The following is a 69,811-nucleotide window of genomic DNA, read 5'->3' as shown; positions in this document are numbered from 1 at the left end:
TGTGTGCATGTATTGCTGTGTGTATGTGTGTTCGTGTGTGTTCACATATGTGTGCATATATATGCATGCACATGTGTGTGTGCACACACTCGAGTATGTGTGCATGTGTCTGTGTTGGGATTGGAGGCCCCTAAACCAGCCTGGGGACCCATATAATTTAGCCCTGGGGCTGAGGGGCAAGTCTTGGGCAGGCTGGCAAGATGTGCATGGCTAGCTTGGCTGGGTCAGGCCTGGTCTGGTTAAGGAGTTCGTACCTTATCTCGTAGGACCTTGAAGGAGCTCATAAGGAGGGGTGTGACCTGGCCGACTCTGCATTTTAGAGGCTGTGAATGCCCCATATAAGATGAGATTATTTTTCTCCAATTTTTTCCTCCGAAAAGATTCCTTCCAAACTCTGTCATGTAATAAACAGGACACGGTCTAGATTATTTCAGAAAGTAGGGCCGTTTAGGGAAAGACGTGGTGGCCTGAAACCCCTCAATCTGTCGGTAAAAATAAAAAGAGACAAAGAAATTGAACACAGATGGAATGATTAATTATTCCTGGGAGTCCAGCCCTAGAATCGTTGGATGTTATTGTGAGAAAGCCTTTAAGAGGTTCTCTTACGAAGCACTGAGGAAGGTCGTTTCTTGTGAGGAGCCGGGCCTAGCGCTGGGTAGAGAAGTGCCCGTGGCTGGGTGTGGAGGAGCCAGGTCTGTCTTTAGAAAAGATGGTCCGGAGGCAGGGGCGGGGTTGTGGCTGGACACAGAGGTCCAGGGTCTAGGAGACTGCTGACCTGATCTGGGGGGAGGGAGGCAGGGCTGAGGGAGGGGTGGGCGTGGCGCTGGCCCCGGGAGGCGGAGGGACGACTCGGGGCCAGGGCTCAGCTCGTCTCAGGTGTCTCCCACGGGGACAGAGGCATCTCTGAAGTGCCGCCTTCACTCGGAGTCGGCTCCGTCTGCCTGGAAATCGAGGTGACAGAGACTTAGTGACTCCTGGCACTTGCTGTCACTTCCCATTTCCCTGTTCCTCAGAGCCTGACACACACCTGAGCCCGGTCATCCCTCAAGCGGAGGGACCAGGAGGGGCCCTGGATTCACAAGCGAGGCCTTTGCTTGCTGGGATGGTGCTGAAACTGCTTACTCCCCTGGGGACTCTGAGGAGAATAGGTGACCTCAGCTATTTGTCCTAAAGTCAGCCCGAGATTCTGACGGTCAAACTCATACATATAGAAACAAAAATATCCCTCCCACTCTCCGCTTCACTGGTTGCCATGGTAACAGGCAGCCCTGGGGACCTCGGTCGGGATGGTCAGGACCCGCCACTCCCTCCCTTCCCCATATCACTGTTTGCACTCATGGGTGAAAAGCTTTCAGTGGCTTTCCAGCACCCAGCTCCAGGATAAAGGCCAAATTCCTCAGGTTTTCCAAATGTTCTTCCAGCCTCAAGCCCCACCTGTGTGCCAACCCCCGAGAACGTCTCACTCTTCCGAGCACTCCCCGTGTGTTAGCTGCCCTCCACTTGGCCGACTCGCACCGTCCCCTCCTCATCCTAAAACCTAAAATATCCTTCTCCATCCACTCGACACTCCTTTGAAGTGCTTTCCTCCACCTCTCCTCCTATTCCTCCAAAACGTATTCCTTGCTCTTCTGAGCTGCCCCGACTGGTGAAGGCAGGGTTGGCAGAGCCTCTCTGAATTGTACAGACACTCTCCGTGTCCCCAGGTCCCCACCGGCTCCCAGCCGTCACCCACCGTCCGCCAGTTCCCCACCCTCCCAGACATGGGGGCATGCTCCTGCCTCACACATGGTCCCGGGCGGGTGGTGCACCAGGCAAGAGGCAGCTGCGGGCACCATTCACTGCGCATGTCTTTGCCGCGGAGCCCTGCCCACGGCTCGCGCTGTCCGAGGTTCTGGGAAGCAGTACCCGTGAACTTCAGCAAGGTCCCTGCACGTGCGATTCAGAGGCTAGTGTCAAAGGCAGACATCAACCCAATAGGTAGCCAAATGAGAACATGGCTACAAATTGTGATCACACATCCCAAGGAAAAGAAATAAGCCGTCATGTACGTGAGGTGGGGGGCACAGGGCTAAGGAGCCCATGCCTCCCCTCCTTTCATTCTGGTTATCTCCATTTGTCAGATGAGAAAACTGAGGCTCCGAGAGGCGAAGGGCCTTGCTCAAGGGCAACAGTCACGTGATTAGCGAGTGGCCGTCAGGCTGCTCTGCTGAGCGTCCAGAGACCGCTGAGGCCTCGATTCACTGCTTCTTAGCAACTCTTTCCCATGGTTCCTCTTGGGGAACGCACACAAAAAGAAACAGAAGGAACTAGCAGAAACACGGAGGAACATTTTTATTTATCCAGGCGACTTTGCCCTCCTCTCCTGTGTATGTTCTGTTCTAGAGTAGTTTTCCCCCAAGGCTGAGCCCACAGGCCTGGGGTATCTGCACTGGGGGGATGTAGGCAGGGCTGGGGAATCCTTTTGTCTCCCTCTCCCCCAAGGATCCTCGATCCAGCTCAAGGAACTCTAAGAGCAGCAGCTCTCCCCGCCCCAGCCCCGGGCTCTGGCAGTGACGTTGGCCATGTCCTCTCTTGGTAACGACTCAGCAGCGTCCTTTCCGTGGAATTCCTTCATAAACTGACATGGAGGACAAACACGTGTGCTTGGCCTGAGGCAACTGCACAGGAGAAGGAGGCCAGAGGCTCCCCTGATGAGGAGTGGCAGCTGCCCCTGCACCCCATGGGTGGGGTGGGGTGGACAGGTGGTGGGCCAGGGTGACGAGGGGAGAGCCCAGGGGAAGGGGTCCTTTGAAGCCAAACAGACCTGAGCCCCAACCCCAGCGCTTCCACTCTCTGGCTGTGTGATTTGGGCTTCGTCCTTTAACTCCTCTGAGCCTGTTTTCTCATCTGTAAAATGGGACTAAAATAGTGCAGAATTGTGAGGAGGATGACATGAACAACAGCTGAAACACCCAGCATAGGACCCAGCAAACCACAGATCCTTCCACGGCGCCTTCTCCTGCCGGGCTCAGCTGGGGGCAGGTGGGTGACACAAGGTCTTTCTGGGGCAGTAAAGCTCTGAAGAGCTCCACACCACACACACACATGCACACGCACATGCACACACTCACCCCTTTTCCTCCTCCTTTGGCCCCTTTGTTTCCCCATCCAGGTTTTTATCTTGGGCACAAAGCCATGGCAAGGCCGATGGGGGTGGGAGATTACATTCGGATGTGGAATCTGGGAAGGCTTCCGGGAGGAGGTGGTGTTTGTCCCAGGCCCTGAAAGATGGATGCCTTTGGTGACAGAGAGTGAGGAGAAGGGCATTCCAGGCATAGGGAACAGAGTGAGCAAACTCCAGAGATGAGAGGACACAGGCTGACTGGAGGAAATGACGAAGAACACAGGAAGTGTGGGTGGGGTGGCCCACAGGAGGACGGGCCAGGCAGTGACGGTCCTTGGACCCCTGCTTTTGAGTTGGAGCTCACTCTGTGGGCGGTGGGCACCTGAAACGTGTAAAGGTCACATCCGCCCTGTCAGATGGCCCGAGTGCTGGGCTGGATGGGTAGGGCTGCAGGGGAGGGTCTGGACCAGGTAAGAGGCGGTCAGGATGGAGCAGAGGAGAGCTGTTCAAACGGGATTTAGGAATGTGGCATGGGCGAAAGTCAGCAACTAGACGGGGTGCGCGGGAGAGTGAGAAATGCTGAGGCTGATGCACAGGTTTCTAGCTCAGGCCCTTGGCTGGCTGCTGGGACCATTAACCGAGGGAGGGAGACCAGAGGCAGAAGTGGCTTGGGAGACGATGTCGGGTGGGGAACGAGTGGTGTTCAGGGGCCAGTGGGCCATCCACGCGGATGAGTGCTGAGGCTGAGAGTCGGGGTCCTAGTAGAACAAAGGCAGGGTCTAGAGGAGGAGAATGAGCTGAGAAGAGGCCTGAGGACAGAACTTTCAAGAACCTATTTGTTTAAGGGGTGAGCAGGAGGAGCCCATGGAGGAGAGCGGGAAGGTGGTAGAGACGACTGAGAGGCGGGGGAGGACAGGGAGGTGGGGCTGGGAAAGGAGGCACCATCACGGGTTGGGGAGGCTACAGAAGAAGACGCAGCCCAGATTCGGCGGGCTGGGGGTGTTGTGACATTCGGGGGAGCTCTTTCATGTGAGTGGTGCGGGTGACGGCCAGGTTGCAAGGGATCAGCGAGGGTGGCAGAAGAGCCGGAGGCAGAGAGTGGTCTGAGAGGAGAAAGGAGAGGTGGATGGTAACCTGGGCAAGTTGAGGAGGGGCTTACAGGGTTCCAGGAGGTGAGGCCACTCAGGCAGTGGGAGGACACAGGGAGAATGAGACAGAAGCTGCTGGACACAGGAGACGACTCCACTGCGTGCCAGATTCTCGTCTAGGTCCTGGGGCAACGGCAGTAAATACATTCATACATACAGTAAAAACTGCCTGTACATTCAAACCCTTTCACTCCCCTCCCACCACCCCCTGTCTGTCCACAACCTCCCACACCAGTCCACCTGCACAACCCCGACAGTGTCACCCACCTGCCACTCATCAGCTGGTTGGTACACCCAACCTTCCAGAAGGCAGAAGACCCAAAATATGGGAGCGTGGCTTTTAAAATGTTCTACTCCCTTGCTTGGCAGACATTAATTAGGTCTTTGCTGATCTTAGGCTGGATAGTGGGGGCTCACAATTTGGAGAGCAGAAACCACAGAAAAGCACACACGTGAGCAGGATTTTTTTCCTATACAAACAGATCTTATTGCTCTGACTTGTGTCCAGAGGGAACGTGTCCTCCATTGGTACAGCAGCTCACGGGGCCCCTGAGGACCCAGGCTTCTTCTGTCTTTGTGCTCTGCCCCCTTAGAGGGCCGGCTTGTCACCTCGTGATCTCAAGATGGCACTTTGCTTTTCGGCACAAAGAAGAGAAGCCCAGCTGTGTTTAAGGTGCTGCATAGAAATCCTGACAAAGGGGAGTGAGAGGAAAGGGATTGGAAAGAACTAAAAATGTTTCTTTTTCTTAAAAAGATAATTTCCCTTGACAAAGGTGTTGATGGAGCATCACTATGCCCAATGCCATCAGCGCGCTGTTTTCTGTCAGACTAAGGGAAGGGGAGGTGGCTGGCTGTATACGTGGATGAATCCGGGGTCCCACACAGGGTGGGGGGAGGGGCAGGGCTGGAGGTGGAGGCTGGGGGCAGCAGCTCTCCCCCCTCAGTGGCCCTTCCTGTGAGGCCAGGACACCTGGATGAGGAGGGGCACAGCCATGAGCAGGCCCTGCGTTCCATGTGTGCTTCTGGGCGTCAGCCAGTAGTGCATTTGGAACTTGACATCGTGTTTTCTCCAGAATTTCATTTCAGCCACTAGCCATCTGCCAGCCCCTATGCTACAGGAATTTCTTCTGTGGTGGCCTCTTCTCTTCTTTCCGCAGGACACTGACCAAGTCTCTCTTAAGGGAGCTTGGCCAATGGGCCTCATGCACAGAGAGGCGGCATCGATAGTCACATGATGGCACTAGCTTCCAAACCTCCTCCAGTCTGAGCCGTCCGGTTGTCTGAAACGAGCCCACTGGACATTCTGCAGGATACCTGGCCACTGCTTCTCAAGACGGCCAAGGTCACAAGAGGCAAGGAAAGACTGAGAAGCTGTCACAGAGCAGAAGAGATGGGGAGACGTGACGACTAAACGTAATGTGGTGCCCTGGACTGGCTCCTGGGACGGAAGGAGGACAAGCCTGGAAAAACTGGTGAAATCCACATAAAGTGTGGAGTTAAGTTAAGAGGAATGTGAGTTCCTCAGCTTTGACGAAGGTACTTAGTAACATAAGATGTTAGCAAGGGGGAAACTCACTGAGGGCTGCATGAGAACTCTCTGCCACCTTTACAACTTTTCTGTAAATCTAAAATTATCCCAAAATAAGAAGTTTATTAAAATGAACCCACCTCCTCTTTGATCAGTGCTATCAGCTCGAGATGCTCCAGCAGCTTCATGAAGGAGACTTCCTGCACCTTCAGAACCTTTGATGAGTGACTTACAGGGAAGTTCATAATAAGGGGACAAACGGCCAGCCCGGTGGCACAGTGGTTAAGTTCACACGTTCTGCTTCAGCGGCCCGGGGTTCACCAGTTCAGATCCCAGGTGTGGACCTACACACAACTTATCAAGCCATGCTGTGGCAGGCGTCCCACATATAAAGTAGAGGAAGATGGGCATGAATATTAGCTCAGAGCCAATCTTCCTCAGCAAAAAAGAGGAGGATTAGCGGCAGATGTTAGCTCAGGGCTAATCTTCCTCAAAAAAAAAAAAAAAAAACGAGGACAGAGATTAGGTGCTTCATCTACTGAACACATATGTGTGCCCGCTGGTGCACATCTGGCAGCAGGAGGAACAGAACAAGAGCCACTCTGCCCCACTCTTGCACCAGGACCAACTTGCCACCCCAGCACCTTCCACTTTCCAGCTGATGACAGATTCCATAAGCTCTACATCTAACCCAAGGACCTCTGCACTCCATAGGGGTCCTTCCATGTTTTCTGTTCCTCAGCCCTGCCCGGTTGTTGCTTCTGTGCAGGTAGGAGGGGTGACAGGGTCAGGCAGTTATAAACCCAACCCATCAACACTTATTCCAGCACCTACCCCATCAGACCCCGTGCCAGGGCCACTTGGACTTGCCATCATAACTACCGCCAGTTGGAAGAATCCTCAGAGACATCACTTATTGAGTGTTTGTCCTGTGCCAGGAACTGGGCGCTAGACAGAAAATACTTTCCCCTTTTCACAGATTATAAAGCTGCATCTGGGAGAAACAATTTAATTTGCCCAACTAGAGAAGCAGAACTGACCCAAACACTCTCATTTTATTCCCCCACCTTTCTTAAGCAAAGGCCCTTCAACATCAACTAGACGGCAGGACACAGAAAGGAACGTTTTGCACGAGGCCACGCAGCCTGTTCAGGTCTAGCCAGAAACAGACTCAGGCTCCCTCCCTGTTCTCAGCATGGCTCTCTCTTGGCTGAAGCCCTGTCACTTTCGGGGCACCTCTGGCCGGTACCTGGGAAGTCCAGCTGCTCCCAGAGCAGACCAGTCTGGAGAGGGGCCCCTGCCTTCTCAGGCAGGCACGGATTCCGCCCTCGCCCTCCCCCGCCCCTCCTGGTGTCTGCAGGCACAGCTCGGCAGGGGTGCAAATACCATCTGTGTCGCTGGCATCTTCACAGAGGCATGTTCAAGTCGCTGCGGCACTCACAGAAGAGACAGTAAACAGGCGGCCCAGCGAAGTGCCGAATGCCGCCTTGGGTCGGAGTGCACCGGGCTGGCACCAAGTCGCTCAGGGCACCACGGAACACGCAAGGAAGAAAGAAGAAACCGCATCCCCTCCTTTTCAGATGTTGCCAAAGCTTCTTCAGTCTCTGATTGACGCTGTCTCCACAATGCCGTGCTCCACAGGCGCAAAAGGCAACCTTCCCTCTGGGACGGTCAAGCCTGGTCACCCTGCTGGCCAGGGGACTGGTGGGGCAGCAGCCAAAGGCGACGCGGTCAAAGGAGGAGGGGGCTCAGATGCAGATGCTCTAGGTGTTGGTGGGGCACCTGCTTCCTCATGCCACCCCAGGCCCCTGGCAGGGGGATGCGGGGCAGTGAGCCATCCACACGCTCCTCCAGGTCTTCCTGTGGCCGGCAGAATCAGATGGACAATGCTTTTTTTTAAAGATTGGCACCTGAGCCAACATCTCTTGCCAATCTTTTTTTCTCCTCCTTCTTCTCCTTCTCCTCCCCAAAGCCCCCCAGTACATAGTTGTATATTCTAGTTGTGGGTCCTTCTAGTTCTTCTATGTGGGACGCTGCCTCAGCGTGGCTTGATGAGTGGTGCTAGGTCTGTGCCCAGGATCCAAATCAGTGAAATCCTGCACTGCCAAAGCAGAGTGCACAAACTTAACCACTCGGCCACGGGGCCGGCCCCTGACAAACAATTGTTAAGATGGCTGGAGACTAGTCTGTGACCTGAGCAGGAGGGAGCAGTCTCTGAATTCCTGGGAAGAGACATGGTAACCAATGGGAACTCGCTTGAGTTCATTAGAAATATGTCATGCTAGAAACATTGCTTTCTTTTTTTTTTTTTTTACTGAGGAAGATAAGCCCTGAACTAACATCTGTTGCCAGTCTTCCTCTTTTTTCGCTTGAGGAAGATTAGCCCTGAGCTAACACCTGCGCCGATCTTCCTCCACTGCACATGTGGGTCGCCACCACAGCATGGCTGACGAGAGGTATAGGTCTGCACCTGGGATCCCAACCTGAGAACCCAGGCCACTGAAACAGAGTGCACAGAACTTAACCACTATGCTACGGGGCCGGCCCCACACACTGCATTTTAAAAAAAATCAATCAATTATCTATTTGATAAATATTTATCAAGCATGCCTATGTGCCAAGAATTAAACTAGACATGAAAGATATAGTTCTGAATGAAACAGAAAGTTTCCTGGCTTTGTAGGGGCTAAAATTCTAGCTGTGGGGCTGTGAGGGCCCAGGAGGTAAAGACAGACGATTAACAAAGGGACACACAAGGTTAATGATGGGTAGTGAGCTATATGCGCCTGGGAGCCAGACAGCGAGGCGGATGCTGTAGCTGGGACGTCAGGGCAGGTCTCTCAGGGGAGGCCTCTCAGGGGAGGCGGCATCTGGAGGGTGAGAGGACATCACGAGCCTGGGAGATCAAGAGAGCACGGCACCTGGGGCGTTTCTGGATTGGAGCAAGGCCTTGGGAGAAAGCTCTTCAGGTAATGTTTCCTAAAGCGGGCCACGTGCTGTTCTGCGGCGGACAGTGTGCTATGCACTCAACAGGCATTTTACTTGATCCTCACAAGATCCCAACAACGGGTGCATTTCCCCTAATTTGCAGATGACGGCGTTGAGGCTCAGAGAGATGATGACTTGCTCGAGGTGAGACCGCGCTATGGAGCTGGGATGAAACACCTCCAGGGCTTGTCATCCCGATGCCCATGGCCACTCAGGCTGCCTTTGTCAACACGATGCAGAAATGCGGGACTGACGACTCGTAACTTGTCAAGTGACTATTCTAAAGGGTAATGATGAGGGGAGCATCCTGTGGAGGGAGATCCTCATGGCGGTGGCTCAGGCTTGGTCCACAGCCCTGCCACGTCCATTGGTGTCAATGATCTGAATGAGGGCTCAGGCCAGTCACAGTCCAGCCTGCTCTCCAACTACCTGTGACCCTGCACCAGCTGTGTCACATCCTGGGCAATCCCCCCAACACCCCGTATGTTTCATGCTTCCCTGCCTTCACACAGGATGCCTCCCTTGTCGGGAATGGTCCCTGCTCCCTATGACCCAGGTGATGCCTACTGTTCCTTCAAGAGTCAGCTGAAATGTCACCTTCTCCATGAAGCCATCCCTGAATTCCCCCAAAGTGACGTTGCGAATCTTTTGGCTTCCAATGTACCAGGCACACAGATGGCACACCCAGCTAGTCGCCTTCCCAATAGCCATAACAGTGCTTGTTCTTTGCTAACAGAGGAGCCATTTTGACCAAGTGGCAATGTGCTGGAAGCTGCAAGCATCCTAACTGAGATAGCAGAGCGCCCTCTTTGTGGTCCATTATCCCTTTGGGTCTGTTTCCTTGTCCAGTTCTCCACGCTGGAAACTCCTTGAGGAGATTGGGTCTTCTTTTCAAAGAGTGACCAGTGTTCAACACAAAATCCAACACAATGGGTGCCTTGCTCAGTGAAAAAATGAAAGAATGGCTGGCTGGCTGGCTGGCTGGAAGGAGGAGGTATAAGGCAGCAGATGAAGTTGGGAGGCAACGTGAGAGCTCGGGATCCAATCCTCAGGGTTCACAAAGAGAGGAGCAGATAGTCAAGAGCCAAACACGGAGATGGGATCAAAGTGGGATTAGACTGGGCTGATTCCTGGTCTCAGGCTTTCAGGGGAGGCAGGAGGGAGCACATTACTGAGCAGAAACTGGATGTGAGTCAGCACCATCGTGGGACCCCCGTAGAAGCCCCTGTGCTATTACGATATCTTCCCACAGTTGCTCCTGGGATAGGAACAGAGAAGATATGCAGATGCCTGTGAAACCATCCCAGCTACGCGGAGAGCCAAGAGGCAGAGTGGGACTGGAGGCGGGAGTGGCCGTTATCAGGCCCAGTGCTATTGTCACCATTGCTACAGAGGACGGCCTCATCCCACCTCTGAAACACTCCTGGCCGTTCCGACACCCTATAGTGGCCCAAGCTGCACGTCTGAAGCCTTCTCCACCGCTTCCCAAATTCCTGATGCATCGTCTTTCTCAACGCCTCTCTCCAGAGTCAGCAAGTGCGCCTGCCTGTCTCCCACACAGAGACAGTGTGCTGCACACCTGGGGAGCTTTGCAAAGCAGGTGCAGCGTGGCATCCGACACAGACATGGCACAGATGCCCGGCAGCCTTTCATTCTCTTTCCTTGAGGCAACTCTCCTTCTCTGGTGACAACTGCACCGACTCCTTAGCTTGAACCCTCTGTCCCAAGTAGAGGAGCCAGGCTTGAGTTCCCCTGGGCCCTACTTGCTGTCAGCCTTGGACATTTATCCACCTCTGGGCCTCAGGAGCTCCATCTGGAAAGTGGGCACATGGAAGCACCCACAGAATTATTGTGAACTTTAAGTGAGACGGGGGCACGAGAGGGCGAGGACCAGCTTCACTGGCATGAGCCCTGTGAGGGCACAGGGCCCCATGCTCGGACGGGCTCTGCACTTGGTTTAATATTCTACTCACATCTCTTGAAATTCTTAATAATTCTCGAACAAGGGGCCTCCGTTTTCATTTGGCATTGGGCCCCGCAAATTAAGTAGCTGGTCCTGGAGAGGACTTTGAAACTCAAAATGCACTGTAAAAATGTACAGTAGGGTAGCTGGCCCAGGGTGTAGTGGTTGGGTTTGCGTGCTCTGCTTTGACAGCCTGGGGTTCACTGGTTTGGATCCCGGGGGTGGACCTGGCACCACTCGTCAGGGCATGCTGTGGCAGGTGTCTCACATATAAAATCCAGGAAGATGGGCACAGATGTTAGCTCAGGGCCAGTCTTCCTCCAGCAAAAAGAGGAGGATTGGCAACAGATGTTAGCTCAGGGCTAATCTTCCTCACCAAAAAAAAAGTACAGTAGGTTATTGTTGTTGATAATAATAACAATACAAACATTCACATTCTGTAAGGGACACATATGGGGGCTTTTCTGCAAACCTGGAAGGCGAGGGCAGCACAGGATGCATCTCTTACTCCCTGTGCCCTCACCAAGTTCCTCCAAGGGCTCCAGAGCTCCCTGCCTCATCCCGAGGGGGCTGACTCTGTTCTAATTCTGATGCTTGGCCCAACTAACTGTGAACTTAAGCAGGTCCCTTTCCCCTCTGGGTGCCACATGACTGAGCTCCATAAAGCGGGGCTCCGACTAGTCCCCAGGCTCATCCTCCCCTGCCCTCCCAGCACCTGTTGAAATCGGGCTCCTCCAAGCCTTGCCAAGCAGCTCTGCCCCTAGCGGGAGTCGGAGGCATGAAGCTCCTTTTCAGGAAGACGGGTTAGAGCCACGCCACCTGCTCCAGCAGCCTCTGCTGGTCCTCAGCCTCTCGGAGCATCTTAGCAGTCAGCTCTGGGTGAGAACAGGGCCCACTGATGCATCTGGCAGGGCAGGGGCGGCACTGTGGCTTGGGGGCTTCTGAGAAGCAGGGGCAGGGCATGGAGGGGAAATCCTCAGGGATGGATCCAGCCCTTATTTAAAGAAGGGGATTGTGGATAGCAGTGTGCTTATATACCTGTGTGTCTGTCTCAGCACCTGTCTGCCTCAGTGTGTGTGTGAACATGCATACACACATGTGCCAATGCCCAGGGTGACTCTCTAGACAAGTGTGCCTGTTAGTGGACTCTGGAGCTGGCATCGCTTCTGTGGGCGACTGTATCAAGGAGTGGGGCAGTGTAGGAGCTGGTGGTGGAGCCCTGAGGGTGGAGGCACGGGCAATGGTGTCACTGTGTCTGTCTGGGGGGTAGTGATTCCGTGTGAGTCTGTCTCAGACAGCGCGTGTGTGTATGTGTGGATGCGCATAAGGACATGGGTGTCAGTGTCTAGCTCTGCATGGGACAGTGATCCCGTATGTGTCTGACTCTGTGTGTTTGCATCAGTGTGCTGCAAACTGTGTGGCAGTGTGTATACGTGTGCCCGTCACAGTGTCCCAGGCTGTTTCTGAGTGAGTGGGACAGAGTCCAGTGTCGTGTGTGAATGTGGGCATCAGTGCGTCTGTGAAGCAGTGATTCGGTGCCCGTATCACACAGTGTGCATCTGTCCCTGCGTGTCTGTGTCGGAGAGAGTGTGTCAGCGTGCTCGTCTGTGCGGCAGTGCCCACTGTGTTTGTATATACGTGTGTCGGGGTGTGAGCGCCAGTGCGTTTGCCCGGTGTGTGTATTACAGCGAGCGAGGCTGTGTGTGTGTGTGTGCATGTGTGTGTGCATGAGAGTGGGTGGCAGCGTTTCTGCTCCGCAGCGGCGCGTGTGGCAGCGCCCGCTGGGCTCGTCTCCTGGGCCGGGGCAGGGTGTGAGCCCCCGCCCCGCCAGCGGCGACCCCTCCCAGGGGCGGGCAGGCGCTGCGCGCGGGCGTCTCTAGGACCCGGCGGGGCCGGCCGCTGTCCCCGGGCCGCGCGAGTGAGCATGTGCAGAGCCGGGCGCCCGCTGCCCGCCGCCCGCCTCCCGCCGCCCGCCGGTGCCCGCCGCTCCCGCCGCTCCGCCCGGACGGCCGCAGCCCGGAGCTAGGCGGCGGCGCCCTGTGCCGGGGCGCGCCGGGCCGCTCGCCGCAGGCCGCCCGGGGGCGTGCGGGCACGAGGGCGCCCGGGCTCCGGGCACTGCGGGGCTGCGGGCTCGGCGCCCTGGGGAGGCGGGCGCGTGGCCGCTGAGCAGGCGCCCCAGCCGGCTGCGATCGCGGGGTGAGTCCTGTCCCCGGGCGCCCCGGCCGGGTCCCCCGCGCGGGCTGCGGGCCACCAAGTTTGTGTAGCCGCGGCCGGGAGCGCGGCGGGCTGCACCTGCACCTGCTCGGGCTGGGGCGGGCTGGCGGGGGGCGCCTTTCCCAGCCAGGGCGGCTTCGCCGGGAAGGGGGGCGTGAGTGTGTGCGCGTGGGGGAGCGCTTGGGCAGGATCGGCATGGGGCGGGGGTACGCAAGGCAGTTTCCGAAGCTGCGTCCCCCTCCTGGAATCCGGCGAGACCGTCCATTTCCCCCGGGGGAGCCGCGGATCCTGGCCTGGGGAGGGGGCGAGGGCAGGATTTGGGGTGTGCACGGTCTCCCCTGGGAGGAGACGTTTCCCCAGAAGGAGCTCCCTCTCGTTTCGCTACCCGGCCAGGCTTCCGGTCAGCGGAGGGTTTTCTCCTTCTTTTGGTGAACTTGAAGCGAAGCAGATGCGCAAGCGAAACGTATGTATTTTGTCAGGAAAATTACCCCAAGTAGAGCTCTGCGTCTTCCTAGGTGCGGACGGAGACTTAGGACTCCGGAGGCTGCTGATTGCGTTTCTCTTTTACACTGAGAAGCCTCCGAGGGTCCCCTGCCTAGGGGACCCTCGCCAGTTGTCTGTTTTCCAGAGCATCTGTGCCCTCGGATGATGCTGGCTCGCCTGTGGGAGGCAGGGGCGGGGAGGAGACCTCTGTCCCTTCTCTGAGCAGTGGGAAGGCTGGATGGAAGGCTTCCAGCCCCCACAGCCCTGCCCTGGCATCCAGCTGCTGCTCGCCTCCGCCGGTCCCCAGCTGCTCCCAAGATGGACAGACTCGAACTCCTCTGTACTTTTCGAACACTGGATGCCATCATCCCTCTTGTCGCTGGAACAGCGTGCTTCAGCTTATGGAGGCGCTTGGGTTGTCCCGGGTTGGGACGCCCTGGTTGGGATCAGGAGATGAGGGTCCTGTCTTTTCTCCTCCGAATCGCCTAGGTTATCGGGTGCAGGAAGTGAGGGCGGGTGGGGAGTGAAAGAGAGGAGGGGGCAGGCTGGCTGGCCCTGCCCTGCCTGCAGCAGCCCCTGCCTGATAGTTGCCAGTTCTGGACAGAGGGCAAGGGGGGCATAACTTCAGGTGTGCCCCTCACCCCCCACATACACTTAGCTGGGGCCTCAGAAGCCCCTTAGAGAAGGTGCCCAGTGGGTCACTAGAGCCCTGGCTTCTATGAGGGTGTGCAGCTGTGTTGGTCTGTGAGTGGGTGTGTTGGTCTCCCAAGTACCCTCGCTCAAGGAAGCTTGGCGGGCAGCTGGGCTGGCGGGCTGAGCCAGGCAGCCTCCTCTTCCCCAGGAGAAGGCCCCTGGCCCCTACCTACGGTGCATCCTCCGGTCCCCAGCAGGACCGTTTCTGCAGCTGCTCTGGAAGAATGCCTCACTTGGGATGAGAGGATACCCCTTTTCGGCGGATGTGGGAGCCCTGTGGGGTGCTGTCCTGTGGCCTGCAGCATGTCTGGCTGGAAGTAAAGAGAGCCTGGAATAGGCAGAAGGCCAGACTCCTGTCCCCCCGCCCCGTCCTGTCCGCCTAACCAGGCAGAAGTGGAGATTCTGGGCCACCGCTTGGTCGGCTGCTGAAGCCTGAGGCTGGGCTGGTTAGGGCTGAACGCTGGGGGGTGAGCTGCTGAGCTAGTTCCCTGGAGTCCGCCCATTGTGGCACAGGGCCTCCGGGTGGGTTGTCTGTGTCTGAGCCGGGCCTCTCGAGAAGGGCTGTTTCTCTCCTTAGACACTCCTGGCTTGTGCTCCCTTCCGGCTGGGACCCTGGTCAGCCTTGGTGAGACCAGCTCCCCTGACTTGCCTGGGGAGCTACACCGAGGTCAGGGCCAAGGACTGTGGGGCAGCTCAGAGTGTAGATCTTCAGAGTCTTTACCCCTAAGGTGCGAGGGATGACCATCTCCACCAGTGGGGCAGAACTGGGCTGGAGGCGGGCCCCGCTCGTCGGGGGAGTGAGTGGTGGACGTGGCCTTCAACTGCTGCCTCCCTGGGCTTGTGGTCTTATTTTCACGCTACTTCTTGTCTCTCCTCATCGTGGCTTAATCATCACCATGTTGACATACTGCCTGCAGAATTATCGGAAGGGGGCCACTTTTGGAGCACGTGGTTAGGAAGGAGCTCTGCCCCCCAGTGCGGGTGGGAGAAGTGGATGGAAGAATGGGCTGGATGAATTTTGTAAGCTATAAAATACAGTGCACCTGTTGGGAGCTGTTAAGGCCTCTCCCCTCCATGTTGCTTCTTTTCTCTTGCTGCTGGAAACCCTTGGGGATGTGAGCCCCATCCCAGAGGACAGCTGTCTTGGCATGAGGGGGCCACGAGGGTTCTGAGGACAGGAATGCCCTAGGTGTCTTGGGCCCCTTCCCATAGCATGAGTCCCCCATCCCAGTGACTGCAGGCACGGTGGGCACAGAACCAGAGAAGGGCAAGGCTGACTTCGGTTGGGGACTCCACTCACTTGCCCACATTTATCCAAATCGCCCAGTGGAGTATGGACAGCCCTCAAGGGCTCACCACAGAGTGGGAGCAGCATATGAACATAGGAACGAAACAGGGTTTTATAAAGGAGGTGGCCCACAGATGGCCTGGAAGAGGTGGTGGTTGTCTGTCTCAACGGTGGGGTGGGCTCCAGGTCAACCAACAGAAAAGGGAGAACACCAGCCCCCACGGTGGTGTCCTGCCCGTCTTTGCAGCCCTGGTCCCCAGAAGAATCTCCATCCCTGGTGTGGGGGAGATGACGGCCGTGTGATGCGGTAGATGATGCCACAAACTTGGAATCTCCAAACTTGAGTCCAGTCAAGCAATAGCTGTTTGTCGTTGGCCAAGTTCATTGGCTCTCTGTCTCTCTCTCTCAGATTCTGCGTTTATGTAATGGGGATGATAATGCTTTTCACTTCACGAGTTTATGGGAAGATCACTCATTTGTTTGTTGATCTGTTCATTCATTCAACACACTTGATAGTGCTGAAAGCACCTTGAGATCTCTAATGTGGTGTATAAAAATTTATTCTTATTTAGGTGACCCTCAGCAGTGGGTTTGATGGAGAATTCCTCCCACCTCCTTTGCACAGAATGGAGTTTTGACCTTACTGTTATGTTTTATACCTTTTTAGCAACAGTTCTTATTCTGGACCTTTTCACTTAAGTTCTGGAGTTCAGAAGATCGAAAGATTTGCCTCTTCAAAGTCAGGAGCCCCACCTCATTTCTATTTCCCAGACCTTGTCCCACCCCAGGGCTCAGCAGGTTTACATTTACTCGGTCCTGTGCTGTCTTTCTGAGCCTCAGAGACCCAGAGGCGTGGGACCCCTGAGCACTGGAGGGTGGCCGGTGGGCACAGATTTCCGGGGCGCCTGTCCTGTGCCCCCCTCCCCCAGAGGTGGGCAGAGGCAGACGGCCTGTGCCTGCAGGGAGCTCCCAGGCTGGAAGCAGAACTAGGCAGAGCAGCAGGGAGGCCCAACTCCAGGCGGGACACGTCACCCAGCTCAGGGCCCAGAGTGCCCAGCCCTGCCACTGAGTGCCGGGGAGCAGCCCTGCTCCAGGGATCAGGCAGGCTTCATGGAAGAGGTGGCATTGGAGCTGAGCTTTGATGGCCACAAAACATAACAGAGCCACACATGTATCCCTGGTGAATGGAAGAGCATGTGTGAGGGGATATGAAGCATCTCGTGCTGGCCAGGGGACACTGTGGCTGGGACGTAGCATTCTGGAAGGAATAGTGAAAGGAAGGGGCTGGGAGACTGAACCAAGAAGGGCCACTGAGTGCCAGGCTGAGGAGCTTGAACTTGGCCGTCTGAGTCCTGGGGAGCCATTGCAGGTTGTAGCGTCATTAGTTCTTTGTGTTAGAAAGATCACTTTCTTTGGCCGCTGGGAGGCAACAGCCTCTTGGAGAGTGGGAGGGTCCAGCTGACAAGGCACGCAGCCTGAGCAGGGCAGAGGCGGAGGTTGCAGGGGTGGGAAAGACCAGGGAGGGCTAATTCAGAGCCCTGAGCCCAGCGAGGGACTCCCTGGTGTGACTTTGCTGAGGTCCCGAGCCTGAGACCCCCTGCTGCCACTCGTGGAGGCTGGGCTCTGAGCTGCCGGGGCCACGTGTGCCCATCTGCCTGCCTGCAGAGCAACTTGCTGGGCCTGGTGCCTTTGTCTGTAAGGCTCTCACCCTGCTCAGAGCTCCCGGCTCTGAATCCCAAGAGGGTCGCAGCCCTCGCTGCAGTGGCCACAGTGGCCGAGATGACCTGGGGGCATCTGGAGTTCTCCCCTCACCTGCCACTGCCTGTCCTCTCTGGCCAGGGGGTGTTGGGCGGCAGAGTCACGTGGCTGAACCCAGTGGCCACTGGTCAGGCCCAGGGCCTGCCACTTCTCCTCTCCTCTCCCCGTGGCCACTACCGCTCACCTGCTCAGTCCCTGGACCCCCAGCCTAACTGAGAGGCAGGTGCCATCTGCCCTCCACTCCCCACTCCAGCTCAGCACCTGCTGACCCTGGGGCCCAGATGGCAACAAAGTGACAGAAGAGAGCTCGGGTTTTCTGAGTCCTCGCCTGCGCTAGGCTCCTGCTCCCTCCTTCCGACCCCCAGAAACCCCTTTGTCCTATTATTCTCCTCTGTTCCTCTAAGGGAACTCAGGGTCTCCATTCCCCAGGCCCTCCGTTCTCCGGGGTGATGTTCGGGCCGCTAGAAGCCACTGGGCAGGGCAGTGGGTGTCCAGCTTTGTCCAGACTGAGGCTCCTTGCTCAGCCCTGGTGCCCCCTCCTGACAGGGCCGACCCTCAGGCAGGGGCAGAGCCCCCATCCTCCCTGAAGCACTTTGCGTGGTTTCAAGATGGGAGGTGCCACCTGGGAGGCCTGGCTTGGGGAAAAGAATGCAGACTTCCAGAGGATGGCGGACCTCGGAGGCGGGCATGCTCACCCACATGGCCGTGTCTGGGAGGTTTGGCTCCGGACGCCATGGGCAGCACCTCTCCGGAGCTTCAGCCTGGCATGTTTTCAGAAAGGTGCTGACGGAGGCACACTAAACTCCTTTCGGGAATAAATCTCGCCTTGTGTGAAGCCGGAGCTGGAGTGGAGAGAGAGGCAGGGAGCTTGGTGGGCACGGGGTGGGCTCCGGGAGCAGGTGGCCTGGGTCTGAATGCTGGCCCTGGGTTGTGTGGCCTTGGCAGTGCGCTCCACCCTGCTGGGCTTCGGAGACCTCAGCTCCCGAATGAGGGTCATCAGGGCATGTGCGTTAGTGGGACTCGTTGGGTAAATGAGAGGGTGCAGGTGAGGTGTGCGGCCCAGCCTAGCCTGTTTGTTCACGCTGCAGGTGCTTCATACATGGTGGCATTGAAAATAAAGCACTTGCTAACAGCCATCTTAGCACAGGGTCAGCTTCAAGCAAGAATGGGATATGAGGCCCACCCCAGGGAGTGGGGGCTAAGGGGGAGGTGAAGGGGTCCCTTGAGACTGATGTCACTCCTGCTGCAGGCTCCTCCTCCAGCGCCTCCTGGTTTCCCCTTTTGTGTTCGTAACCAGTGCACACCACGGTTTGTAGGTGACAAGGGTTCTACGCCCCGAGTCCATCCTGCAGCAGTGCTGACTCAGCCCCATTACCAGACAAGAAGCTGCCGCTCTGCCCCGTGCAGTGACTTGCCCACGGTGGCTTTGCTCTGACGGAGGGCCTTCTGGCTTCGGGGTGCAGCAGGCACAGCTGATGGGCTCCCAGGCCCGGTGCAGACAGTCAGTGGTCAGTCTCCGCCTAGGTGTTGGCCGGTTCTGCTGTCCGACTGACCTCGTGGCTTGGCTAGGAGGAGATGCTCTATGTCGCCACTCCCCTAGGCCTCTTTCAGGTTCAGTCACTCAACAAACGTTTACCGTCACTGCTTTGCTAGCTGTGTGCTGGCATCTGGGGACGGGACGGCCAGTCTGGTGTGATTTGTGCGCTGGCGGGGCTGCCAGCTGTGAGAGGAGGTGGGCATGGCAGAGAGTAGGGGACAATTGGCAAATACAGTGTTGGGGGTAAGTGTGGCCGAAGTCCAGGGTAGGGGGACCCGCTCCTCATGCTCTGCGCATGCTGGCTCCCACCTAGCCCCCAGCGGGTGTTCTGGGCTGGGAATCAGCTTTGGGATTTTAAAAGTTTGGAGCGGCAGCATGCTTTATGGGATGGCTGCAAGCGGCCGTCCCTGCCTCGGTGCCCAGCACCCACTCCCCAGACCACGGGAGGGCCCTCCGGAAAGGGGGACCTCCAGGGAGGACTTTGGGGACCCTTGAGGAGCCCGGATATGATCAGTGGAATCCTAATTGTAGCCCTGACTACACCCCACCCCACCCCACCTGTACGGGTAGCATGCTCCATCCTGTATACAGAACGTAGCAGGTGGAATTCACAGCGCTTCTTGCCTTCGGATTTCTGAACCATTGATCCATTGCTCAGCCCTCCACCCTGTCTCCTCAGGGGCTTTCCTTCCACAGCAGGAGTCCCTCCCTCTCCCCTTTTATTTTAGTTTTATAGGGTTTTTCACTGACAGAATCCCAATCTTGTAACCAGCAGGCTTGGTGAGCAGGCCTCTTCATGGAGTTACCGCGTAGAGAGGTTTCGCACCCTTGTTAGGGGCCGTGTGTCAGAAAGCCCTCCACTGGCTTGTGAGACTGGGCCTTTGTGCTCGGGCATCGCCCCGTCTCTTCCACGTCCTGGGCTGAGCTCCACAGCTCTGGCTACGCGGAGCTCGAGACCTCATTGCCCTCAGCCCCACGGGAGCAGGTTTCTGATGTCAGGATTCGCCTATCAATTTATCCTCTCATTCATTTTTAAAAAATGTATTTGGAAACAAAGATCGCTGAGCATCTATACTGCCAGGCCTTATGCCAGGGGCCAGAGTCACACGAATGAGAGGGTGTGGCCTCCAGCTTTGAGTTGGTCACAGTCCTGCAAGGATGATTGACAAGTAGATGGGCAATTAAAATCGTCCCAGGAGGGTAGTGCTGGGATGGGGGTCGGCACGGGCTGTGGGAAGACAGAGGAATCCATGCCAGTGGGTGGGTGGTGGTCGGGGAAAGCTTCTCGGAGGAAGTGACACTTGGGCTGAGGCTTAGAGGGTAGCCAGGGATTCACCAGGCAAAGAGGAAGGAAAAGGCATAAAAGGCACCAAGGCGGATGGCGGCTCTGGTCCACCTTGCGATGTGTGCGTGTGTGCTTGCACACTCGCCTGATGGGGAAGCCAAAGGAAAGGGCCTGGCAAGAGAGGAGGCTGGACGGCCCAGATCCCGAAGGGGACCTTGTCTGTCCTGCTAAGGCGCTTGGAGTTTATCCCCAAAGCCACGGGGAGCTATTGAAAGGGGCTTTAAGCAGGGGCGCACCGCGATCAGATTTGCGCCTTAGGCGGATCAGGCGGGCAGCCTGTGGAGGATGGATTGAAGGGGCCAAAGCTGGAGGCGGGGAGATGGGTCAGGATTTCTTGGGATTTTCTCTGTGGTTTTACAAATCTGACGAGGCTGGCGGGGGTGGGCCTGGCACGCACCGGCTTAGAGAATCAAAGCTCTGGAGACCCGTCGGAAATGGCTTCCCGACTCCGACTTTAATTCCTCCTCCAGCTGCTGATTGCCGAGCCCGCCCCCACCCCCCACAGCCTAAAGCACCCGCAGACCCTATTCCAGACCCCCACCCTCCCTGGGGGCCTCGGAGCCTGGGGCTCTCGGGGCTTCATCAGAAAGGGTCCTGCTGGTCTGGGCCCCTCTGGATCCTCTGAATGCCAGGCCGCAAGAGCCCAAACATTGTCTTTGCTCTCACGCCTGGCCGGCTGCCCCCAGCGCACAGAGTGGCCATTGAGGGCTGCGCAGCCTGGCGGGGGTCCCAGGCCGTGTTAGTTACGGGCAGCGGCTTAGTCACGCTCCTAGGAGCCTTTCTTCCCGGGACAAGCCTGTCCTTGTGCTAAGGGCCATCGTCATGCAGCAGCCCAGCTCCTAGCAGCTGCAGGACCCTCTGCCGACCCCTAACTGTGCCCTTCGGAGGCACCGCCCTCGGACCCCAAACCCCGCAGGGGGCTGCATCCTGGGGAGTGGAGGGGCAGCCCTGGACGGCCCCTCTGAGAGCCCTCCGGAATCCTCCACACCAGCCACCGCATCTCCCTTTGCAGGTACACAGCCCAGGCCCCCGTCTTGTTCCTTGGGCTCTGGCCTGCCCCAATCAGGAAGCCTGGGAAGGCTGCAAGCCCACCCTCTCTCCCGGCCCCTCCCCCTGCCCCTCCAGGGTGTTAAAGCCGACCAGCCTCCTCAGAAGCAATTCCACAACACAGCTTGCAGTCCCAGCACACGCCCTGGGGGTCGCAGATTGCATGCAGGTATTGAGCACCTGCTGTATATCCATGCCCTGGGCTGGGGGCCCTTGTGTGTGGTGGTGTCTCCTTATAGGCCAGGCCATGGAGTAGTTCAGAGTACAGACTCTGAATACAGACTCTTCCGAATCTTGTGGTTTGGGAAGTTTACTAGCCGTGTGACTTTGGGAGAGTTACTTTGCCTCCTTTTGCCACAGTTTTCTCATCTGTAAAATGGGGCTATTATAGTATCTACCTTGCTGACGGGCGTGAGGATTCATTGAGAGATACGTAAAGTGTCTAGCCGAGGGCACGTAGCCGCGGCTGCTGTTCCTCTTCCTCTGTTGCTGTCACTGGATCTTCACCACTGCCCAAGGGGACAGTGTGATTCCCATTTTATAAGGAGGAAGCTGAGGCCCAGCGAGGTTAGGTAACTTGCCGGATGTCACACAGCTGGCCACTGGCAGACTTGGGGTTTGAACCCAGCTGTCTGTCCAGTGCTCCTGCAGCACAGCTGACCCTTTGGTAAATGGAGCACAGAAGCGGGGGCTCCCGACCCTGGAGCCGTGGGAGTGGTGGGCCCTCCTGTTGCATCTAAGTGCTCTTTCTCTGCTTTTCCAGATTTCTGAGCCAGGAGAGGAGGGTCGGGAGAGCTGAGGGATGGCAAAGCTCGTGACCCTTGGGCAGAAGCTGCTGCCGCTGCAGGGCCCAGTGGCCGGAGCTGAGTGACGGTGCCGTCCGAGCGTCTGCCGCAAGCAGAGCAGGAGCAGCAGAAACCCCAGAGGCCACAGCGGGTGTCCGGAGGCAGGCATGACGCCCCCGCAGACCCCCAACCCCCTGCCGCCCGGGCGCTAGGAGCCATCCCTGGGCTCCAGCCAGGAGCCCTGCCGCCCAGGGGCATGGCCAAACCTTTCTTCCGACTCCAGAAGTTTCTCCGCCGGACGCAGTTCCTGCTGTTCTTCCTCACGGCCGCCTACCTCATGACGGGCAGCCTGCTGCTGCTGCAGCGGGCCCGCGTGGCCCTCCCGCAGGGCCCCCGGGCGCCCGGCCCCCTGCAGGCCTTGCCCGTGGCCGCCGTGGCGCTGGGCGTGGGCCTGCTGGACAGCAGGGCCCTGCACGGCCCCCGGGTCAGGCCGGAGCTGCTCCTCGGAGTGGACGTGCTGGGGAGCCCCCCTGCCCGGCCCCGGTCCCGGCCCGGCGCCCGCTGGCTCCGCGGCCGCAGCTCGGAGCTGCGCCAGCTGCGCCGTCGCTGGTTCCACCACCTCATGGGGGACCCCCAGGGGCCGCCCGCCCTGGGCCCCGAGGCCGCCAGGCCGGCCGTCAGCAGCCGAGGTAGGTGCCCAGCCCCGGCTCCCCTTGGGTATTGGGGAGCTGCCCCCGGGGACCCCGCTTGGTCTGGGACCGGGGTCCTCTTCCTTTGGCCCTGCGGGAAGCAGGCACTGAGGGCCACGGCCTTCACGGGTCCTCAGGGAGACAGGAAGGGCCTGGGACCGGGAGTCCTTTGGAGTTTTGCTCACTCACCAGCTGGACTTCCAAGGGGCTTGAGGCTAAGACATGCGAGCGTTTTGAGCCCGGCCTTTGGGTTCAGACAGACCTTGACGTGAATCCTGGCTTAGCCAGAAACTTGTCGGGTGACCGTGGACATGTCGTGTAGCTTCTACGAGTCGCTCTGAAATGGAGATAGAAATCTACCCCAGGGTTACTGTGAGGAGCTAATGTGATCTTAGAGAGCTGTGGTTCCCAAAGTGGGGTCCCAGACCCACAGCCTCCACATCACCCGGGAGCTTGTTACAAATGCGCGTTCTCAGGTTTCTCCCAGACTCACTCAGTCCCGAACTCTGGGGCAGGGCCTGCAGGCTGCGTGGTGGCACCACCCCGCCCCCCGCCCCACGAGGGCTGCTCATGCTCGCAGGGGCTGAGAACTACTGGACCGGAGCACCCAGCACATCATTTGGGGCTCAGTAACTGGCAACTATTATTATTTAATAAAAGTAGCTAACTCGTATAGCATTTACTATGCACCTGTAAATGTACTATTTACAGGCACTATTGCTCTTATGTCCCAGTTCTACAGATGAAGACAGTGGAGCACAGAGAAGTTAAGTAGATTCTGCAGGTCATTCTCCTAGTTTGGGTTCCCAGAAGCAAACCCTAAGACCAGAGTTCAAGTCACCTGGTATATTTGGGGTGTGATCCCAGGAACACCGGCAGCGTGGGACGTGAGGCGGGAAGAGAGGGCAGCCGACGGCGGGTGCGCAGGGAGCAGGTGGGAGTGAGCAGAGCGTGTGGCTCAGGGTGGGCCTGGCAGCAGCAAGGCCTGGGGAACACGGCGGGGCCCTGACCAGCTCCACCACTGTCACATGGCTGGGAGTCCAACACGGGACATGGACACAGCCTGGCTCCAGGTGGGGCTGTTTGCACTGAATTATACAGACTCTGTGCAGGGACCAGGAACTGAGCCTCCATGTGATGAGCACCCGGGTAGTGTCATGGCTGTTGTAGGGTGTGACCGAGCTCCGTCAGTGTCTCAGCATCCCTGTCACCACCCCGTTTGGCCCTGTACCCCAGATCACGGTGGGAATGGCTCTTGACTCAGACACGTGGTTGCAGCGTCGGGCACTCAGTGGCGGGATATAGGAAGAGGTGAGTCGCGAGGCTCATCTTAGAGCCCGGGCTGTGCATTCAGAACGACTTTGGCTTGAACCTTGTCACGGCTTGAACCTGAGTCACAGAGGGATGTGAGTACCGGGCCAGGGAATTTGGCTTTCTCCTGGGGATGAGGAGAGGGTCCAGAGAAGAGAAAGGAGCCCAGGCTGCGCTCGCTGTAGGAGGGTGACTCTAGAAGCCCAGGAAAACGAAGACTGGAGGACTGTGCATTCCTGTCTCCATAGAAGGAAGTTTCTTCTGAAATCATCTAGGTTAGAGCCCTAATTTCTTCTGAAGAGCCCTTGCTGTGGGATTCCTCAGCAAGGCTTTCATGTAAGAAATAGGGAGAAATGAGGGACTGATTCTGTAGCTCGCTTTATACAGGTATGATTTCTGTAAACTTTCCCCGACATACTAAGAAACTGGGTCTCTTTGCAGATGGCACTAGTGCTGCACCTCATTTAGACTAAAGTGTGAATGACTGACAAAGTCAACATGGATTTCTTGAGAGGAAGCTGTGGAAAGAGCACAAGTTTTGAAAACACACCTGGATTCCTCTCTTGGTATTGTCAGTTATTGGCTCTGTGACCTTGGGCAAATTAGCCACAATTCCTCTCTTTATTGCTCTCAGTACACTTAGTGAGGATCCATGTATGAGTCTCCATGGGTGTTATTGACTGTGCGCTCGAGGATCTTGGTCTGGTGGCAGAATCAGATATACATCCAAGGGATTCCAACAGCATGATGGAGGCATGACAGAGGCAGCTGCAAAGGGCTTTGGACTCGTTAGACAGAAGTGACTGGTACTTCATAACCTGTCTTCACAGTGGCTGGCCAGCAGAGAGGAGGGCTCGGGGACCTCGTTATAGCCCTAGGTGTAGAGTATGCATGTCCAGGAGAACCACTGGGCACCCCTTTACTTTGTCATCTCCAGTGACTTAAAGAAGTGGTGGAAAGGGGTCCAGGGAAGGCTCAGGAGACGGACTGATGGTCAATCATTACACACCAGGATGGTCTTATCAGTTGTTAAAATATTGGAATGGTTACTGCCCTGAGCCCCTGGGGTACCCCTACACTCTGCTTCCCTCCCCAGTGACCCCCCAAACCTCCCCATGACCCAGCAAGTGAAGGGTTAATGCCTGGACCAGCAGAAGCATCAGGAGCAAGTGCCAGCGTGGACTGGTGGAGATTCTGCTGGACAGTGTACCCCATAGGCTCTTAAATGTTTTGAATATCCCCCGGGATTTAAGGAAGAATTTGTGCCCTGGGAGAGGCTGTGGTGTCACGTGGCTGGAGAGCTTCAGAGAAAGGGGAGAAAAGCGGGGCACTAGCCTGGGAACCCTCTTGGAGCCCCGTTCTCCTCTTGGGGCTCCGTGGACCCTGCACAGCCCGGCGGGCCTCCTGGTGGAGGGTAGCCCACAGGCCAGCCCTCAAGACAGCTGCTGGGGCTGCAGACAAAGAGGGCGTCTCTTTGCGGCCGGGCAGCCCGCCATCCTCCTGAAAGGGGCTCCTGCGAGGCACGGAAGCTGCAGGAGGTGCCATCAATCACGGGGCATTTCATTATACCTTGGACAACATCCATAATGGAATAAAATGTCAGTAAGTTTACTAGGGGAAAAATAGTAACTTCTCCATAGCCAGTTTGTTTTTTATTGATAGTAATTTCCAAAGACATTCCAATATCTCCAAAGCCATCGTTAATAGCCTCACGGCATGTCCATTTTGATGTGCAAATGAACAGATGCGGAGTCTCAGACAATAATGCATTGCCTCCATTTCAGCCGAAAGTAATAAATCCGCCTCGGAATGTGTCCCAGCGTATCCCTCGGAAGTCCTTTCTTCTCTGCACATTCTCGCCTCTGTCAGGGAGTTAGAAAAGCCATTTGTTATTTTTCCAGCAAAAAGGGCTCACCTCCTCCTCACGAACAGAGCAGGGACTTCTGCGTCTCAGGCCCTTGCTACCCACGGAGACAGGCCAGCCAGGCATGGGTTTCCTCTCCAGACCGGTCAGTTCCATCAACTGGCCAGCTGGTAGCTGATTTGCCACTCGTTTTCTGAGGAACCCGAGCCTGCCCGCTTGAAACCATTTCTTTCTCTGTTTTATTAATGTGGTAGTTATTCAGCTAATATTTACTGAACTGTCCTCACACTGGGTCCCCGGTTAGGGTGTAGGATCAGAATGACAATGGCTGCTACTTATTTGAACATCTGTGTGCCAAGTATTGTTCTGTACAGAGGTACGTCTATTATCTCATTTAATTTAATCTTCAAACAGCCTTATATGCAAGCGGTGCTATCACCATTTTAATGATGAAGAATTTGAGTTGCAGGGAAGTATAAAGTAATTTAAAAATGTTTGTTATTAATAATGATAGATTAACAATAAAAACAGTCGCCATCGAGCGCTATTACTTGCATCGGACACGTTTCCCGTGTTCCTTCATGGCATTCTCACAACCAGCCGGGAATTCCGTGGAACCTTAGCCCCATCCTACAAATGAGGAAGCTGATGCTCAGAGAGGGCAAGGTGCCCCTGCCAGGTCACACAGCTGTACAGCAGTGGAGCTTAGATTTGAGACTAAGTCAGCCCCTTCCCAAAGTTGAGGTCCCCTGACTCCCCCAGAAAACATGGACGTGCCCGTCTCAGCCTGCCAGGGTCTTGAGCCCAGGCGCCTTTAGAACCTTTTGGTTAGTTTCCCATTACCGTGATAAATGTTTAACGACCCCCGAGCTTGTGTCCGGGATGTTTAATTGAAGGCTGTAATAGCATTTCTTCTTTGCTGAGCAGCACATCAGATATTTCTCAAATACTAGTTTTCGTTCACGAAGTAGGGGGCTGCAGAGAACGATGCATTCTCGCTGACCTGGCTGGAAGCTTTGCAGCGGTCCATTCTGGCTTCAGTAGTCCTGAGACTTCCCTCGAGAGAAAGAAGCTCACAGGCCTGGGGGTGTCTGGGAGTCCTGAAGAGAGGGCGGTGGCCTGTGCCTGTGGACAGACAGTGGCTGGGGCCACGTGTGTGCCGATGGGCAGCTGGGCTGAAGGTGACCTCTAGAGCTTCGTTGCCTGGAACGGGGCAAGACCCTTTGGCAGACACTGAAGAAGGTGACCGTGGCTCCCTCTGCAGCCCCGGGTTCTCTAATTGGAGGTCTCCGGGTCTTTCAGCCGTTCCTGCCGAGGCGGAGGGTCCAGTCTCCTGTCGTCTTGGTCGTCTTTCTCCGCTTTGCTTGCTTAAACTGGAGCCCTGGGAACTGCCAATTGCAGGCGTCCATAGAACCGCCCCCTCCTTGCATCTGGGGTCTCTGCCCCTCCTCTTGGCTCTCAGAGGATATCAGTGTGGTTTTTAGGAGCTCTAACCCACGTTGACAAGGAGGTGTGCATGATGACATTGTGCCTTACCCCAGTGAGTTCCTGCGGGGTCACCAGCTGGAGTAAAGGTGTGGCCCCCGCCCTCAGTGAGCCTTAAGTCATGTTGCTGAGACAGGACACAACAGGCGTAAGAGATTTTAACAATAACAACAGTTAATGATAGGGATTTGAGTGACAAGTTTTCCAGATACAAAATAGGAGAATCTGGAGAATGGGGAGGCCATCGTGGGCTGGAGTGGTCAGGGAGACAAGCCGTCAAGGACAGGCAGGAAGCAAAGGGTGGACATGGCAGGTGAACAGGGACAGGTCCAAAGGTGGGGCAGGAGAAAGGAGCCTGGGCGGGAGAGGCAGGTGGGGAGCGGCATTTATCCGTGTGACAGTTGAGGAAACCGAGGCACAGAGTGGTGAAGTGATTTAGCCCAGGTCAGAGGCAGAATTCAGTGCGGCGTTCACAGCCAGAAAGATGGTTCCCTGCTTCGGGCTGGGAGCGAGGGTTGGCAGACCCACTCCTCCCACCCGCTCAGCGGGCAGCGCGGGCTCCGGCTCTGCGCCAGGTTCTTAGCGGGAATGAGAACGAGTCTCCCCTGCCCTCAGGGAGCTCCCAGACTGGGAGACCAGGACGGTCCTCCTCATCCCGGAGCCCTTTGGGAAGCGGCATGGGGGTGGGAGGCCTTGTTCCTTCCCAGAGACGAGCCGATTTCCGGAGGCTGCGGCGCTCGCACAGGCGCCGTTTCAGACGCCCCGGGGCCGAGTGCAGAAGTTCTCCGGGGAGACGCGCAGCATCTTCATCACAGGCGCCCGAGCCGGATCTCGGCGCAGCTATCGTGGATGTGGATGCGCCTCCGCAGCTGGGGACCGTGTGATGGCGTGTTTGCAAACTCCCGAGGCGCTGCTCCTTTCACATGCCACGGCGCACTGACATTTACACGCCTAATGCGCTCGCTTTGTGCTCGAGCTCTCCGGGCTTCTCCGCGCGTCCCTGGGAGACCCCTCCCGCTCTCCTCCCTCGGAGTGATGGCGCAGGGCTCCCAGTGATGTGGGCGTGGTTGGGTCAGCGCTGCCCCTGCTTCCTAGAGTCATGTACCCCAGTGTCCTCTTCCAGGGATGTGCCAGAGATGCGCCCACTGGCCAGGACTCACTGTCCATTCGCCCTATTGATTCCCACACGGGACAGCTCGCTTTCACGCTGACAGATGCTGCTTACACACCTCCAGCACTGGGGGCTTTCTCTCTCCTGGGACGTCCGATCTTTTCTTGAAATAGCTCTCCGGGTTTGCACGATCTTCTTTAGGTTAGCTAAAATCAGAGTTTCCGTAACTAATTTCTTCCCTCTGGATCAGAAGGATGCGACAGAACCTGCCTCTCTGAGCCTGGGAGGGGAAAGATGGAGAGGAGGGGGACAGGGGAGGCCATTCAACCAGCCAGTCTTCGTGAGTTGAGGGTGGTGGGAGAAAGCGGTACTCGGGCTGATGCCAGGCTCCTGGCAGCGTGTCTTGGGGGGATAGTGGGCCATTAACTAGGAAAATGGGCAGGGAGAGGACAAGGTGGAAGTGTCCAGAGGCACCATGGGAAAGGTTGGACTGCAGCCTCATCCCCTGGGCTTCTTTGAGGGGTGTCTTACCCAGGAGGGGCTGTCCTAAGGGGTGCCCACGGTTAGGACTCCCCTCTCTCCCGGGCCTCTGAGCCTTGGCTGTGTTTCCCACCCTGCAGGCACCTATGTTGGATGCTTCAGTGACGATGGCCAAGAGAGGACCCTGAAGGGGGCCGTGTTTTATGACCTGAGAAAAATGACCATCCCCCACTGCCAGGATGCATGTGCCGAGCGGTAAGTGTGGGGCCCAGGGGCACCAACTCCACTGGAAATAAGGTCAAGAGTCTGCCCTGCGACAGGGTGACATGGCTGCCCGCTGTCTGTCCTAGTGTAATTAGAGCTAGATGGGTCGGACCCCAGTGGTCCAGAGCAAAGACAGTGCATTGAGATGGAGCGGGGCTGTCGAGGGGGCCCGGGCTCGCTGCCGGGAGACCGGGGTTCCAGTCCAGCTGCGCCAGGCACTCACCGTGTGACTTTCCTCAGCTCTTTTCCTTCCCTGGGCCTCAGTTTACTCAAATGTTTAAGATAAAATAAAGAGCTTCCCCCCGGATTTCCCGAAGGACCTTTCTAGTTCTGTTGGAAAAGTTTCTTTCTGTCTTGTGTTTATGACAAGTCTTGCTTTTTTGAAACCACCAGCTTCCCCAGTAGTTACTGGACATCAGTTGTCTGTCAGGGGACAGTCCCTGCCATCGAGGCACTCACAGCTCACTGTGTGTGTGTGCACACACACTCATGCACAGGAGACAGGTAAAACAGGATCGGCAGATAGGACTCTTGATTTATTCCTGCCACATTAGATTCTTTCACGTTTACTGCGTCATATAAATCCTCACCACCTTCTGCTAGGTAGCAATGAATTGTGCCCATTTTATAGATGGAGAAACTGAGGCTGGAGAAGGAAAGGACAGCATCCCTGCTCAGGTCTGCTTTACAGTCTAGATAAAGCTGAGACGGACGCAGTCTCATTTCATTCTCCTAACAGTTAAGGAAACAGACTCAGAGGTAGTAAGTGATGTTCAGGGTCACACAGCTAGCAAGGGGCCGAACCAGGATTAGAGGCTTGTATTTGGGTTTTCAATCTGGGTTTTTTATGTGTAGGTCCACTCAGATGGGAGTTTGAAAACGGTCACTTCTTTCCATGATGAAAGTCCTGTGTGGTACGTTGTAGGTGCCACTGGTGACCTTTGCCAACGGTGTTAGGACTCGGTTAAAGGAGGGGAGGAACCGTCTCTGGGGAGGACAGCTTGCAGCAGGCCTGTCTGCCACGTGGGGCAGGCGCTTTGGACCAGCTGGGCGCCGGAGCAGCTCATGCTGACTCAGGAGGGCAAACGTACATTTTTAGAAATACTATATGCCCATTGCTAAACTGTTGGTAGCTTGAAGTCATCAATGATGAGAGGATTTACACCACAGAAATTGACAAATGCCACAGATTAGGGCTCCTTCCTCCCATACTGAGGACCAATTGACCCGCACACCACTGCTTTGGACCCACTGCAACCTGTTACCGTGAATGGCACCTCAGGGGCCCAAGCTCAGGGCTGACAAGAGGGACCAACGGGGCTGATTAAATGAGCTTATCATGGAGGAAAGACTGTTCCCCAAACTCAGCCAGACGACACCTACGTATAAGGCCGGCCTGTGCTGAGGGCTGTGGCCCCTCCTCCACCAGACCTGCCCGCAGCTCCAAGCCTGGCCCTTATCCTGGCCCCAGCCCCAGCTCCGTTCCTTGATCCAGACTTCTGTGCTGTCAGGACCCCAGCCCCAGCTCTGGGCCGAGGTCAGGACTCACCCCAGGCCCCCTCTCCTTGCAGCTCCTACGTCTACGCTGGCTTGGAGGCCGGAGCGGAATGCTACTGCGGGAACCGGCTCCCAGCGATGAGCGTCGGGCCGGAGGAGTGTAACCACGAGTGCAAGGGGGAGAAGGGCTCCGCTTGCGGGGGTGCTGGGCGGCTCTCTGTGTATCGCGTGGAGGAGTTGCAGCCGGCCTCCAGGAAGTGTGAGTGTCCCAGCCTCACCGGTGCTCTGTCTGTCCCCTGCTCTCTGACCGCTCATTGTCCACAGTCCCTCGTCCAAACGACGTGGGACAGAACCTGTGCCCTTCCTCCCTTATTGCCTTCCCTGGACAGGCTTGTGGCAGGGGGAGTGGTTAGTGTCTGCCAAAAATTCCTTGAGTTCATGACTGAGGCACATCTTTCCTTGTCCCCTGCAGGAGAGAGAAGCTGATCAGGAAGTGGCGCCTAGGCCTAGATATGTCTCAGACATGCTGTGTGGCCTCGGGCAGCTTGCTTTCTCTCTCTGGGTTCCAGTGTATTTTGTAAAGTAAAGAGGAAGACCTATATTTCTAGCAATAGGGCAGACCAGATAATCTGAAAGTTTCTTAGAGAGAAAACACCTAGAAAAACACCTAGATAAAATTGCATAAACATTTTTTTAAATGCATAGCTGGACGAGCGAGGAAGTGAGGAAATCCCTGGCTTCAGGAATAAAGAGGGAAGTAAGAGTCCCACTGGTGAGCTGAGAGCACGAGAAGTCACTGTGCAGCTCTGAGGCTCTGCGGGGGAGTGGCTGGTCCTGGGGGCCACACGGCTTAGGTTGCAGTGTCCGAGTGGGGCAGAAAAGGAGGCTGGGGACCTGCCAGAGAATGGAATTGGATTGAAGCCTCTGCATAAAGTAGGATTCAATTTCACTGAAGTATAAATCAATAAAATTTTAGATTTGAAAAAAAAAATACCACCTCAGTTCAGGGAGATAGAAAGAAAACATGTCCGTTTTGAACTGAGCTTTGGGTGGGAAAAAAAAAATCTTCCTAAGAATTTGTAATTGCAGGCCTGCATTTGGATGCATTTTGAAGTTCAAATTTCTGCTAGCTGCCTGGTCCAGAAAGCTCCAAGATGAAGATTGGCTCCAGGCCATCTGGAGGTGCTGGCAGAAGCAGATGTAAGATCTCTCTTGAGAGCTGTGCCACCAACCCAGGTGTAAAGAGTTCCCATGGATAAATTCTCACGGAAGACGAGCTTACAATTCAAAATTACAGAGCCCAGGAGGAAGTAATCCGCCATGAGGGAGAGGGAGCTGATGCACCTGACAGCAAGATTGAACCCCCAAGAATTTCGACTAAAAGTGCTGTCAAATAGACATAAGTGAGGGGCCCAACTAGGTGCATTTGAAACTCATCATTGCAAGATGCTGAGCCCCAGATCCACTTAATCTAATGATAAAAGGCTCCTTTCGAAAATAATATGGTTGTGCGCATTAGCACGTATCGGGGGCCATCCTTTTCATTACTGGGGGTGGGGCCGGGCTGGGAAGAAGGCAGAGCAGGAGAGACCTCCCACCACCACTGGCCATGGTGGGACAGCAGATGATGGAGGCACAGCCCAGTGTCCAGCCACCTTGCTTCAGGCACACAGTCACCTCTGGCCGTGGTCCTAATAACGGGGCTCCAGGAGAGCTGATGGGTTAGTTCAAGAACAGGGCAGAGCTCAGAGAAGGAGGTGTCAGGCCAGCAGCTGAGACTGCAGAGGGGTTTCTGCGAGAGCTCTCCTAGCAGTGAGTGAGTTTGCCGAGTGGTACGGAAGCCCAGCCATGAGAGCCGTGGGTGAGCGTAAAGCCAATCCTGGCCACTGTCTGTGGGGCCGGAGTGACAGGGAGAGCGGCTCAGTGCTCAGACCCGGCCACCTGAGGCTGCTCAGGTGTTTCTTGTCTTCAGACAGGATGTGTCTGGGAACAAGGGCCTCAGATGAGGGAACAGGCACAGGGTGGAGACCTGACGACACCCTATGAATTCGCTAATGAGACCGTTAACTGAACAGGCGCTCATTGACACCTACTCTGTGCCAGGCCCTGTCCTGGCACGAGGGTTTGCCGTGGTGTGGTGTGTGGGTGTACTGAGTCCTGCCCTGTCACCTGGGCATCCAAATGGGCTTCCTGAGGGCCACACTGCTCCAGGCTGGCTTCTTGGAGCTTTGATTTCTCTGGGTTCAAACAACATTAGCCCCCCGACTCCTCACCCCTGCTTCCCAGCAGGACCAGGTCTATCTGTGGGCTCTGGGCTGCCCTGCCTGCTCCTCCTGCTCAGCCACTGACCCTTAGAGATGATTGTGCTTTAGCTTGCCCGTTGGTTAAGGGTCAGATAGCCCAGTCGTTCAAGCCAGCGTCACACCTTGAGTCAGCTAGACCTGATGTCGTGGTTCATGTTGAAAACAGTGTGATGGCCACCCCTTCCGGCAGGCTGTGGAGCCCGTGTGATTGACCTTTGCCCACGCACTCCCTTCTCCAGGGGATGAGGCGACAGGATCTGTGTCAAGAGGTGACCAGGTAGCCATCCTCAACTTCCTCTTCTCGCTAGCGAGGAGCACCCACAAGGAGGAAGCCCCCAGAACGTGCCCCTGGGTTGGGATCAGAGGCGGGTGCTGAGCAGTTGAGCAGTGGCCTTGCCTGGAGGTCTCCTGCCCCGAGTGGCCGTTGGGCTCTCCCTGGGGAGCGAGGGAGAAGGTATGGAACAGACTGCACTGGACGGCAGCCACCTCGCCGACTGCCCCTCAGTGAGGTCCAGGGCGGCTGATGCTGCGCCTCTGGCAGCTCTCACCTCATACCGTGTTGAGTTCACACTGGTCCCTCACGTGCCCTGTCATGTTCATTCATTCATCAGCAGTTACTGGGCACCTGCTGTGTGTCGGGCTCAGGGCTGGGTGTGGGGAGCACGGGAGTGGCCCAGATGCACCTCTGTTTTGTACCTCTCTGCGGCCTAGGACCCACTGGGTCACCCCACTCTCTCTGTGCTCTACCTGTCCTGGTCACCCTCCCTTGCCACGTGCCCCAGAGCCTGTCTCCCTGGTGTCTGTCCCACCCCAGTGCATCTGGCTGAGGACCACAGCCCAGTCCATCTAGACATTTTGTTCTTTTGGGGTCAGTCACGCCACAGGACAGGAAGGAATTCAGCACAAACCACCTTCCAGGCCCTTACACCAAAAGCCAGGGCAGAGAGGGGGTCGTGGGAGACGCAGCCCCATGAGGGGCTGACACACGGGTACACGTTGCTCCTTAGAACAACTCTAGCTGCCGGCTGTTATGTAGGTGAGGAAATGGAGAGTCTCTGAGTCATGACACACGCAAATTTCAGAGCGAGTCACTGGCAGTGCCAGGACTTGACCCCAGGCCATTAGGACGTGCAGCCTGGACTGTGTTCCCAGCACCCGGCTGCTTTCCTTCTGTGCCCTAATAGGCCCGTGCCCTAACGTCCAGACCACGGGTGCTGTGGTCCATCGGATGGGCTTCCAGATCCCGGGCTTGGTCCGGCTTTGCCGTTTTGCATGCAGAGAGCCCTCCCGCCGTGGAGCCCTGATGGGGCTGCGTCTCCCACAACCCGCTCTCTGCCCTGGCTTTGGGGTAAGGGCCTGGGAGGTGGCTTGTGCTGGGCTCACGGAATTCCTTCCTGTCCTGTGGCATCATTGGCCCAAAAAGAACAAAATATCCAGATAGACTGGGCTGTGGTCCTCAGCCAGCTGTACTGGGGTGGGACAGACACCCGGGAGATAGGCTCTGGGGCACGTGGCAAGGGAGGGTGACCAGGACAGGCCAGGCACAGGGACTGTGGCTGCTGATAGGATTTCTGCTGCTGGGCAAGAGGTGTGGCAGGTGGAGACAGCTGGGCGAGATGCTGAGCCCCAGGAGATGCTGTTAAAAAGAGCATGGGATGTGAATCAGGATGCCACCTAGAGAAACTCTGATGAGTCTGGAAGAAATATGAGCAGTTGGTACTGGAACATTCCAGAAGGTTGGTTCACCACCCAGGAAGCCAACTAGGGAGCTGGACTTCTCCACTAGGGGTCTGGAGAACAGCTTGGCACGAGGCTTCCTTTGTAATACCGGCTTGAGGAGTATTCCTAGAATTTGGGTAGGAGTTTAAGACCAGAGAGAAAGCAAAGCAGTGGTGTGACTCGAAGGCACCGTGAGAGGGAACGTGGCAGGATTTCAGATTCCCCAGCCTACTTTTCTTCTCATGCGTGTGTGGGGAGGACATAGAATTTTCTAGAACATCAGCCTCTCAGGTCACCTAGTGCAGAATCTGGCACATAATAGATGCATAATCCCAATTTATTGAAGGAAGGAAGGATGGATAGGTGAATGAACACTGCCCCTTGAGAGCTGGTGGGAGAAGAGAGATCTGAGCTGAACAGTTTCAGCCACGTGGCCCCTGGGTGACCGCAGTTCTGGGGCCTGGTATCTCCAGGGAGCTTGGCTTAACCACACCCCATCCAGGGCAGTTTGCACTCTCTAATTTGAAATCTACCCCTCCTGAGTATATTTACAGCTGTTTTGGTATTTGAAGCTGCTGTTTTCCCTTGGGACGGACACCAACAACTGTGGGCACCACTTCTCACCAGAAACCCATTTCCCTCCCCACAGGGAGGACCGTCACGTACCGAGGGTGCTTCAAGCTGCCAGAGAACGTCACGCACGCCTTCCCCGACTCGCTGACACAGGCCAACGTGACCGTGGAGACGTGCTCGGGATTTTGTTCCCAGAAAGTAAGACCAGTTATAATTTCACAATGCTGTCCTTGAACCATCCAGCATGTGCTGTGGTCTCAGCGAGGGGACAAGTGCCTGTGCTGGGCTGCAGACGTCCCCTCTCAGAGCCTGGGTGGGAGCCGGGGAGAGAGGTGTGACACCGCCCACCGTGCCGGCGGGGAGCCTGGCACTAACGCTGGCGGTCCGAGGCCAGGTGGGGAATTGTCGGCGGAGGTTGTAAAGCTGAAAGGATCGTGTCTTTCCCGCCGTGAGCTCTTGGCACAAGTGTCAGATGTTAAATTGACTTGGTTTGGAGGCAGGAAGATGCTGGCTCGGGACTTGGGGAGAGCTGATGGATTTTCTGTTATTTGTGCTGTCAGTGTCAGGCGGTGAATCGGACTTCAGAGGCCGGAGTCACATGTGCACCTCCGCTGCAGCCTGCGCTGAGGAGTGGAGCGTGACTGTGCAAGGGCTGGGCTGGGCACCAAAGGCCACTGTCCCTACATGTTCATGGGAAAAGTTGGGGTCGAGGCCAGGTGGGGCTTGCAAAAGGCAGGAGCAGGGGAGTGTGAAGTGAAGCTGCTGAGACCCATCCGGCCGGCCAAAGAACACTGAGAGCTGAGGCTGGCGTCCAGCGGTCTGCAAGTTGGGCTGGCTGCTGTGGCCCTAGAGATGGCCCGAGGTGCCAGGAGGCTAGGGTTTGGGGCTGCTCCTCTGTGCTGGGGTTCAGTAGTCTTGTGGGACTGTGACACCGGCAGTGTGGCAGAATGGGGCTAGGAGAGAGGAGCGCCTTGGCGATGATGAGGATGACGATGAGACGATGGGTGTCAACGTTAGCTAACGTGTATTGACCATTTATTCTGTGCCAGGGACCGTGCCGAGCGCTTGACACACATTAGCCCGTTTGATCCTCGTAACAATCCTTCAGGATAGGTGATGTGATTGTCTGCAGTTTGCAGGTGAGGAAACTGAGGCAGAGAGAGCTTGAGCATTCTGCCTGAGGTCACACAGCTAGTGGGTGGTGGAGCCAGGATTTGAGCTCAGTCTTGCTCCCGTCGGCTGGCAGTGTGAAGAGGGGTAGGATGTGGGCTCAAGGAAAGCAGATGTGCTCGGACATCAAGGAGCACACCCTCCCCTGTCCCCCACCCACCCGGGGAGCTGCTGCCCTCTGCATCCGTGTTCGCAGCCCTCTTGGGATGCTTCCCTGCGAGGTGAGGGGAGATGAGGCCGTTCACATGCTCTTTTGTCTTGCACAAGTGCAGCCTTTGAACTGGCTCCCTTGCATCTCCAGCTTTTCCGAAGCCACTGCCAAGGATGTCTTGGATGTCAGGCCTCACGAGACACAATGCAGTGAGCCGAGAAGACAGTCTGTTGATTCGCAGACATCTGGCCTGGGGCCCCCTTCTCCCCCCTCCCCCCGTGGGAGCAGAGCCGTGGGTAGAGACAGCAGGGACACCTGCTCACGCACGCACGCAAGGCAGGGAGCCGCTCTCTTGGGGCTTCCTTCCCACCCGCGGTCAGAGCCGCTCCCTGGAGAGCCCCCCACTGGAATCAGAGGACAGGCTGACGGCAGGCCTCCCCGGCCAGCAAACTTGGGGATGTTGTCCTGTGTGCTGGGTGCTGTGCTGGGGACCTTCCCGCTGGGCATCTGCTTTAATCCTCCCAGTGCTCAGTGAGGGGGGATCTCTGATCTGTGCTCGCTGCAGAAGCAGGTGCCGGTCTGCAGAAGTGAGAGCATTCGCACCCAGGCACGGAGGGGGCGGCCGGCTTGACAGCCCGCTCCTGACACCACGTCCGGGGGCTTTTTATGTTGCTGCCTCTCCATGTGACATCCGGGGGGCGGGGAAGGGGACCGGCGGGTGAGTGTGTGAGGAGGAGACAGGAGAGATGAGAAGAAATTAGAGTAATGGAGTGGGACAGGCAGTGCATCATGGCTGTGTGGGCTTCTAAATTATTTTTTAGTAGATGATATGCTCACATGGAACACAATAAAAAGACCCCAGAGGTGGAGAGGGCAGAGGCTTCCTCTGGTCCCTGGGCCTCACCCTCAGTGTCCTTCCTTGGAGGCAGCTGATGGTCCTGACTTCCTGCATCCACTTTCAGATTCCATAAATATTCCAGCCATTGTTTTTTTACAAAGTCATGATTCCCTTACAAACCCCACAGATGGTAGCGAGCTACGCATACCACCCTGCCCTGGACTCTTTACCCTTAGCAGTCTGTCTTAGAGATCGCTGCCTATCGGCACAGAGCACCTTCCGTTCTTTTATTCCATTACATGGATGTGCTATGATTTATGTAACCAGTCCCCTGCTGGTAAGCATTTAGGTTGTTTCCAGTCTTTTGCTTTTACAAACAAGGCTGTGATGGCTATCCTTGTAGGGAGGTCACTTGGCATCCGTGGATCTGTAAGATAAGATTCCTAGGACATCCTGGGTCTAAGGCTGTGTCGTCATCGTCATGTTGGCATACTTTGCCGTATTGCCCTTAGCAAAGGTTATAGAATTTTACACCCCACCACTGATGCCAGAAAGGGAACAGGGCTCCCTTGTGACTCTTGTTTTGGGGAGGGTGGCTTCAAAGCAGCATCCTAGATAGATGTCCCAGTGTTCTGGGGGCGCCTCCTCTTGGGCAGCCCACGAGGGCTCAGAGAATTCTGCCTTGTGGTTTCAGACATCGATTTTAAAGACATAAAACTCTTCAACATCTGTTTTCAGCCTTTCTTCCTGTTTACTGGCACAAATCCAGGTCGCTGCAGTTTGCACTGGAGCATGTGCCAAAAGGCAGTGCGGGCTCTCGGCATCCTGCGCCATCTTGCCCCTTAGCACCTTCCATGCTTCCTTTCGTGACCTGTTTCAAGGACAAGTTACCCGCCCGCCTCTGGCCAGTGCTGCCATGAATTGTCTGGGTCAGAAGGAGGATGAAAGGGCATCCAGGTGCTCAGAAATGACATTTGCTCTCAGGGTGCCTGGGCGCTGGCATCTGTGTTGAGGCTGTTTGTGATCCAGCCTCCCCTGTATTGTCGGATGGGGCTGGGAGGATGGGCATTTCCTCAGGTCCCATTGTTCAGAGGCACAGAATTTTGCAGCTGTGAGGAGCAGAGTCATCATTTCCAGCTTTAAAGTTGAAAGCGGGTCTTAGCAGGACACACTGAGTGGGGTGTGGCCAGATACATGTGCTAACCCTTCTGGGGGTGCCCGCAGAGCACAGCTATGGGGGAGACGCGGCCCCACTCAGGAGGCAGAGCTCACAGCTGGGGAGGGGCTGCGACAGGAGCTGGGCGCCTCTGACCCTCGGTGGAGTAGGGTCAGCATCTGGTGGGGATGAAAGAGGCTCGGAGGGATGCTGAGGGAGGAGGACTGCCATTTTTTGGAAAGGTTGGAGCTGGAGGACGCGGGGCAGAATCAACAGACAGATGAGGGGCATGAGGTGGGCATCGTGAGACTAGGCAGCTGCTGAGCAGGAGCAAGGTGGCAGGAGAGCAGCCTGGCTTGCCCCGCGTGGAGGCCACATGGCGTGGTATGGAAGTAGGTGGGGCAAGTGGCAATGGGCCTTGGATGCTTGCCTCAAAGTCCAGGCATTTTTCGGTAGGTGAGAGGGAGCTGCTGACGGCGTGGCAGGCAGGGGTGGGATGCCTCGTAGCTGGAGGAAGGATGCTCTGGAGTGAGGTGTCCTCTGTGGATCCCTTTGGGAGACAGCAGGCCTCAGGGCCACCTTCAGAGATGCTTTGGCAAAGCTGCACAGAAGGTGACCTGTGACCTGGCTCTGGAGTGAGAGATTCCGGGTCAGGCAACGACGATGCCCCAGACGTCGCGCATCCAGGGAAAACCACCATTCCAGCCGACAGAGTGAGCCTTTGGCTCCCAAGCTGTCGGTACGTTCTCCCTCACCTCCCGCTGTGGATGTCGGGGTGACTTGGACTCCCCCCTCTGCGCGGCCCCCGTCAGCTCTCGGCTCTTCAGTTTCCTGGTGTGGGCTCTGCCGGGGCTCTGACTTCGCTCTGAAGCAGGGTCTGCCAACCTTGCAACTCCTGCCATTTTGGGTCAGAGAAGTGTTTTAAGATCTGTGTGTGCATTCTAGCATATTTAGCAGCATCCCTGGCCCCCACCCACTACATACCGATAGCACCTCCTCCCTCAGTTGTGACAACCCAGACTGTCTCCAAACATGGCCACATGTCCACATGTCCCCTCCAGGACAGTATCGCCCCCCCCCCCCAACCCCGCCCAGTGGAGAACCACTGCCCTAGGGGGCCTGCTTGAAGGTGTCAGCTCAGCAAGGCCCAAGCATGGCCCACCTTCCCCAGGGGTCTGAATCCTGGTGAACGATTGTCTTTTCCAACTCTTTGGTGAGGATGAGGAAGCAAATTTTGCCTCTGGCGTGGAGGTCTGGTGGATGCAGGATCGGTTGGAAGTTCAGCCGAGCCAGGCCTCCCCTGCAGGGGGCCTCTTTGCAGGCATGATTTTTCTTTCTCCTCTCTTGGATGTTGGGGGTTGGTGAAAGAGATGAATTCGGGTGTCTGGCTGTACTTTCCTGTCTGAAGTGCCGAGCGCTTTCTCTCCAGAAGGGCCTGGGGCACCGAGGCTGCAGGGCTGTCCCAGGGGCAGCTTCGTCTCATCCTAATTTGGCAGAAAGATAAGCTCAAATGTCCTGTGATGTGGTTACATTATGCCACAGCCATCCAGTGGACTGTAATACAGCCGCTGAAAATGTTTTCAAAGACTTTTATGATGGAAAATGCTCAGAGCAAAATGTTAAATGGGGCAGAACAAAATCCGTGGGTGGGGCTGGGGGCTTAATTTGGGCCGCCTGGGCAGTGGGGCTGGGAGCAGCAGATGCAAGAGGTGGGGCTTGAAAGCAGGAAAAGAGGGGGAGCCCTCTCTGCCGTGCACCCATTTTGAGCACCATCTGAGGTTCATTTGTGGCCCCAGATAAAAATCTCTACCGTTTTTCGCCAGCTAGTTAAAATGGATTTAGGGAGCTCCAAGAGTGCAGTTTGACAGAAAAAGAACATTTGAGGCAATATCAGCATCTTAACGATCTGACCCTCTGCCAGCAAGAGGGACTTGACCAATGTAATCTGTTTTTAAACACTGTAAAATGATCTCGTCTAATTTTCTGTGATCGTACTGGAGATGGAAGGAACCCTGCTGGTTCTCGGTGCTCCAGATCCCGTCACCTCCCGCATTTGGGCTAAAGGAGAGAATGAGAGGGAGGGGAGCTTAGCTATTGGCATTGCTACCAATTTGGATCTGGGGTAGTTAATTTTGAGGCCTGATATTGTGAGCAAGCGGATAGATGGTTTGTGGGAGCGTGCGTTCCTGCCACGGGGCTGATGAGTGAAACCCAACACCGTCTGCCAACAGGTTACAAACCTGTGAAGCTTCAGCAGCTATTACGCCTTGTGAGCCGCCTTGTGAGCCGAGGTCTGTTCTCCCAGCAGCTGCTGATGGTCCTCAGAGGGAGAGGACGAAGGAGGAAAAGAGGAGTCACCCTTTCTGCCTGCCCTCTGTTAGCCTCTTCTGGGTGTATCAGTTCTTCAGCCAGAATGGCAATCACATGGCTGTTTTCCCACAGATATTTCTTCTGAGGGTTTGTCTTGGGCCATTTGAAGGTGGCGCTGACCCAGCCGCTCGGGCGATGGGAAGGCGGGCATGTTGGTGTAGAGCCTACCTGTTCTCTGCTGGGGGCTGCTCTGGCTAAGCCACCGGGATCCCCATCCATGCGCCGGATGCCAGGTGGACTCGTCGCCTCCATGGGGCACACAGTCTCACATCTTCTCCAAGGGCTGGGTCTGTAAGAGTCTGGGTTTGGTGAGCTACTGTCTTGATCTTAAGAATTTTTCCCTTTGCCAAAACGCTGTCCAGTCACATCGTGACTGACAGGCTTCAGTTTTGGATTTCTTAGAAAAATTCCGTGGTAAACCTGTCGATGTTATACTGTGCATGTGTCTTTAAAGATCATTGATTGTTTTGGGGTTTGGGGTGGTTACAAAGGTCTTACATAGCTATTTTAGGAAACTTTGAAAATTTGGAGATGAGAAAATAAAATCAGAACTCACTTACAGCTTTACCAGAGAAAGTCAGAGAAGACAACTAGTAACATTTTACACCCTTTTGGTCTTTTATTGTAGGTGTGTGTATATGGAGTTTGTGTTTTAAAAATTGAATCTTTCCTTCCGTTTGTTCCCATTTCTCATCTAATGTGTCGTGAACTTTCCCTTGGCCGTGCTGTGCCCTTCATGGCTACAAGGCATTCCATCCTCTCCTGGCAGACGTTTAGGCAGTTTCTGTTTTTTTCTTTGCTTTTGTAAACAATGCTGCCATGAAGATCCTTGAAGGTAAACGTTTGAGCATGTTCATGATTATTTCCTTGGGCTATACGGTCAGATGTGGAATTGCTGGGGCCGAGGATACGTGCATTTCATATGTGCTCTTTTGAGACTTTTGGCCCATTTTGAGCAGTGAGTCACTACCCTTATCATCCTGAGGCTGGTAGACAGGTGCCTTTGAGTCATAGTGATCTGGGTACGTACCTGGCTCTGCCACTTTCTTGTTTCGTGAATCTGGCCAAATCACACAGCCGGAGCCTCGGGGTCCTCGTCTGCTGGATGGGATCGGCGGAGGGGGAAACGCCTCACCAGACGGTGCGGAGGACTCGGTGACTTTGGGGACGTGGAAGACTTTTGTGATGTGGGTGTCTCTTGAGTACCGAATATTCCAGATGCTGCTTATGATGATCATTATTATTCAGCTTCCCTTTGCTGCGTGTGGGATGTTTGAGAAACTGCCTAAGATGAGGCGTTGGTCCTCTCCCAGGTTAGCAGGAATCTAGGCACCTGGGACCCCGAGGGTTTAGTGGCTCCTAGCCACGTGGTGTGTCGTGGACTCTTCTCTTCAATGCATGTTGGGCTTTGATGGAGCGGGTGCTGCGTGGGGCTGGGTGAGTAGGTCTGCTGTCTGGGGACTCGGGTCTGCGAGAGCCATCACCCACAGGGATATCCTGTAGGGCCTCCTGGGCACATTCTGACACTTGCCCCAAACAATCTTGAGGCAGCACCTTTGAGTCTGGACACATGGAAGGAGGCTGGTGAGTCAGCTCTTCACATGGAGAAGAGTAGAGATAGAAGGACGGCCCAAAGCCCCCACCTGACCCCATGCCCTGAGCCTCCCCCAGACTCGGACCAGCCAAGTTGCTGAGTGTCTGCTGTCAACAGGCACCCCACAGGTATTTCATTCCATCCACAAATCCCCCTTTCAGATGGAGACATCAAGACTCAGTCCATCTAAGTTTAGACTCACACCGGCTCACTCCAGCCCTTAACCATTAAGCTGTGCCCCTTTTACCGATGATAAAACCAAAGCTCAGAGATGCTCAAGAGCTCGTCAACAGCTGTAGCCTGATGACGAGCCTTGCGCTGGTTCCACTTGCCCGTAGCTGCCTCTCCCAATCTCACAGCCCCCCACTCTGCAGTCAGACTCCAGGGCCATCAGCTCAGAGGGAAACACGCTCTCAGTTACAGGATTCGTGGATGGGTTTGCCCTCAGCCTGACACTTGCCCCAAAGCAAAAGGCAACCCCTTTATCCCTCATCCCTGCAGCCACCTATATGGGCATCTTTCCTTTCTGTGTCTTGAATGTCCAGGTCCGCCTCTGGAGTAAAGAGAACTGCCCTGGAGGCAAGAGGCTGGTCGGAGCTAGCCTCCGTGCTGGTTCGCAGATTTCCTCAAAAATCCACCCCATTCGTCTGTTTGCCTCCAGGGACGTGAGTGTGGTGTCTGCCAAAGCTCTGGACTGTGAGTCCAGGAGGCTGGCTTCTGTTCCCACTCACCCTGATGGCCTGAGGTCTTGGGTTGCTTGCCACCTGCCTTTGAGACTCAGTTTCCCCTTCTGAAACCTGAAGTTCTCATCTCTGAAATTCCTGTAATTCAGTGTAATCCTGGAGACCCTGAGAAAGGTGCTCAAGGAGGAACGAAGATGGAGGGAGATGAGGCCCAGATGGGCTGGTTTGCTAAAGGCCTTGCTCCTCGCCTGTGCGAACATCCGTTTCTTGACCCCTTGGCCACAACCAAGCCTTTGCTTGTGGATCCCCGCCTCCTGGGGTGCCCGGCCCTTGCTGTGTCATGGCTCCAGGCTGGATGCCTGCTACACTGCGGGCCAGCTCCTGGACACCCAGGCTCAGCTGTAGATGAAGGATCCGGACCAGGATGTGTACCCACCTGCCCTTGGACACAGGCTGAGCTGGCTCCCCTCATTAACCCCTCATCTGTTTCATGGAAACAGTCCCACACCTGTGTTCTCGCTGTCTCTCTCTGCCTTGCTTTCTCTGATCATTTTCTCCTTTCTCTCTCTCTCTCTCAAGCTTGGGGTGGGGGTAGGGGGAGCAAGGAAGTTGGCAGAGAGATAAGATTCATCAATATTTAATTTTTATGGAAATCATGTCCTAGAAATCCCCAAGGGTCTGAAAATTGTTCTGTTTTCAGAATCCAGTGATGTCGCCAAGGCGCTTATGTTGTAAATAAAACCACATTACTGTCTACAGCTCTCCCTTCGCTCTGCAAACACCCAGCAACTTGACAGTTTAATCCAGTCAAGGAAGCAAAAAGGTTCAGGTCACTGGTGGGGGCAGCCCATCCCCAGCCCTGGGATAGAGGACGGTGTGGCGGCAGCAGCAGCCACGCTGGTACAGCCGGCAAGGGAGAAGGCCAGCCTGCCCCGAGTAGAGGCGCTGTGCAGGTGGAATTTCCATCTCTGAACAGGAACCCCAGGACAGCAGAGCCCCTGGGGGTCCTGAGGTTGGGGAGGGACTGCTTCAATGTGGAGGGCTTTCTCCTCCCTCGTGGCTAGGGTGCACACGACCAACAGAAGGCTCGTGCCCAAGTCTGTTGCCAACAACTTTGTGGGGGGTTGGGATCTGGAAAGGACATTCATTCATTCATTCGTTCATTTATTCATCCATCAAACATTCATTAAGCATCCGTCATGTTCTAGACAATAAACCAGGTAAATAAGTCAAATAGACAGTACGTTGATGAGTGGCAAGTGCTGTGGAGAAAAATGAAACAGAAACCTTAGGTATTTACCCATGAGGAGTGAAGATATGTATCCACTGAAAGTCTTGTGCAAGAATGTTTGTAGTGGCTTCGTTCACTTTGTTCATAACAGAGAAAAACCGGAAACAGCCTAGGTGTCCATCGAGTGAATGCATCCACGAATTGGTACATCCACTCGTGGAATACTACTCAGCAATAAAAAAGAACCATCAACTGACACATAAAATGACATGGGTGGATTTAGCAATAATTTTCCTGAATGAAAGGAACCAGACACACAAAAATGTGCACAGGGTGATTCTATTTATAGGACATTCTAGAACAGACCAAACCAATCTGTGGTGATAGAAATCAGAGCAGCAGTGCTTGGGGGAGGGGTGGCTGAGGGGGCCAAGGAATCTCTGGAGTGGGGGGGATTGCCCTGTGCCTTGATGTGCGGTCACCAGAGCGACTGAGGGTCAGCCTTCCATGGCAGCAATGACTCCTCAGTGAAACAAAGTCAAGAAGCCCAGCAAGGGAATAGGGTGTACCCATGAAGGTGGGAGGGGTGTTGCAGCTTCACATGGGGTAGCCAGAGAAGGCCTCACGGAGGAGGTGACTTGAAGAACGTGAGAGAGAAAGCCAGGAGGGTATCTGGGGGAAGAACATTCCAGACAGAGGGCACAGCAAGTGCAAAGGCCCTGAGGTGGGGGTGCGGCCATCACAGCATACCCCAGACTGCTGGGGGGCTTAAACAACGGAAGTTTATTTTCTTGCCATTCTGGAGGCCACAAGGCCGAAATCAAGGTGTCGGCAGTGTTGGTTTCTTTGAGGCCTGTCTCTTTGGCTGGCACGTGGTCGTCCTTTCCCGGTGTCTTCACACAGTCACCCTCAGTCCCTGTGTGTCTGTGTCCTCATCTCTTCATATGACAACACTAGTCACTTCGACTTGGGGCTGACCCTGATGGCCCCATTCTAACTTCACTGCCTCTTTGAAGCGCCGTCTCCAAATACTGTCACCTTCTGAGGTCTGGGGGTTAGGACTTCAGCATAGGAATTGCAGGGGTCACCGTGCAGCCCCGTCAGCCAGTGGGGACAGAAGCATGGGGACACAGACGGGCGCTGTTCCGACTGAGGGTCAGGACACAGATTCTGCTTTCTGCTGCCGAATGGCGGGGGCACAGGCGGGGGACATCTAGCCGGAGACACTGATGGCACGTGCCAGCCTTTTGTCCACCCCCTTCCAAGTCCGGTTGCCTCGGCTCTGCGCTGTGACAGTGGCCCGGGCCAGGGCTGGATCCTCCCTATGGCCCTGACTGGGCCGGTAGCTGTGGAGGAAGATGTGGCTGGTGCCAGGGTTGGGGCCCACAGTGGCCACAGAGTCCTCAGAGTCATTCTGTCCTTTATGCGTGTGATCAGAGCAAAGGGCTGCAGTGCTGACTGGGGGGGCTTCAGACCTCGGCTGCACCCTGAGCTTTGGGGCCTGTGACGGGGAGCCTCAGGGAGGAATTTTAGGAGTCGAACTCTCAGGTCCTCTGCGTGTCAGCCATGTGCTCTGGGGCCAGCCTCTAGTACAGTTAAAGGTCTTAAGAGGTAGGAATAGGGGCCACCTACTATGTGCTGGGCACTGGCCTGGGCCCTTGCCATGCATTTCCTCCCAGCACTCTGTGGGGTGGACATTATTGCCCCCATGGTGCAGATGAGAAAATCAAGGCTCAGAGAGGGCAGTGGCTTGCCCACGGTCACACAGGTATTGAACCATGGCACTGGGATTTGAGTTCAGATCTGTTGGATTATAAACCTGGTGCTTCTTCTCCCTCACAGTGCTTCCTCCCTGGTCTCTCCATGGACCCCCAGAGCAGCTGCTTACCCCCATCCTCCATCCCTGGAGAAATCCGAGTCTCAGACCTCCTCCAGGACAGGTGTGGGGAGAGAGGTCCTGGTCTCACATGAGGAAGCTAGTGAGAGGGCTCCGCCTCCTCCAGGCAGACCGCCTGGTGGAACATGTCCATTTTACAGATGGAGGCACCAAGGTTCCAAAAGGGGAGTGGCTTGCTTGCAGTCCCATGAGTTGTTTAAGAATTTTTCCAGTGCAAAAGGGAACTCTGAGCACTAGAAGCAGATAGCGTGTGTGTGTGTGTGTGTGTGTGTGTGTGTGTGTGTGTAACATGTGTGGTGTGAGAGGGGCGTGGGCCTGGTCCCCGGCGACATTCCTAGCAGAGGCGAAGCTGCCCCGAAGCCTTGAAGAAGGACGAGGAGGCGGGAGAGGTTTCCTGGGGGCTGTGAGGCATCTGGGAGAGAAGCTGGCCATGCTTAAGTAGGGGGGCAGCATCTCCTCCCACTCCCTCCTACGGCCCCTCCCGCCCCCAGGCTCTGCCTCGCCCTCCCTCGACTGGGACGCCATCTATTGACTTTTCTGAGAGCTGAGATCCCTGGCTGTGCCAAGCCCGACTCGGGAAGCCCTATTGATTTTCTCTTATTTATTTATTTATTTATGAGATTTTGCTGTGGGCAAAAAATAAAAGGTCTGAGCAGCGTTCCCCTTAGCAGCGAGAAGTTTTCTCCACCCACGGGCTCACTCCCGCGCACAGGCTCGTAGACTCCGCTCCCATCTCTCCACGCTCCCGGGGGGGCTCACATCTCCTGTCAGCAAGATGCAGGGACAGGCAGAGATGAAATGGGGTTAAGTGTTCGCCCTAGTTCCTGGTATATAGTAGATGCTCGAAAGATAGGTGTGGGGGAGGGGCGGGGGAGGTTTTGAGCAGCCGTGGCTGACGCCCATGGGCGTAAGGGGCTGAGGGTGTTCCGTTCTCCGTGAGAGCACCTGCCGCGTGCCAGGCCCAGCCCTGGGCTGTCTGGACCCTTCTCATCTGGTCTCATAACAAACGTGCAAGGTGGATTTTGTTACCTTTGTTCAATGGTGAAATTCAGCGACGTTCAGCACCTTGCCCAAAGTTACCCAGCCTGTGACCCCGAATTCATATCCAGGCCTTCCGGACTTCAGCGCCCCAGTCTCTCCACTGTGCGGTGCAGCCTCCCCAGAGGGGAACAGGAGACTGCCAGGGGCGGGCTTGGTCCCCGGAGCATGGCGCCTGCCCTCCCCTCAACCTGGCAGGGCCCCTGTTCTCAGGAGGCCCCCATCGGGCTGAGCGCCTTGGAGGGATTAAGAGCTGCTCCTGCCCACCCCTCCCGTCTTGGAAAGATGGCTGTGTGGGATCTGTCACGGGCCCTGTGGCCTGCCCTGCGGGAGGACTTCAGGCACAAGAATCGGGTTGGGTCCCTTTCCCGGGAGGGCCAGAGAGAATTCCAGACCCGAGGAGGGGCTCGCAGTCTGTGGTTAAAGATGTGACCCGTTGAGTCCGAGCTGCCCTGTGTGGGCTCCTTCTGACCCACGCACACGTTCACTCTCGCGGGTGCCGATTCCCTCCCCGGCACTGCTGACGACCTCCTAGACGTCTGGAAGTCCAGTTCCAGCCCCTGCTCCTTGCCCTCTGCACCTGGCTCACCCCTCTGCCACGGCTCCGCTCATGCTGGGCTGGCTGTTGACTTGTCACCAGCCAGCTGTGAGCTGCTGGAGGGCAGAAGTCACGTCTCCTTGAGCTTTGTCTCCCCTGGGTTTGGGCACAGAGCCCGGCGCTGGAAGGATGGGCAGACATCCCTGTTGATCCCATGCAGCCGGCAGTCCATGCCACATGTCCGTCCCGGCACCTGAGCTGCGTTCACCCGAGATGCTTCTGTGTCTCTCCTTCCCCGGCAGGAGTTCCCCTTGGCCGTCCTCAGGGGCTGGCAGTGCTACTGTGCTTACCCCACGCCCCAGTTCAGCCTGCGGGATGCCGTGGACGGCTCGCTGTGTGGCCAGGAGCCCGAGGCACAGAGTCTGGCAGAGTACTGTGAGGTCTACCAGACACCTGTGCAAGGTGAGTTCTGGCCCCGAGGTGGGCAAGGCATGCAGGGCCCTCCTCCCTGTGTCCGCCACTGGTTCTGGCATTTGGTCTGGGGGTTTGGAGATACCAGCCATGGCTGGGTGTGCAGCCCTGGGGCGGGGAGGGCCTCTGTGTGAAAACCCTGGCATCTTGGTGGCTGGCCCCATCTTGGGATAATGGGAAGGAAGAGGCCTCCACCATCCCTGGGGGCTGGACACAGGATGCAGGACTAAGCGTGAAGAGCACCTGACCTTTATCTGAGTCTCTCTGGGGATGAAGGTGGTTTCAGAAAGAGACGAAGAGCAAAGAGGCAGAGACCAGAGGGATAGCCATGGCCAGGTTGTGGGTCAAGTGGCACAGGAGCCCAGTGACCACAGGGGCCTCCCCAAGCTGGCCCAGGACATGGGGACTAGTACGGCTCCTGGGCTGTGCCCAGGCCCCAGCATCTCCCTTGTCTGTGTCAAATCTACCCGAGTTGACCTTAGTTGCTGATGAGAGGAAGAGCACGTGGGGAGGGATGTTGGCACCTTTATCAAGGCCCTCCTGTGACCCAGCACGGCCCTGGGGGCTTTGGGGCTTTCACGAGATGATTTCATGTACTCCTTGCAGCAGCCCTGGGGGGAGGGAAGATGAGGCCCAGAGAGGTTACTGGCCAGGAATTAGCCCGGCCCTGGTTCGTTGTTGGCTGTACCTGGTATGTGGCATTGGTCAGCGCAGCCCCGCCCCATCCCTCCTTCCTGCAGAGACTGGAGTTATCCATACCATGCTGGGAGCCCGGGTTCAGCTGTGGCCGTGGAGACAAAGGGGTGCTGATTGGCACCCCTCCCTCGCAGTGGGAGATGGGAGGCCTCGTGGTCACTGGGGCTTTCTCTGGCCAGCCACACACCTGTACAGCGAAGGTCCAGGTGGCAAATCCCCTCCCCTCGTTGGGCCTCAGTGTGCCCATCTATTAAGTGGGAGTCTTGGACCCGCAGTTCTTGTGGAGGGGAGTCTGGCGGTGCGTCTGGGAGTCACAGTGGGGCTGAGTGACCCTGAGGCGACTTCTGGACTTTCAGACACCCGGTGCACAGACAGAAGGTTCCTGCCCACCAAGTCCAAAGTGTTCGTGGCTCTGTCGAGCTTCCCGGGAGCCGGGAACACGTGGGCGCGGCACCTCATCGAGCACGCCACCGGCTTCTACACAGGCAGCTACTACTTTGACGGGACTCTCTACAACAAAGGTGAGTGAGGGCCGCGGGGAGGAAGGCGGCTCCCGGAGGCCGGACTGTCGCCAGGCTCCCTGGAGCACCGGAGTGCTGCTTCTCAGACTTGAGTGTGCATAAGAACCTCCCAGGGGGCTTGTTAAATTCAGCACGGATTCCTGGGCCCCTCCAAGTATCCAATTCAGTTGATCTAAGATGGGGCCTGGGAATTAGCATCTCTAACAAGCTCCCAGCTGATGCTGAGGCAGCCAGCCCCGGGGCTCCACTTTGGGCGATAAGTCACAAAGGAGTGCCTGTTCCAGATTCAAAGGGAGAGCCTGCTAGCTGGAATTCCCTCCCTATAAACATCCCTTGAATTTTCCTTCATTTCCCAAACCCTTACTGATTAGATGAGACCAACTTCATCTGCTCATCTTTATTTATTTATTTATTTTTTTGGAGGCAAGGAGTAGCTTATAAAAATGCTATTTTTAAAAATAGGTGCAAAAATCTTCCAGAGTTTTATGATTTCTAATCTTCCCCTTGTAGAAATAACAGGCCTCATTATGCCAAGTCAGTGAACTTAAATGGCTCCAGTCTGCGTGCTGTTTAAGAACGAAGAACCTCAGACAAGTTAAGGGGGATCTAAATTTGGCAAACTATTTCTCCATTGTCGAGTGTTACAACATTTTGTCGGGGTTTCTTAATTAGATTTTGGTTTAGGGAAACATGATAGTATCAGTGACGTCGTAGAGAAAACGGAAACCTCCTGAGCCTGGCAGTGGCTCCTGGAATCACCATGGCAATCTTGGTCTGGTTGGGAAGGAGCCGAGGGTGTCCACATAAGCAGCCCCTTCGTCCTTGGGAAGTTGTGGGCACCGGCAGGTGGAGGGGCCGGATGAAGCATGTGGTTCTGCCCGCTCTGGCCTGGTCCCCTGGGAACCACCCACTGTGGGCAGGTCACGGTTACCCACCGTGTTCATCTAGAAGGCCTTTAACCTGTTCACACAGCTGCCTGATTTGTTCTACAAATGGCTCAATGGCCCAATGACTCAAATATCTGGGTACATAAGGGTTGATACTGCTTCAGAATGGCTTTAGAGACACCCCGTGCATCTTGGAGCCCATGGGACTGGTTAGATGTAGCCACCGGCCTCAGAGCAGTGACACACACACATGCACAATTCACAAGGCAGCTCCAGTGCCAAAATGGTGAACCTGTCGTGGGTGAACGTGCTCTGAGTTACAAGGAAAGGTGGCTGCTGTTGACACTGGCTGAGGCAGCGTGAGATGCCCCCTGGGTCTCAGGGTGTCAGAGACCAGATCTCAAGTTTGCTCAGCCCATGGTTGGACTCTTCCTTCCCTGGAACTTCCCAGCTGTTTGACAGAAGGAATCAAAGCCGAGACTTTTGGAGTTTGGCCCCTGGCAGGGATGAGTTTGAAACTTGTTGAGCCTCATCAGGTAAACCCAGATTTCCAGGTTGAAAAGAGGCTTACGTTTTCCAGCTATCAACAAATCCCTCACTTCTCTGGTGGATACAAATGCCTCCCAGCCATTCATGAAGGGGCGCACATAGTAGGACTCATGTTTCCAAGAGCCCTAGATAAGCTCATGCACGTTCATAGAGCATGTCCCCTGAGGTGGCTGCCATGGGCTACGTTGGGATGTGGCCAGGAGACGAGATCCAGGGGACTTCTTTCCAGGAAGCCTTCAACGACATCCCCGTGCTTGGTTCCCCCCACTCTGTCCCCGTAGCCTCTATGCTCTGATTATACTTGGGCTGTTCCCCTGTAGACTGTAAGCTTAAGTCAGGGTCTGAGTCTCACCCCTTTATCCCCGACATAAAGTCCAACACAGAATGAGCGCACAGTTATGTTGTTGATAAACGTGTGACTCTGTGGATGGATGGGTAGAGTCTGGCTTCTCAACCAGTTGTCATTCGGGTTCTGAGCACCCAGTGCTGGCCCAAGGGCCCTGGAAGAAGGCAGGCCCCAAGAGAGGTTGGTCAATGGGAGCAGGGCTCCGTTCATAGAAACTGGGCCCTGGGTTCCACAGGGCTGGGCTCAATATTGTGGAGACTTTGGCCAGACCTGTTCTGGGTCCAAGGTTGTGAATCTCCATAGATGCAGGGTGGGGCCCTGTCAGAGGACTGTGGCATGCTCAGGGGATGGGGCTACAGCTCCTTACACAGGCCTTGAGACTGCTGATGGGGCTTCTGCCCCCACTGTGGGGGGTGAATGGGAGCCGGGGCCTCATAGGGACACACAAAACTATGTGGAGAGAGCCCTGGCTCTGTTGCTGTGTGATCTTGGGCAAGTTACACACCCTCTCTGAGCCTCAGTCTCTTCATCTGGTTGTGCCTGCATGGTTATTTGTGATGCTTGTGTGAAAGTGGCAATAAAGATGCCCAAACACATGTATCTCCAATGTCTAGAGACGGGGCATGGTCAGGCCCTCTGCCTCCTGTCTCCTGGGGGTCTGCAGGGGGTGCCCCATCTCCTTTCTCTTGCAGACACCATCTTTCCCCACTCCTGGACACTTCCTCCTCTCACTTTCTCTTGGGCAGGGATCAGGCCCGTGGAGCCATCCACAGGCCCTCGCAGCACCTTCTCTGTGCCATCCATGGGCCTCTATTCTGCCCTTAATATCAGCTTTCCCTCAGGGACCCGTGTTAGTCTTCAGATCTGTGTGCTGCCATGGCGGTGGGGGCCCCACGGTGCCTTCCTGCAAAGGGGCCCTCTCCTTTCTCCCGGGCAGGGTTCAAGGGCGAGAAGGACCACTGGCGGAGCCGGCGCACCATCTGTGTGAAGACCCACGAGAGTGGTAGGAGGGAGATCGAGATGTTCGACTCGGCCATCCTGCTGATCCGGAACCCGTACAGGTCCCTGGTGGCCGAATTCAACAGGAAATGCGCCGGGCACCTGGGCTATGCGGCTGATCGCAACTGGAAGAGCAAAGGTGAACAGAAGGGCCGGTGGGGGGTCCTGTCAGTGCGGGCAGGGTGCCCATCAGGATGCAGGGTCCTCGTGGGGACTGGATGCTCCTCTGCCTGGGTTTGCACTCACCTCTTCCTCTTTCCCCCCGTGTCCGCCAGGTCACACGTGCCATGGTATTTTACATGGGATCCCAGGGTGGGGGGGATCTACACCCCTTTTCTGTTCCTGCTTATACCCGGGAGCTCACCCGGAGCTATGGGAAGACCCCAAGCCCTGAGTTTGCACTCCTCTGCCTCCATGACCAGGCTCCTCCTTTATAAAATGAGGTAAACACCTACCCCTCCTGGGGAGTCGGGGATCAATGAGATCACGGATGTGCCCAGTTGATGGTCAGCGCTCAGCGTGTCAGTCCCCTCCTGAGCAGCTGCTCATGGACACTTCACTGTGTCCTGGAGGGGAACCGCCTTCAGCCCCACTTTCCGGAGGAGACCAGGACGTGGCTGTGTGGCTGGTCCAGGCAGCCTGGGTGGACGGTGGCAGAGCTAGCACTGAAACCCGATGTGTTAGTCAGCTTGCGCTGCCATGACAGAATACCGTAAACGTGCAGAATGTGTCCCTCACGGTTCTGGAGGCTGGGGCGTCCAGGACCCAGGTGCCGGCCTATTTGGCTCCCAGTGAGGACTATTCCTGGCTGCGGAAGGCCACGTCCTCACCGTGTCCTCGCGGGCCTTCCCCGTGGACGTGTGTGCAGAGAGCAGAAGTGAGCTGTCTAGAGGGGCAGTGGTCCCATTAGGAAGCCCCCACCCTGAGGCCTTATCCAGCCCTGATTACCTCGCCAACCCCATCTCCAGATACCGTCACGGTTTCTTCAACATATGGATTTGGGTGGGGGACACATTCAGTCCATAACGCCTGAATTTTCTGATTCTGGGTCAAATTGGCTTGTTCCCCACTGCAACTTTATTCACGGAGTCAGTCAGCCAACACACACTTAGTGAAGTCCTACTGTGTGCCAGCCCCTGAGCAAGGCACCAGGGGCCCGGGCTAAGGGGTCACAGCCTCTGCCTTCAAGGCATGCACTCTGGGCAATGAATTAAAGAGAGAAATTCAGGGTACTGAGTGATATAAAATTGTCAGTCAGGAGTAAAGCTGTGCCCAGTAGGGTGGGTGGCTTGCTGAGACGTGGGGCCCTAGGCCAGGCAGCCTTGTGCTTCTGTCGCTGCATGAGTCTGGGTTGGCTGAGGCTAACTGGTGTTCTCCCCTGTCCCCATCAACCCCCACTAGATCAGCGCCCCCCAGTCAGCCCTGTCCCCCTGCTGACTCCCCTTTAGGTTGCGGACAGGCTGGACTCTGATCCCCCCTCAGCTCCTTACGGATGAGCCACGTACCTTGGCTTCTGAGCCTCAATTTTCTCATCTTAAAAACCTAGGTGGTCCCCATCTCATAGGGCGGTTGTGAGGATGAGAGAAAGTGAACACTCCCACAGCCTTTGAAGTGTCTTGACAGCCCAATTATGGAAGCTAGTTTTGTTGGGGTGATTCTTGACACTTGCACCCTACCCCCGGCCAGAAAAAAAACCTAATTTCTTAATTTTCTGGAAAAGAAGTCTTATGGAGTAGATCACCTGTAGAAGTTGGCAGCTGCCCCCGTCTGCGGCTTCATATTATGTCCTACTGCCCAGCAGTGTCGCAGGTTCAAACTGGCAGTCACAGCCGCCAGAAACAATAAGCATCAATCAGTCACCGCATCCACTTAGCTTCCTGGGAGGACCCAGGACAGGAAATCGGGGCTGTGCGACATCTTCCTCTCACTGGGAGGCCAGCAGCTCCCGCACACGTCCTGCTCGGCCCCCGTCACCCACACTGGACGTGCATAGTTGTCAGAAACAAGATCAAAGTGAACGAGGGTCATCGCGACAGAGATGCCCTGCCTCAGTTTCCCTCCCTTCTGTAACACGGCTGTGTCACTCAGGATGACCCAGCGCCAGCTCCCCCCACCAGGTACAGTCCCGAAGGTCACGGAATTCCTGGCACACGGGAGAGAAGCCATTGTTGGGACTCTCAGTCCACATTTGTCTGAACTTGGTGTGTTTCCAAGGAAACTGCTGGGGGAAGGCCGCCTCAAGGTCACGTCTCCCTGGCTGGCTTGGGACTCTCAGAGCCCAGCTTGACGTTAACCCTTACTCATATAGGTCACCAAGAGGGTCTTCCTCTGCGGGGAATTTGGGCAGATTGGCCCTGGGTGGTGGGCAATGGAAAATGCTGGCCGCTTCCCTATCCTGAGCATCCGGAGGGCCCGCAGCCCTGCCAGGGCCGGGTCCTGATGTGGCGCCCCTTCTGTCCCCACCCCAGAGTGGCCAGACTTCGTCAACAGCTACGCGTCGTGGTGGTCCTCGCACGTCCTGGACTGGCTCAGGTACGGCAAGCGGCTGCTGGTCGTGCACTACGAGGAGCTGCGGCACAGCCTGGTGCCCACGCTGCGCAAGATGGTGGGCTTCCTCAATGTGTCCGTGAGCGAGGAGCGGCTGCTCTGCGTGGAGAACAACAAGGAGGGCAGCTTCCGGCGGCACGGCCGGCGCCCTCATGACCCCGAGCCCTTCACCCCGGAGATGAAGGACTTGATCAATGGCTACATCCGGACAGTGGACAAGGCCCTGCGTGACCACAACTGGGCTGGGCTGCCCAGGGAGTACGTGCCCAGATGATAGGCCCCGGCCGCTCTGCCCGCCCCGCTGAGAGCCGGCCACCCCCACGGGCTGCGCACGCGCTCGCTGGGACACACGGCTGCTTGTGCCACCCGCAGGGAGGCCTGCCCGGGTTCTGCGTCCCTCATGCGCAGGGAGACCCGGACACAAGCCTTTAGGCCACCCAGGCAGACACGATGTTGTGGGACAGACACCCACAAGCTCTCACAGACACGCTTAGACCGCCACTCCATGCTCACAGTGCCTGTTTTGATGCGCCCAAGCTGCCACGCAGGGTGCACCAGCCAATCCCAGACTTGGAGACACAGGCACGCAGATGCCAGGTTCTGCATTGCCGGAGGCTGTCTGTCTGTTTCACACACATACGCACACATGTGCACCTCGGGCTCCTGTTTCCTGGAGTTTCCTGTTTCCAGCCCCAGGCTCGGACTCACCTGTCAGGGGCCTTGGTGCAGGATGCCGGGCAGGGGGCCACTTGTGCTGTGAGCCGCAGACCTCAGCAGGGCAGTGGGCGCAGACTGTGGCTGCTGGGCCGTGCAGCTCTGACCGCCTGCCTGCTGTCCCATAAATAGGGGCCGTGTGATGACCAGACACCACAGCTCTGCGGCTCCACCTCCCCCTTCTCTGCGGGTGGGCTGAGCGGAGCCCCCAATACACTCACCGACCTCAGGACCCCCTGCAAGTTCTGTGCACCCCCCGCCGCCCCTTCCAACATGAATCCTCCTTGGAGTGGGGCCTCCTTGCCTGGCTTTTTCCTCTATGGTCCCCAGAAAAGCTGGAAATTTGCGCCATGCCCCAGAAGCAGGGTGTGAGGGCAAGAGGACAGTGGGACAGGGAAGGGCTGGGCCTCCAGGGGAGCCCTGGACCTGATGCCAGCAGGAGGGACCTTGGGTGGGCCTGGGGAGACCCAGGAGGGATGGGTCTTGGGGACCATTGGGGATGGTTGCCCCACCATTTTGACAGTCCCCTGCTCTTTGTGGGTTGCCCCCTGGGGTCATGAGGAAGGGGCGCTGCATGGCCCATCCACATGCCTCCCCCCCACCGCCGGGGCGAGGCTGTGGCTGCAGCTTCTGCCTGACCTCCCTGGTGGCCGGTGGCTGAGCTCTCTCTGACCCTCTGTTATTCACCCTGCCGCTTCCTGTCCTGGGCCTCTTTGCCACACTCTCTGTCTGTTTCTGTGAGGCTGACATCTTCCCCACTTGTTCATCCATTTCCTCAACAAAAATGGAAGGGCGCTCACAGATGCTGATGCCAGCAGTGTGCTGGCCTTGGCCTTGGCCTTGGGGAGAAGATGGATAGGAAGGCCCCCTCCCCCACCCCCAGCTCACAGTTTGGGAGGGGAAGGAGGGGTTGTCACAAATGGGAGTGAGAAACGCAGTAGCAGAGGAGCGTGTGTGCTGTGGCTGCTCCCGGCGGGTCAGCCCCTATGCCTGCGGTCTTCAGGGAACGCATCACGGTGGCTTTGAACTGGTTTTGAGGCATCTGTAGGAATTATCCCAGCAGAGCAGAGGGGAAGGGTAATTGAGGCAGAGAGAACAGCATGTGCAAAGGCTCAGAGGCTTGGAAAACGCTGGTGTGCTTTGCAAAACAGGTGAATGGGGTGTGGGACGTGTGTGTCTCTCTGAGTCTATGCAGTGGTGGGGGGGGGAGTGGGTGAATGAGGTCAGAGGTGGGGACACAAAAAGGGACTGTCCTTAGAGCCACTCAGTGCTCAGCTGAGAGGGGCAGCGGTGCTGATGTTAATTACCCTCTCTGGTCACCCTTCATTACACATCTTGGGCTCTGGAAGGAGGCAGTGGAGACCAGGGGGCATAGGTCTGGAGGTGAAGGTGGACCCAGGAGTACAGCCCAGGGCGGTCAAGACACAGGGAGGGCCATGGAGAGCTCGGGTGCACCCTGACCCCTGTGAAGGGGAGGGAGGTGGGCCAGCCTGAACTTGGACAGCTCTGAGCCCTCTGCAGCCTCTCCAAGCCTAGGGTAACCTGGTTGGGCCCCCTGGTCTGACCTCCCCTCAGCCTGAGCCAAGCTGCATTGGGAGGAGAAGCCAGGGCGAGGAGTTTGGGAAAAGCGGGCATGGAAGGGCCCTGACCTCTGTTCCCTGGCCGGCGATGGGGAGGGCAGACAGGGCTGGAGGGCCTGGTGGAGCCGCCCTTCCTCAGAGGGAACCCTCCCCAGCCTTCGGCTTTGCCAATGAGAGTACTTGAGCTGTGTGCTCCTGGTGGCCTCCAGGTCCTTCCTGAGGTTCCCCCACACCCACTGCTGCTGAGGCTGTTTAGACCCATCCACAGCATCACTCGGCTCAGCCCAAAGCTGGAAACACCAGGGTCTTTGTAAACGTTTGTTGGCTCAGCGTGGCTCCGAGGTCAAGTCTGTGAAGGCTTCTGATGGGGCTGTTTCTCCCAAGTTGTGGGAGCAGTTGAGACCCTCCAGGAGTTCCACACTGGCATGGAAGGGGTCCCAGCTGGTACCTGCCTCCCAGAGCAAACCTAGTCTCAAAGGAGGCGGCAGACCAACTGGTGGAGCACAGGGACGCTGGCCGCCTCCTGAGACTCGCTCCTGGGCTGGCCTCACTCTCCCTGGCCACCTAGACATCTTCAGGGAGAAGACTCAGAAGCTGTGGAGGCTGTGAAGGACAGAGGTGTGGCCAGGGGACCCACTGGGAGGGACCACAGCTGGGGTTTGCTGGGGTTTGGCCTCCAGGGCCCCCCACCCAGGAGTCAGGAAAGCAACAGCGCCAGCTGGTTCCTCCTGGTGCTTGGGTGGGTCCATTCCCTGCTGCCAGGTATGAGAGACCTCCTCTCCTTCCAGGTGGAGTGCCATCTGCCCCGATGGCCTTGGAGTTTCCTGTGCACTGTAGCCGGGCATGCAGATGAGCAGAATGATGGGGTCAGGGTGCATCCCGGCCATGCTGAGTCAGTCCACACAGCAAGGCACCTGACACTAGGCAGGTGCTCCTGGCTGTTGGCTGAGCAAGGAGATGCAAGGCCCTGCCCGCTGCTGCTGGTTCTCAGCAGCCGTCCTCAGGCATGCCTCTGGGAGAGCAACTCGGAAGCGCAGGAAGGGGATCTGTCTGTCCTTTTGGGAAAGTCCGTTTGTCTCTTTCCAAGTTAGGTCTCATCGATAGCTCTCAGCTTCTCAGTAGAGAGGCTGCTGTCCAACCAGCCAAGGAGTAAACATGGATCCGTATTTAGGGGAGAAGTGTGGCAAATGCTTTAGGAACCAATCAGAAGAGAACAGTGAAACCCTGCCTGCAGATTCCAACGTTAATAGCAAGGCTGTGGAGTTCCACAAACCTGTGTTAAAACATGTAATTTTCATGGATTTCATCTCCCGTTGTAGATCAATTTGAAAAAACCAAAATATATAATTTTAAAAAACTGTAAAACACATTCTGATAATCCCAGTGATGTGTAAATGAGAGAGAAGAATAGACAGGCTTCCAGACCCTGGGAAGAAAGCTGCTTAATTATGTGAGCATCTTATACTGAAGTCTCTTGCCGCTAAAATTAGATTGTGAGTGCATGAATATGCGATAATGTTTGCACACCAGAATGCATTTTTTTTTTCCGTAAAAGTAGCGGGAGCTACTTGGTTCTTAGGGGGCCCCAAGAGAGAAGGTGGAAGTACTGGGGTTGATCTTTGTGGCTGCAAGAACTCTTGGGCATAGGCTCATTTTATTCGACTGGAAACTCGTTGGAGGTGGTTGAAATGGAATGCCTCCGAGGTGGTTCGTTCAGGTTTAGGGAGAAATTGATCGGTCTGAACCCACATTGATCACCACTCAGTTTGGGCGAATTGGCCTGAACAAGGTTGAAGTAGAAGAGAGAGTGGATATGATATAGGGTCTGCAGATGGAAGGGCTGGATTGTGGTCCCAGCTCTGCTCTGCTGTGGTCTTGGACAAGGCCTTTCCCTCTCTGGTCTCCATTTCCCATCTATAGATAAGGGATGTGATGGATGTTGTTGGTTGCATTCCCAATGTTCATCCCCCACTTCCTTTCCCGCAGCTCCTGATTTCTGTTTGGGGATTTTATGATCTGGCTGAACTGACTCAGTCGTCACTTCAAGGGGTAAAGCATGACCTGGGCTAAGCCAACAGCACATTCCATCTCTCTGGCTACAGTGATTGGTTCAGACATGGTGGCTTCAGACATGGTCATGTGAGCCAAGGCAGTGCAGCCAGAGGGAATTTCAAGACTTTTTCCGGGAATGTTGGGTAGGGACTCTTTTTATCCCCCCTGCTGGATGTGAAAGCGGAGGTGGGTAATCCTAGGTCTTGATGGGGGCTGCCTTGGGACCATGGAGGGGAACCACTCTCAGCATGAAGCTACACTGCTGAAGGAAGAGTCAAGAGGCAGAAAGAAGCCAGGTCCTTGAAGACGTTGTTAAGTACAGGATCAAGCTTTGCCTGCGACTGGCCCTACCTCTGGATGGTTTTGTTACATGAGCCAATAAATTCCCTTTATTGTTTAAGTTGGGCTGAATTGGGTTTTTGTTACTTACAGCCCAGAGCCGTGTCCAAAGGGCTTGGATTGAAAGGCCCTGGAGCTCCGACATCCTCTGTCTCTGTGGCTGATGTAGGCAAAGACTGAGACTCAGACCAGTATGAGCTGGTAGGATTGGGAAGCTGTTTTCTAAAAGGAATGAGGCTGGGTATGAAATGCTTGATAGGAAGCTGTGCTCAGTCAGCCAGAACAAGCAGCATTTGTAAGTCAGTACACAATGAGGTCACCTATATATCCTTAGAAAATCGTTCCTCTGATTGCCCAGCTCAAGCCATCAGTTGTCTCATTTAACCCTTAACCATCACTTTGTTATTATCTCCACTTGACAGATGGGGAGACTGGGATACCAGCCTGTAATGACTGGAAAAGTGTGGCCCAGCTGTATTTGCCATAACTCCTTTCATGACAGATGTGATGTGGTGTTGGAAGGAATTCTGTGATAAGCTATTTGGATTAGGGGGGAGACCCCCCCCCAAGGGACATGTTTCAGTAACAACTGATGGGCAGTAAACTGCCTTGAAGAAGGGTGGGTATGGTTAACCATACAGCTTTGGTTTTGCTGAGTGAGACATGCAAGCTTGGGGCAGAGCACAATTGCTGCCATTGGAGGGGAGGTGGGATAATGCCACTGAGAGTTCCCTTCTTCTGTCCTTTCCTCTTGAACCCTACTGTGTGCTGGAAATATGAGGGACAAAGGGAGTTGTTTGTGGCCCCTATCTTCAGACTCCCCTTGGAGTGTCTGACTCTAATACATATGCCAGGATGGAGATCTAGACGGTATGTAGAGAAAGCCAAGGGTCCCAGGAAATCATGAGTGCTCCCTTTTGTCCCCAGTGCTCCCTTTTGTAACTGAAGATAGATTTGGGCCCCTCCTGAGAACTTCTACCATGAAAAACCATTGCAGAAATCTGGGTCCCTGCCAAGAGAAATATGAGCAGATCCACCCTAAATGACAAGCATAATTGTTTATATAAAATGAGGAATCTTGATATCAAACAAAAATAGAAACAATTCCAGCTGATGCTGTGAGTGTAAGAATGAGTGGACTGAATTAACTTTCCAAGGTGACTTCAGTACCTAAGACATTTTTTCCAGGTTCAGACATCAGCAGTGACAGATCTGTGGCTTGATGGTGTGGCCAATGATGCTCGATGACAGAAAACAGTGTTCTTACAGTCACGAAGTTCCACAGACGTCATCCCACATGTGCCTCAGTGACGGAGACAGTCTTATTTCCATTTGGGCGGAAGAGAAATTTAGTTTCTGAGATTGAGCTGCCCAAAGTTGAAACCCTTTATTTTACAGATGAGAAAAATGAGGCTCAGAACGGGGAAGGGTTTCCTACAAGGTGGTGCTCTGAGAATGAGTGTGGAGCCAGGGCTGGAATGTGGGCTCTTTCCATGAAAGCACCTGATTGCCCCCGTACTGCATCCCTATGGCTCTTCCAGAAGTGGCTGTAGGTGAGGCGGGTATGCACATTCAGCTCCTATGAAAGCGACCCCATTAATTTCACCGCTAATTCTTTGCCAAAATAATTTTTGGTGAGTACCTGAGTTCAATTTTAAGGGCCATTTATCGAGTATTACCAGAACTTGAAAACCTGCTCAGGCCTTTGCAAAGCAGTGAGGTTGGAGAGAGGGACCACAACTTGCATAAGATAGGAGCCCAGAGTTTTCATCTTAAGTCACAAACATCCCAAGCAGCAGAAAGGCCCTGCTCCTCCAAGACATTAATAGATAAGCATCTTTGGTGCCAGAGTCCAGCAGTGTGTATGTTTATGAGTATGCATGTGTGCAGGTGTGAGCTCCAGCTGCTGACAGACAACTGCCCCTTTGAATCACATGCCAGCCTTCCTGACCACTACAAGTGACCAGAGCCTGGCCACCTGGAATTTGGCATCAACCTACTTGGATAACTGTCTTCCCCCACAGTCAGAGCTACCGCATCCAGATGACACAGTATCCACTCCCGCTTTGGAAGGCGGGGCACACACTTAGTACGCTTCTGGGAGGAAGCCTGGGAGAGCAGAGCAATGGTACTAGGCATAGACACTTCCCTCCGGACCCAGCCTTCAGCCACCTAAATTGTACCACGGGACTTGCCAAAGGTTGAGATTACACCTCACCAGATTCACCTGGATTAGTTTTCTATTGCTGCATAACAAATTACCACAACCTGAGCAGCTTAAACCAACACACAAATGTCATTCCGCAGCTTGTGTAGGTCAGGAGTCTGGGCGTGGCTCAGCTGGGTCTTCCGCTTCAAGATCTCACTGGGTGGCCATCAAGCTGTTAGCCAGACCGTATTCTCATCTGGAGGTTCAACCGGGAAAGTGTCCACATCCAGGCTCACTCAGATTTTTGGCAGAATTGAGTTGCTTGTGGTTATAGGGCTGAGGGCCTCAGTCTCTCTGACCCACCCGTAATTCTTGACTTGTGGGCCTCTCATAGGAAGTTCCCAACATGGCTGTTGGCTTCTTCAAGGTTGGCTGGAGAGTGAGACAGAGTGTTACACACATTACATAATCACAGAATGCCATCCCTTCTCCTTTGCCATTTTCTACTGGATAGAAGCAAGTCATGGGCTCCACCCACTCTCAAGGGTAGGGCATGAAAGGCAGGAGGTGGGCATCATTGGGGACCACCTTTGGGCCTGTCCATCACAACATCAATATGGAAAAACATCAATCCAGAAATCAGTACATTCTTGATGGTCTCTAGAGCAGTGCTGACCCCTGGATTGCATTAAATGCAGTGGATGTTTTGAAGAGTCATCCAGGAGAACCAGGTTGTATCCATCTCATAATGAGTTCAGGGCCGATGTCCCCAGTCCACTGCACTGACATTAACAGAATCATTAGGAAGATCCCCAATTCATATTGTCCATCTCTATACTCTTTTTTTAATTTGTCTTGCTCAGTACATAGTGGGCCTTTCAGCATCTGGACTTCTTTCTTTAATTCTTGGACATTAACTATTTTTGATTTGAATGTTGCCACCTCTTTCCTTCTCCAACCCCTCATTCAGGCATTCTTTTACACTGACACGGGAACTTAAGAATCCAGTTTTTACACCTCAGCTCTTTTTCCATACTATCCGTCTCTCAGACCCGTTGTCCTGGGTTCTGGGAGAATTCTTCGCATTGATAGTCAAAAATTATCATTTGCTCTTCACTGTGTACATTCTTCTCTTCAACCCACCTGTTGATTTCTATAATTATGGTTTGTATTCCTGAGACAGCTAATTGATTTTTTATAGCAATCTGAACTTGTTTCACAGAAGATACCCCTTCACATCTCTCTGGGGATATTAAATGTACATATGCAGACATTCTCTACTGACTGCTCTGTTTCCTTGAGAGTGACTTTTTTCGTTTGTCAGTTTTGCCGTCTGTTTCATGGTTTTGGGTTTCATCAAAATTTTCGCAATGTGTGTTTATAAAAGGAGAGGAGAATTTTGCAAGGCTGAGCTGTCCTGGCTGTCCCAGGTTTGATACCTCAGCTAACGACCCTATTAATTACCCCTCGGCTACCCTCTACTCCCAAATTCCCCCAACTCTCAGTGGGCAGCAGCCGCCTTTCTGAGGCTCAACTCCCCGCCACATCCTGGGCACTGACTTCCTTCTTATCTTCCTATCTGTTTTCTGTCTTTCAGAATTTGTCCAGTTTTTGGTCCACTCTGGTTCTTTTCTTGTTTTGGGGCATAATGATGTTGTCATCTACATTTGGCTTCGGGAAGGAAAAAGTGGAGCAAATGCTCGCTTAGTCTACCAAGATCACGAAAACCAGATCTTTGATGTTCTCAGGTTGCCTAAGAGCATCACAAAAGATGCTGGCCTGGAGCGAAAAGACCTGGGTTCTATTCTAGAAGCATAGTTTACTCGCTATGTGACTGGGCAAGTGTGTCTTCCCCTCTCTGAATCTCAATTTCTTCATTTAAAAAAAATGAAAAGTTTGACATAAGAGTTGTCTAAGTCCTCATCCAACTTGGACATTCTAAAATTCTGCTTATCTCCTGCCCATATTCTGGCGGAAAGGAGCCATCTCTGTACCTGCTTGAAATACAGGCCCTCGCCCGTGATACCATAGCAGACGGAACTTCACTAGAGAAGCCAATCTTTGTCAGGTCTCCCCCCTAAAATGCATAGTGCCCTGGGAAAAAGAAAATATCCTTAATGTCATTTTTGTTTATTCCTTTCATTCTTTATTTTTTTTAATTTGATAAACAAGTCGCCAACATTTTTCATTCACTTGAAAAGCTCTATTTACATATTCCCTTCACTAAATTTCAAGGCAGCAGAGGCAGGGCCAGTGTTGTATTTTCTATTTATCTCTGTAACTTCAGTCCCCAGCACAGGCCCTGGGCTGCAGGAGACACAGGAAGGATTAGTGGAAGGGAAGGAGGGATGCATAAAAATCTGAATCACCTAGCTTTTAATGTTTTCCTGGAAAATGACATCTTCCTCAAGAATAATACCTTGCTTTTTCTGTTTGTGAGCTGAGAGGATGTTGCTGAAGATACTTGGTTGAATTTTTTTCATCAATTCTTTATTCAGAAGCTTTGGGGCTGAGTTGAGCTATAACCATTCAGTGCTACAGGTTAAAACAGGCAAAGAAATATGGGGGCCAGCTCCGTGGCCGAGTGGTTGGGTTTGCGCACTCCGCTGCGGTGGCCCAGGGTTCGGATCCTGGGCGCGGACATGGCACCGCTCGTCAGGCTACGTTGAGGCGGCGTCCCACATCCCACAACTAGAAGGACCTGCAACTAAGATATACAACTGTGTACGGGGCGGGGGGCGGGGGGGGGGGCGGTTTGGGGAGATAAAGCAGAAGAAAAGAAAAAAGAAATATGGCAGCCACCAAATTCCACTGGAGAGTTGTTTTGGACTACTATACGAGTTCTCGGTCAGCCATCTGTTCCTGACTCTTGGAGAAGAACAGGAGACTAATTGGCAGGATTTTCAACAACCTGTTCATGGATCTTCAGGAAGGCAGTGTAACGGCGTGAGCCCCAGCTTTGCTCCCCGCGGGAGCCTCCACTGCAGGTGGGCACCATTTTTATTTGCTTGGGGCAGGTGGGCTTCTCCACCTCCTTCAGTTCTGCAGCTCATTTTCTAAAGCTAATCATTAAATCTCTAGCAAAATGTTTTTTCTTCTAAATTTAAAACCCCCTCTCTATTTTAGGTCCCAAGGTAGAGCACAGAGACCGCCCCCTCCTCTTTTCCTCCTGAGAGCAATTGCGGAGGGAAAGTGTGTTTGGATAAGTGGCAAGGAGAGGGAAGGATGGAGGACATCCTACCCTGGACCCCCTCCCATGCCCTGGCCCAGGCAGGAAATGATGAAGATTTCTCTTGCAGCCCCACTTCTCAGGTTAGGTGAAGGCAGAGCCTTTCTCTCCCTGGGATGGGGCAAGGGTGAGAGATGCAGACACAGAGCGAGAAGAGTCTGCGTCCTAGGAGGCCTGGAGCCTTCCACTCCAGCAGTATTGTAGAGTCTGAAGCACACTGTATTAGTTATCTATTATTGTTTAACAAATCACCCCAAAATTTAGACATAACTTAAAACAAACGTTTGTTAACTCAGAGCTTCTGTGGGTCAGGAACCCAGGCACAGCCGAACTGCATCCTCCGACCCAACAACTCTCATGAGGCTGCAGCCATGAAGCTGGCTGGGCTGCGGTCACATCTGAAGGTTTGATTGGGAGAAGAATCACTTCCAAGCTCCCTCGCATCGTTGTTGGCAGGATTCGGTTCCTTAGGGGCTGTTGGACTGAGGACCTCAGTTTCTTGCTGGCTGCCAGCCAGAGGCCACCCTCAGTTCCTTGCCACGTGAGCCTCTTCATAAAGCATCTCACAGCATGACCGCTTGCTTCCTCAGAGTGAGAAAGTGAGAAGAGCTAAAGAGTGTGAGCAAGAGAGAAGTCACAGTTTTGGTAACCTAATCTTGGAAGTGACATCCCGTCACTTTACTGTATTGTATTTGTTGGGAGCAAGTCACTAGGTCCAGCCCACATCCGGGAAGGGGATTGTACAGGGGCTTGAATGACAGAAGGTGGGATCATTGGGAGCCATTTTTAGCCGCCTACCACCCTCCTGTTGAGGACCTCCTCCGGCTGAGTCAGGCCCCTCACAGTCCACACTGCTGCAGCTTCTGCTTGACCTCTCCCCTTCGTGGAGCCGCATCACAGCCTTCAGCATCCTCAGCCATGTTTCTCCAGACCTGTAGGCTGGCTGGGCTCCTGCCTACCTCATTGTTGAAGGTGATGGCTCATTTCCTGCAGTCTCCTCCCTTACAATGGCTGCCATCACTTCTTTCTACCAAAGAGAACTGTCCTGGTCCCACATTCAGCCTGGCAGGGAACCAACAAGGCAGGGAAACTCTGGCCAGACGTCTTAGTGGTATGGCGCACTCCATGGGCCCACCCGTAAAACCTGCTCTCGGCCTAATCCCTTATTCCCTGTTACGCCCAAGCTTCCCCGTTCCACAGCCACATTATCCTCCATCAGATAATTAAGGGCTTGGCTTTCCATGAGAGACCTTAAATGTCACCTTTCTGCCACCCAATACGTCTTTGAATGACACGGACTCTAATGAGATGTTCAAATATAGAAAACTGAATGACTCCTTGCTTTTGTCGTGACATTTATTCAGCCGGAGTGATCTGACTACACCACTACATTACTTATAATTTCCACCTGACCTTGAGTGGTGGAGTGTAATCTTTAAGGAAACTATCCATTTAATCTCCCTTGCCTTATTAGCATTTAATTACTATGACAAATTTCCAGATGTACAAAGGATGTTAGGATTATAATTCAATTTTCCCCTCAAATAGCTCAGCAGCCAAGGGCAGCGGGATCATCTCTGACACAGTCGAGTTCCGATTGAGGAAGTGGCCTGGGCCTGGCTCAGTCTTCTGCCCTTAGAGCACCAAGCACAGCTTATCCCAACCATAGCTCCCCAGAAGCACATCTGCTGCAGAGGAACAACAGTGGGAAATAATCCAGAGACGCCCTCATCTATTCTCACTCCTTTAAAAAGCCACATTCTGCTCTGTGAATTACGCTGCCATTTTCCCACAGAAATGCTCCGTTTTGATACCTCTTGCCTATCCTACTCCCACAAATCACTGAGCAAGTCTTACCTAGGGTCGTGAGTCCTTGGATGTGGAGAATGAGACAACTCTGAGGAGTGGAAAGATCACGAGACCTGGGATCCGGGGCACTTGAGCTCTAGAAGTGTCTCTGCCACTAACTGTCTGTGCATCTGTGGAAGACTTGGGCCCCTTCTCTATCACTCAAGCATGGCGGTGGAGCTGACATCTGGGTTGGACCTGACGACCTTGTCTCCCTCACCAAAGTTCTTTGGGACACCAGCTGGGCTGGGGCAATTGGATCCTCTCTTTCGGTCACTGAGACATCAGCCTGGCTGCTAGGTGTGTGAAATGAAGACACATGCACATGGGGTCCGTGGAGCACAGATGCCATCATGCAGAAGGTCTCTGCAGAGACCACTGAGTGACATCACCATGCTGAGAGAAGGAGAACCTGGAAGTAGACATCCCAGAGGAAGACTGAGATGGTATCTGTGAATATTAATGGTAGGATGGCAACCAAAACCCAAAACAAAAATTGTGCGCCTGATCAAATCGATACTTTCATTTGTCTGGGGGATTTTCTGGTCCCTTTTCATGGGCAATTTACTTTTCCCTATGTGAACTCATGTAATACATAGATTTTTACTTTCTTCTTTTTAATTTGGCATTATATCATAAATATTTCCCATTTTGCTATAGTCATTTTTCTATCTTATTTTCCCCCAGTTCCTCCCCTTTTCCCACTTCCTGTCCAGCCCCCTGCTACAGTATCAACAGTGACCGCCTGGTACTATCCATTCACACCCTTCCTAGACTCCGATAAATATAGAAAAGTGCGTGTGTGTCCATATCTATAATCTCTATCTGTGAATCCAGCGCATTATTTAGTGGGAAATAAAACAACAGAATAAATAGATCTATATAGATACAAGAAATTTGGGAACCATTTGTTTTTGCAAGAAGGTGGTCATACATTGCACTGACTGTTCTGTCTTTTTATTTTCCACTAAATAACGCACTATATTCATTCCCTTAGAGACATAGCATAATATAGTAGGGGTCTCAAAAACGGGGTGCATACACCCCACTGGCACAAGGAAAAAGTATTCAAAATTTTATATCTGTTTATTTTTGTCTCATCCCTTTAAAATTTCTATTTTGTGTTTGTTTATTCTGCACTTAAGATATTCATATATGCAAATAAATATCCGTATTTTGGAGGTGCATGCTGTCATCAAATGAGGAATCAGAAATACTCAGAGACCACCACTCTGCAGAATCCGGGGACAACCTAAACACATGTTTCCGTTTAGATGGATATCCAGGCTGTTTCTAGCTGGGGCCACTATAAACAACGCTGCAACAAGCATCGCTCTACACACGCCTTTAAATACAAGTGCTTTTAGATCTATAGGAAAGAGCCCCAAAGGCAAATTGCTGCTTCACAGGATATGCATGGTTTTGATTTTAGTTGATATTGGTGGCCTGCTCTCCAAAAAGTCTGTAGCAATTCGTTTTCCCACTTCATGGACCTTGCGAGTTCTCACTCTTTGCAACCTTTGCCAGTGGGTGGGTTGAGAAATGACACCCAATCTTGAAGGGCACCTTCAAGTGTATGTGAAAGCCTTGGACAAGATAACCTCTGAGCTCCTTGCAGCTCAAGTGTCCACGATTCTCCAATGATCTGTTTTCAGAGCTCACCTGTTACAGGTCTGTCTTTGGTCCGCCTTCACTAGCCGTTTGTGAAGCCAAGAGACATCTACACAACAGCTGCCAGAAGCCAACGCATCAAGGGCTGCAAAGAAAGCAAGCTGAATGGAGTCCAGGAGATCGTCTTGCCAATACTGTTCAGCTTGTACAAACCATCTAGGCCAAATCCCTGTGATTTCATCCAGAGCAAATAATAAAAAGCGGAGCGTAATATTTCTAGGATGAGCATATTCATGGTAAATATTTTAAGATCAACGGCTCCACAAAATACATTTTCCTTGGAGTTCCACTTTTCAAATGGCTTTGTATTAAAAGTGCTATTCAATAAATATTCATGGGGAAATTCATTGATGTATTTTACCATTTATAGCTAAAATTTCAACGATCCTGGGAGAAAAGATGTATGATGCATGTTTCACCCTCTTAGGAGAAGAGTGGTGAAAAATGCATGATGCGCTTTGGTTTTCTCTGGCTATAAACCCTCCAAGGCAGGGAGCTGTGCTTTGCATTCCTGCGCCTATCCAGCCACTCCTGGGAAGGCTTGCAACCAGCAAGAAGGACTGAGGGAGGGAGGGGTGGTGGGAGGGGAGGCAGGCCCGTGTGCTGAGCCTTTCAGAGTCTCTGAAGCCCTGCCTGACAGCTCCCATTTGGTGAGCTCTTACTACACACCTGGCGTCATTCCTGAAACTTCCCATGCCCTCTCTGCTGAGTCCTCACCACGCCCCTGTGAACTAGCCACCGTTACTCCTATTTTACAGATGAGGAAACTGAGCCTCAGAAGAGTTAAACAATTTGTCCCCAAGGTCACAGAGTTACAGTAGAATGAGGATTCAGACTCAGGTCCATCTGGCTCCAATTTGCCTTGTTATTGGTCCCACCTTGCCTCAGTCCCCATCTATACTTTCTCTGGGTCTCTGGAAGTCCACTGGAACTGCGGGGATTGGAGGAAGGTTGATGTGGTGTGAAATGCCTTCTTCTTCACCTCTCCTGGCTCGTGGTCCCTGGTAAGTGCAAGCTGGCTGTCGACTCTGGACGTGAGGTGTCCCACTGCCCCCGTGACATCATTCTTCCTGGCCCCTTTGCCTGTGGCAGGAAACAAACTCATACAGGCAAAGCATTGAAAATCTGGCTATGTATTCCTGCCAGTTTTCTCAGTGTCTCAGGTAAACGTATTTATTTTATATTGGCAAGTTTTACCCTCGGCAATGACCAGATCCCACCACTCCCTTGCTCAAGTTGCTGGAATCACTCCCCACGGCCAATAGGATAAAACCCAAAATGCCCCACTTGACTTGGCCTTCAAGACCCTCTGTATTCTGGCCACATAACCATCCTCTTCATGGCTGTCATCTTCAGTTTATGCTCAGCCAC

General features: G+C 54.7%; 1 protein-coding gene across 5 annotated transcripts; it reads left to right on the top strand.

The window, feature by feature from the left end:
- Positions 1 to 11,568: 11,568 nt before the first annotated feature.
- WSCD1 (WSC domain containing 1) lies at positions 11,569 to 59,604 on the top strand. 5 transcript variants are annotated; one of them, XM_070560995.1, is made up of 9 exons: positions 11,569 to 11,609; positions 21,859 to 22,569; positions 28,961 to 29,075; positions 30,656 to 30,840; positions 35,253 to 35,374; positions 48,145 to 48,304; positions 49,366 to 49,530; positions 52,250 to 52,450; positions 54,780 to 59,604. In XM_070560995.1, exons 2-9 carry the CDS (start codon positions 22,137 to 22,139, stop codon positions 55,130 to 55,132), a joined length of 1,734 nt encoding a protein of 577 aa, XP_070417096.1. In that variant the 5' UTR covers positions 11,569 to 11,609; positions 21,859 to 22,136; the 3' UTR covers positions 55,133 to 59,604. The 5 variants fall into 5 exon arrangements, with proteins under 5 accessions (XP_070417096.1, XP_070417094.1, XP_070417097.1 ...); XM_070560993.1 differs by lacking the exon at positions 11,569 to 11,609 and adding an exon at positions 12,788 to 12,926; XM_070560996.1 differs by lacking the exon at positions 11,569 to 11,609 and adding an exon at positions 13,169 to 13,407.
- Positions 59,605 to 69,811: the final 10,207 nt, after the last annotated feature.

The sequence above is a fragment of the Equus przewalskii genome, chromosome 10, assembly GCF_037783145.1.
Source record: "Equus przewalskii isolate Varuska chromosome 10, EquPr2, whole genome shotgun sequence".
Classification (NCBI taxonomy): domain Eukaryota; kingdom Metazoa; phylum Chordata; class Mammalia; order Perissodactyla; family Equidae; genus Equus; species Equus przewalskii.
This window is presented reverse-complemented; position numbering and strand designations above follow the sequence as displayed.

What these genes read in the sequence shown, in the direction of transcription:
- WSCD1 (XM_070560992.1), top strand. Translation starts at nt 22,137, where the DNA reads ATGGCCAAACCTTTCTTCCGACTCCAGAAGTTTCTCCGCCGGACGCAG. An exon ending in CGGGATTTTGTTCCCAGAAA is followed by an intron (nt 35,375 to 48,144) that starts GTAAGACCAGTT and finishes CTTCCCCGGCAG; the next exon opens with GAGTTCCCCTTGGCCGTCCT. An exon ending in TCGCAACTGGAAGAGCAAAG is followed by an intron (nt 52,451 to 54,779) that starts GTGAACAGAAGG and finishes TCCCCACCCCAG; the next exon opens with AGTGGCCAGACTTCGTCAAC.